The 72089-nt window shown below is 36.0% G+C and overlaps 1 protein-coding gene across 1 annotated transcript; it reads right to left on the bottom strand.

Annotated features, from left to right (window-relative positions):
- Nucleotides 1-25857: 25857 nt before the first annotated feature.
- On the bottom strand, nucleotides 25858-63013 carry CHIC1 (cysteine rich hydrophobic domain 1). The gene is made up of 6 exons (XM_082610053.1): nucleotides 62667-63013; nucleotides 51457-51511; nucleotides 45502-45657; nucleotides 29229-29285; nucleotides 28914-28973; nucleotides 25858-27371 (listed from the first exon to the last, which is right to left on the bottom strand). Exons 1-6 carry the CDS (start codon nucleotides 62957-62959, stop codon nucleotides 27321-27323), a joined length of 672 nt encoding a protein of 223 aa, XP_082466179.1. The 5' UTR covers nucleotides 62960-63013; the 3' UTR covers nucleotides 25858-27320.
- Nucleotides 63014-72089: the final 9076 nt, after the last annotated feature.

The raw sequence follows: 72089 nt of genomic DNA, 5'->3' as shown, positions 1-72089 counted from the left end.
TATATGATAGTTTTAATGTGTTGTTGGATTAGGTTTGCTAGTGAGGATTTTTGCATCTATGTTCATCAGTGATATTGACCTGTAATTTTCTTTTTCTGTGGTATCTGTGGTTTTGGTATCAGGGTGATGGTGGCCTCATAGAATGAGCTTATGGTGTTCCTTCTCTGCACGTTTTTGGAAGAGTTTGAGAAGGATGGGTGTTAGCGCTTCTTTGATAGAATTGGCCTGTGAAAGCATCTGGTCCTGGGCTTTTGTTTGTTGGCAGTTATATAAGCACAGTGACAATTTCATTCCTTATGATTGGTCTCTTCATATTTTCTATTTCTTCGTTGTTCAGTCTTTGAAGGTTATACCGTTCTAAGAATTTGTCCATTTCTGCCAGGTTGTCAATTTTTTTGGCATATAGTTGCTAGTAGTAATCTCTTATGATCCTTTGTATTTCTGTGGTGTCAGTTGTAACTTCTCCTTTTTCATTTCTAATTTTATTGATTTGAGTCCTCTCCCTTTTTTTCTTGATTAGTCTGACTAAAAGTTTATCCATTTTCTTTATCTTCCAAAAGAACCAGCCTGTAGTTTCATTGATCTTTTGTATTGTTTTTTTTCTGCTTTATTTCATTTATTTCTGCTCTGATATTTATGATTTCCTTCCTTCTACTAACTTCGGGTTGTTTTGGTTTTTCTTTCTCTAGTTGCTTTAGGTGTACAATTAGGTTGTGTACTTGAGATTTTTCTTGTTTTTTGAGGTAGGATTGTATTGCTACAAACTTGCCTCTTTGAACTGCTTTTGCTGCATCCATAGGTTTTGGGTCATTGAGTTTTCATTGTCATTTGTTTCTAGGTATTTTTTGATTTCCTCTTTATTTCTTTAGTTATCTCTTGCTCATTTAGTAGCATATTGTTTAGCCTTCATGTGTTTGTTTTCACAGTTTTTTTTTCTTGTAATTGATTTCTAATTTCATAGCATTGTGGTTGGAAAAGATGCTTGATACGATTTCAATTTGCTTAAATTTACTGAGGCTTGATTTGTGACCCAAGATGTGATCTATCCTGGAGACTGTTCCATGTGCACTTGAGAACAAAGTGTATTCTGCTCTTTTTGGATGGAATGTCCTATTAGTATCATTTAAGTGTTTCTGGTCTAATGTGTCTTTTAAGGCTTGTGTTTCCTTATTAATTTTCTGTCTGGATGATCTGTCCATTTGTGTAAGTGATGTGTTAAATTTCCCCACAATTATTGTGTTACTGTTGATTTCACTTTTATTGCTGTTAGCATTTGCCTTATGTATTTACATGCTCCTATGTTGGGTACATAAATAGTTATAATTGTTATATCTTCTTCTTCGATTGCTTCCTTGATCATTATGTAGTGTTCTTCCTTGTCTCTTGTAACAGTCTTTATTTTAAAGTCTAGTTTGTCTGATATGAGTATTGCTACTCCCGCTTTCTTTTAATTTCCATTTGTATGGAATATCTTTTTCCATCCCCTCCCTTTCAGTCTGTATGTGTCCCTAGGTCTGATGTGGGTCTCTTGTAGACAGCATATATATGGGTCTTGTTTTTGTATCCATTCAGCATTTAATCCATTTACATTTAGGGTAATTATTGATATGTATGTTCCTATGACCATTTTCTTAATTGTTTTGTGTTTGTTTTGGTAGGTCTTTTTCTTCTCTTGTGTTTCCCCCTTAGAAAAGTTCCTTTAGCATTTGTTGTAAAGCTGGTTTGGTGGTGCTGAATTCTCTTAGTTTTTGCTTATCTGTAAAGCTTTTGATTTCTCCATTCAATCTGAATCATATCTTTGCTGGGTAGAATGATCTTGGTTGTAGGTTTTCCCTTTTCATCGCTTCAACTATATTCTGCCACTTTCTTCTGGCCTGCAGAGTTTCTGGTGAAAAATCACATGGTAACCTTATGGGGATTCCCTTGTATGTTATTTGTTGCTTTTCCCTTGCTGCTTTTAATTTTTTTTCTTTGAATTTAATTTTTGTTAGTTTGATTAATATGTGTCTCAGCATGTTTCTCCTTGGGTTTATCCTGTATGGGAGTCTCTGCACTTCCTGGACTTGGGTGGCTATTTCCTTTCCCATGTTAGGGAAGTTTTCAACTATAATCTGTTCACATATTTTCTCAGACCCTTTCTCTTTCTCTTCTTCTGGCACCCCTATAATTCAAATATTGGTGTGTTTGATGTTGTCCCAGAGGTCTCTGAAACTGTTCTCATTTCTTTTCATTCTTTTTTCTTTATTCTGCTCCTCTGCAATTATTTCTACCTCTCTATCTTCCAGCTCACTTATTCTTTATTCTGCATCAGTTATTCTTCTATTGATTCCTTCTAGTGTAGTTTTCATTCCATTATTGTGTTGTTCATCACTGTTTATTTGTTCTTTACTTCTTCTACCTCCGTGTTAAACGTTTCTTGTATTTTCACAATCCATGCCTCCATTCTATTTCTGAGAGTTTGAATCATCTTTTGTATCATTTCTCTGAATTCTTTTTCAGGTAGATTGCCAATTTACTCTTCATTTATTTGGTCTTGTGGGTTTTTACCTTGCTCCTTTGTCTGTACCATATTTCTCTGTCATCTCATTTTTGTTGATGAGTGAGGCTGTGTTCCTGTGCTGCTGGTTGTTTGGCCTGAGACGTCTAACACTGGATTTGCAAGCAGTTGGGTGCAGCTGGGTCTTGGTGCTGAGATGATGAACCCCAGGATAGCTCACAACAATAAATATTCCATGGGACCTGATGTTCTCTTAGTCCAGCAACTTGGACTCAGTGCTCTCACCACAGGGGCTCAGGCCCAACCCTGGGCCTGGCAACCAAGACCCCACAAGCTGCATGGTGTGGCACACAAACAAACAAAACCAAAAACCAGACAACAACAAAAAGAACAGAACAATAACAAATAATAAAAAAATAAAATATAATTAGAAAAATAAAAATATATTAGAAAAAATGAAACAGCAAAAACAGAACAAAACAACAGCAACAGAAAAAGAAAAAAATTGAAAATACATAAATAAACAAAAATGAAGAAATAAAAAAAGAATAAAAAAATAACAATTCCTTGGTGCACCCACTATCAGTGTCCTTGCCCCCAAAGTGAGCTACTTCCAACCCCTGCCTCCTCAGGAGGGCCTCCAAGACCTGTAGGTAGGTCTCTGGTCCTGCTTTGTCATCCCCACCTCTGCATGTGTTCCTTTCACCAACATCTACTGCTGAAACTGGCCTGGAGCACACATGCCCATGCAGGCTGGCTGGAGCACAGGCTTCCACAGGAGTGTCCACAGGAGCTGGCACAGGTGGAGGAGGCTTTGGAGGGGGGCAGTGCTTGGCCTGCCTGGACCCATGTGGGCAGAGGAGACTTTGTCAGTGGCAGCATGCAGGCCACTAAGATCCGTGCAGCCTACAGAGGCTTTGGGGGATGCAGTTCTCATGTCCACTTTGACCTGTGCAGCTAGAGGAGGCCTCGATGGGTGTGGGGCTGAGGCGTAGGACCCATGTGGCTGGAAGAGGCTTTGTCAGGAGTGGCAGGTGAGCCTCCGAGACATGTGTGGCCCTCGGAGGTTTTGGTGGGGGCGAGGCCCAGGCCCAGGCCCCTAGCAGGCTCACTGGGGCTTGAGGGGCAGGTGAACCTGGTCAGGTGCGCGCCCCTGCCACTGCACAATGAGGTCAGGCTGGTGGGCAGGGAAGGGGACTGCAATAGTGGCTCCGCCCTTTGCACTTCACTGAACAATGGCACCCCACTTCCCTGGTGGCCCAGGCCTCCTCCACCAGCCTTCCCGGCTGTGGAGCCCTTTCTCCATGCTGCCTCAGGCCATCTCCTCACCATCAGCAGCTGTCGCCTCCCTGGGTCCACCCTCCAAACCCCATTCTCCAGTACCCAGCCTTCCTCCCCACCAGGAGACACACGACCTAGCCTGGGGTGTGCAGGGCTGTGGCATGGACCACTGGCCCCTCTCCATCCTGCCCCTATAAACCAGTAGCCGCATTCCCTTCTGATCCCCAGAAAGTCCCCCTCTGTCCCCACCAATCCCCCCCTGCTGCAAGTGGGCCCCCCCTGAGTGCAGGAGCCTCTCCTCTCCCCTAGCCCCTTTCCAGGGGCACCAGTCCTGTGCCATTTCCACCCCTCTTCACCTCCTCCTTCCTTCCCATGTCCCACCCAGTTGCACAGGGACCCCTCCTGTCCACTTAACTGTCTGAGGTCCACAACTAGCGCCCAGTAGGTGCTCCGTGAGAACTGCTCTGATGCCCCCCTGTTGTACCTGTGAGGAGACATGAACTCCACATCCTCCTACTCCGCTGTCTGACTCCACCCCTTGATTGTTTTAAGTACAGTTAATCTTCAGTTCCAGGGTTGTTTTGTTCCCATTTCCTTGAGGCCAATTCTCATAATTGTGGGAGCTTATGTCATGGCTACAGCCTGCTCATCATGTAGTTAACTTCTCCACCTGGTGGGGGTATCTGTAAGACAGATCACAGGATATGGCTCAGAATATTATCTGTAGCCCTTGAGAAGGAACTAAATGCCCTTGACTATGCTTAATGACTAGACTATTATTATTTGGTCTCCTTTGACTGTTTTCCTTTGTTTCTGCATTTTCTCCCTTCTCTGGTTAAAAATATTCTTTGGTGAAAGTTTTTCCACAGACAAAAGGCAGGCAGAGGACATGGGGGGCAATGACCATAGGGTCCTGCTCCATTTCATTGTTGTTGGTGACAACATGAATCGATGGATGAATGGATATAGAAGTTGAGGTATATATATATACAATGAAATATTTTTCAGCCTTAAAAATTAAGGAAATCTAACTTTTGTGACAACATGAATAGACCTTGAAGGCATTATGTTAAGTGAAATGTCGGACAAAGACAAATACCATATTATTTCACTTATTGTGGAATCTGATAAACAAAACAAATGAACAAACAAAACAAAACAGAAACAGACTTAGATACAGAGAACAAATTGGTGGTTGCCAGAGGGGAAGAGAGGATGGGTGAAATAAGTGAAGGAAATTAAGAGGTACAAACTTCCAGCTGTAAAATAAGTAAGGCATGGGATGTAATGTACAGCATAGTAAATGTCATCAGTAATATTGTAACATCTTTGTATTGTGACAGACTGTAACTGGTCTTATTTTGATTATTTCACAGTGTATAAAATAATCAAATGACTATGTTGTACATGTGAAACTAATATAATATCATGCATTAATTATATCAATAAAATAAAATAAAAAAACTCTGCTATGTGAATGTCCAGAGAATGAGAAGACAAGCCACAGATTTAGAGAAAATATTTATAAAAGAATTATCTGATAAAGGACTATTATCCAAAATATACAAAGAACTCTTAAAACTCAATAATAAGAAAATGAACAACTCTCAGTACAAAATTGGCAAAAGACCTGGACAGCTCACCCAAGAATATATACAGATGGCAAAGAAGCATATGAAAAGATGTTCCACATCATATGTCATCAGAGAAATATGAATTAAAAAAATGAGATACCACTATACACTTATTAGAATGGAATGCTGACAACACAGTGCTGGTGGGCGTAAGGAACAAAAGTAACTCTCATTCATTGTTGGTGGGAATGCAAAATCATACAGCCAGTTGGAAGACAGTTTGCCAATTTCTTACAAAACTAAGCAGTCTTACCAATGCAATCTAGCAATTTCATTCCTTGGTATTTATTCAAATAAGTTGAAAACTAATGTCCACTAAAAAACCCACACGTGGATGTTCATAGCAGCTTTATTCATAACAGCCAAAAGTTGGAAGCAACCAAGATGTCCTTCAGTAGTTGAATTGATAAATAAATCATGGTACATCCAGAAAATGGAATGTTATTCAGTACTAAAAAGAAATGAGTTATCAAGCTATGAAATGACATGGAGGAATCTTAAATGTACATTACTAAGTGAAAGAAGTCAATCTGAAAAAGCCCACATACTGTATGATTCTAAGTTTATGACATTCTGGAAAGGGCAAAACCATGGAGACAGCAGAAAGATCAGCAATTGCTGGAGTTGGGAGAGGAAGGGATAAATAGGCTGAGTACAGAGGTTTTTCAGGGCAGTGAAAATATTCTGTATGATGCTATAATGATTGATACATGTCATTATAACTATGTATAACCCCACAGAATGTACACCAACAGTGAATCCTAAAGTATGGACTTTGGATGATTATGATGTGTCAATATAGGTTCATCAGTTATAACTAATGTATCATTTTGTGAGTGATGTTGATAATGAGGGAGACTATGCATGTGTTGGAGTAGAGTGTATATGGGAAATCTCTGTTCTTTCCTCCTAATTTTGCTTTGAATGTAAAACTCTAAAAATAATCTTCAAAATGAAATTTAAAACAAGACAGTGAATTGTCTTAAAAATTTTATATGAGTTATAAATAGCATTGGAGTTGTGAGTATATGGCAAAAGTTTTGAGTATGGTACTTGGACGACTTAGAGGATGAACAACTACACTACAGACCTATGCAGTAAAGATTGTTGACTATCCAGCCATAACTGTGAATTAAAGAATTGTTGCACCTACTGCAGGCATATACAGTATGGAATATCTTTTTGTCATCCCTTTACCTTGAGCCTATGAGTGTTCTTAAAGCAAAGTGGACCTCCTATAGGCAGCATGTAGTTTAAAATTGTTTCTATCCACTAAGCCACTGTATGTCTTTGGATTGGAGGGTATAAGCTATTTACATGTAGAGTAATTATTGATAGATAAGGACTTACTAATGTCATCTTACTAATAGTTTTCTGGTTGTTTTATAGTTCTATTGTTCCTTTCTTCCTCTTGTGCTGTATTCCTTTGTGAATTGATGATCTTCTGTAGTTGTGTGCTTTGAGTCCCTTCATCTCTTGTGTATCTACACAAGTGTTTTGCTTTGTGGTTACTATTAGGTTTACATCATATATATATATATATATATATATATATATATATATATATATATATAACAGTATATTTTAAGCTGACAACAACTTCAATTGCATAAAAATTCTACCCTTTCTCTCCCTCCTTTTATGTTTAAAAAATTTTTAATACAATTTTTAAAGGTTACACTCCATTTACAATTATTACAAAATATTGGTTATATTCCCCGTGTTGTACAACTTTTTTTAAAATTAATTAATTTATTTATTTTTGGCTGCGTTGGGTCTTCGGTGCTGCACAAGGGCTACTCTTCATTGTAGTGTGCGGGCTTCTCACTGTGGTGGCTTCTCTTGTTGCAGAGCACAGGCTCTAGGCACGCAGGCTTCAGTAGTTGTGGTGTGTGAGTTCAGTAGTTGTGCCTTGAGGGCTTATTTGCGCCATGGCATGTGGGATCTTCCCGGACCACGGCTTGAACTTGTGTCCCCTGCATTGGCAGGCGGATTCTTAACAACTGCACCACCAGGGAAGCTCTACAATACATCTTTGTAGCCTATCTTACACCCAACAGTTTGTACCTGTCCATTCTCCACCCCTATATTGCCCTTCCCCCTCCACTGGTAATGACTAGTTTGTTCTCTATATCTGTGAGTCTGCTTCGTTTTAGTTATATTCACTAGTTTGTTGTAGTTTTTAGATTCCACATATAAATATTACACCATATTTGTCTTTCTCTGTGTGACATTTCACTAAGCATAATGCTCTCCAAGTCCATCCACGTTGCTGCAAAAAAAGAACATTACAGGCCAATATCGCTGATGAATGTAGATGCAAAAATCCTCAACAAAATATTAGCAAATTGAATCCAACAATACATTACAAGGATTATACACCATGACCAAGTGGGATTTATCCCAGGGACACAAGGATTTTTCAATATCTGTAAATCAATCAATGTGATAAAATACATAACACATTGAAGAATAAAAACTATGTGATCATTTCAACAGATGCAGAAAAAGCTTTTGACAAAATTCAACATCCATTTATGATAAAAACTCTAAACAAAGTGGGTGCAGAAGACACATAACTCAACATAATAAAGGCCAAATATGACAAACCCACAGCTAACATCATACTCAATGGTGAAAAGCTTAAAGCTTTTCTTCTATGATCAAGAACAAGACAAGGATGCCCACTCTTGCCACTTTTATTCAACATAATATTGGAAGTCCTATCCATAGCAATCAGAGAAGAAAATGAAGTAAAGGTATCCAAATTGGAAAGGAAGAAGCAAAACTTTCACTGTTTGCAGATGACATGACACTATGCATAGAAAATCCTAAAGGTGCCACCAGAAAACTAGTAGAGCTCATTAATAAATTCAGTAAAGTTGCAGGATACAAAATATACAAAAATCTGTTGCATTTCTATACACTAACAATGAACTATCAGAAAGAGAAATTAAAGAAACTATCTCATTTACCATTGCATCAAAAAGAATAAAACACCTAGGAATAAATCTACCTAAGGAGGTAAAATACCTGAACTCAGAAATCTATAAGAGGCTGATGAAATAAATTGAATATGACACAAACAAATGGAAAGATATAATGTGTTCTTGAACTGGAAGAATTAATTTTTTTAAAATGACCATACTACCCAAGGCAATCTATATATTCAGTGCAATCCCTATCAAAGTACCAATGGTATTTTTGATGCACCTAGAATGAAAAAATTTAAAATTTGTATGGAAACAGAAAAGAACCCAAATAGCCAAAACTATCTTGAGAAAAAAGAACAGAGTAGAAGGAATCATGCTCCCTGATTTCGGACTATACTACAAAGCTACAGCCATCAAAACAGTATGATACAGGCACAAAAACAGACACATAGATCATTGGAACAGAATAGAAAGCCCAGAAATAAACACATGCACTTATGGTCAATTAATCTACAGCAAAGAAAGCAAGAATATGCAATGGAGAAAAGACAGTCTCTTCAATAAGTGGTGCTGGGAAAACTGGACAGCTAGATGTAAAAGAATGAAATTAGAACATTCTGTAACACCCTACACAAAAATAAAGTCAAAATGGATTAAAGATCTAAATGTAAGACTGATACTATAAAACTCCTAGAGGAAAACATAAGCAGAATGCTCTTTGACATAAATCACAGCAGTATTTTTTTTTTGGATGTCTCCCAAAGTAAAGGAAATAAAAGCAAAAATATACAAATGGGACCTAATTAAAGTTAAAAGCTTCTGCACAGTAATGGAAACCATAAACAAAATGAAGACAACCTACTGAATGGGAGAAAATATTTGCAAATGATATGAATGATAAAGGATTACTATCCAACATATATAAAGAGTTCATACAACTCCGCATCATAAAAACATACAACCCTATTAAAAAATGAGCAGAAGACCCAAATAGACATTTTTCCAAAGAGGACATGCAGAAGGCCAACAGACACATGAAAGGATGCTCAACATCTTGAATTATCAGGGAAATGCAGATCAAAACCACAGTGAGATATCACCTCACACCTATCAGAATGGCTATCATCAAAACACAAATAACACAAATAACAAATGTTGGTGAGGATGTGGAGAAAAGGGAACCATTGTACACTGTTTGTGGGAATGTAAATTGGTGCAGCCACTATGGAAAACAGTATGGAGGTTTCTCAAAAAACTAAAAATAGAACTACCATATGACCCAGCAATTCCACTCTTGGGTACATATCTGAAAAAAACAAAAACACTAATTCGAAAAGATACATACACTTCAATGTTCATAGCTGCATTATTTACAATTGGCAAGAGATGGAAGAAAACTAAGCATACACCAACAGATGAATAGATAAAGAAGATTGGTATATATGAAATGGAATACTACTCAACCATAAAAAAGAATAAAATTTTGCTTCCTTTTGTGTTTTTCTTGTCACAATTTATCTTTTTCTATTGTGTATTTATTGACAAATAATCATAGGTATAGCTAGTTTTAATACTTCATCCCTTAATCTTATTAGTAATATTTAAGTGGTTAACACACTTCTATATTACAGTATTAAGATATTCTGAATTTGACTATATACTTACATTTACCAGTGCATTTTATATTTTTTATGTTTTCATGTTACTAATTAGCATACTTCAATTTCAGCTAGAAGTGCTCCTTTCAGCATTTCTTATAAAAAAGTTTTAGTGGTCATGAACTCCCTTAGCTTTTGTTTATCTGGAAATATCTTTATCTCTTCTTCATTTCTGAAGGACAACTTTGCCAGTTAAAGTTTTTTTTTAGACATTTTTTTTCTTTCAGCACTTTGAATATAGCATCAGATTTTCTCCTGGCTTGAGAAATCTGATGATAGCTTTATGGGGATTCCTGTGTAAGTGATAAGCTTCATTTCCTTTGATGATTTTAAGATCCTCCTTGTGTTTTTTTTTTTTTTTTTTTTTTTTTTTTGTGGTACGCGGGCCTCTCACTGTTGTGGCATCTCCCATTGTGGAGCACAGGCTCCGGATGCGCAGGCTCAGCGGCCATGGCTCATGGGCCCAGCCACTCCATGGCATGTGGGATCTTCCTGGACTGGGGCACAAACCTGTGTCCCCTGCATCGGCAGGCGGACTCTCAACCACTGTGCTACCAGGGAAGCCCCTTGTGTTTGATTTTTGACAGTTTTATCACAAAGTGTCTTGGAGAAGATCTTCTTGAGTTGTGTTTGTTTGGGGACCTATTAGCTTCACAAACTTGGGTGTCCAAATCTCTCCCCAAATTTGGGATGTTTTCAGCCATTATTTCTTTAAATAAGCTTTCTGTTCCTTTTCCTTCTCTTTTCCTTCTGGGACTCCAATAATTTGCTCATTGCTTATTTTCATTATAGTGCATGGTTTACATAGGCTTTCTTTACTTTTTTTCATTCTTTTTTTCTTTTTCTTCTCTGGCTGGGTTATTTGAACAGTCTCTCTGCTACTTCACAGATTTTTTTTCTTCTTCTTGATCCATTCTGATGTTGATGCTCTCTATTGCATTTTTCATTTTATTCACCATATTTGTCAGTTCCAGAATTTCTGTTTGGTTCTTTCTTTTTTAAATGATTTCTATCTCTTTGTTAAATTTCTTATTTTGTTTGTGTGTTATTTTCCTGATTTTGTTGAATTGTCTGTGCTTTCTTGTAGCTCATTGAGTTTCCTTAAAACAGTTATTTTGAATTCTTTATGAGGTAAATTGATTATCTCTATGTCTTTGGGGTTGATTACTGGAAAACTATTGTGATCATTTAGTGGTGTCATGTTTCCTTGATTTTATGTGTTCCTTGAAGTCTTGCATTGCTATCTTTGCATTTAAAGTAGAAGTCACCTCCTCCAGTCTTTACTAACTGACTTCAGGAGAGAAATAACTTCTGTTGTCTTATTAGAGATTCTAAGGCTTTCTCAGACCTTCTATGAATACAGCTGCTTTGTGCCTCTTGCTCCCTCTTGTGGCAGAATTCTTAAGCTTGTATGCCTTCTCTCAATCCTGCAATACACCAGTCCAAGTTCTGGCAGCCTCCCTTTTGCAGGGGGTCAGCCATGAGGTGGAGGATAATGTGGGTGAGGTACATAAAACACTGGGATGACCTTCAGCTATCTGGGGAGATCTACACACGAGAAGTCTCAGGGGCTCATTTGAGGGCCTCCCGGTGTAGTCCATGATGTCATTATTAAGATTCTATTCCTTTGATACTTTCCAAACACTGGCTGCTGTTCTCCCAGCTGCTCACTGCCCCTTAGTTTTCCAGCTCACAACTCAGGACTCTAGATGGAATGAGAGAGAAATGGGTCTCTTTGGCAGTGCTCTGCACAACTGGAGAAGTCACGCACTCACACACTCTCACTCTTCCCTGCAGGAGAAATCATGAGCCAAGGACTGTCTTGGCATTGAACACTGGTAAAGTCAATGTGTTCCTCACCCTCTCCAATGCATATAATCTCAGATTTTTTTCTCCAAAAGTGTGCTGGGACTTCTCCACTGGACTTCCACAAAGGCTCTCTCATTTGTGGGTGATTATCTAAGTCTGTTTGTTCTCCAGGGGCTCCCAGACAATGGCCAAGAGGGGCTGGAGTTGGGTCATGGTGCATTTCAGGGTCCACAGCTGGGACCAAGTACTGTATGGCTATAATCTGACATATGGGTGGGCAATATTCCTCCTGGGCCCTTAGGCATTGGGTGCTGGATCCCACAGCTCCCACAAAGGTACTTTTGTCCATAGATGGATGCCAAATTGCTGTTGCTGAGGGAGGTTTACAAGTGCAGGACATTATTTTCCTTCCAGTTTTATTGAGATATAATTGATATAAAGCACTGTATAAGGAGTACAGCATATATATATCATGAAATGATTAACACAATAATTTTAGTAAATATCCATCATCTGATATAGATGCAAAGTTAAAGAAATTAAAAAAATTTCTTGTGATGAGAACCCTTAGGATTTACTCTCTTAACAACTTTCATATATAACACACAGCAGAGTTAATTGTATTTATCATGTTGTGTATTACATCTGTAGTACTTATTTATCTTATAACTGGAAGTTTGTATCTTTTGAATGCCTTTATCCAATTCCCCCTCCCTCCACCGCCTCCTTTGGTAACCACAAAGCTGATCTCTTCTTCTATGAGTTAGTTTGTTTTTGAAGTACAATTGACTTACAACACTATGTTAGTTCCTGTTACACAACATAGTGATTTGGTATTTCTATACATTTCAAAGTGATCACTATGATAAGTCTAGTTATGATATGTCACCATACAAAGATATTACATAGTTATTGACTATATTCCCCACACTGTACACTTCATAGTTGTGACCCATTTATTTTGCAACTGGAAGTTTGTACTTCTTAATCTCCCTCACCTATTTCTTTCTTCTCCCCAAGCCCCTCCCCTCTGGCCACTACCTGTTTATTCTCTGTATCTATGTCTCTGTTTCTGTTTTGTTACGTTTTCATTTGTTTTGTTTAAAGTCCACATACAAGTGAGATCATACAGTATTTGTCTTCCTCTGTCTGACTTATTTCACTTAGCATAATACCCTCTAGGTCCATCCATGTCATTGCAAATGGCAAGGTTTCATTCTTTTTTATGGCGAGTAATAATCCATTGTATATATATACACCACATCTTATTCAGCCATCTCCCTGTCATCACTCCCACTTCTTTCCCTTTAAATTACTTTAATGGACTTTCTCTGGTCCTAGGTTTTTTCTTCATGTCCCTCTTCAAAGTATGACAGTTCCAACTTCTTGGGTTCTTACTAGGCCAAGGAGTTCTTGGTTCTTTTAACATTACCAGCCACAGTGTAAATAAGGAGTAATGAAAGCATTAGTTTATGCCATATCTACACTAGACATCAAGGCAATTGAACTGACCCACTATGGGAATCAAAGATTTAGCACTCATTATGATCTACGATATCATCTAATTTAATTTTCACATTTGACATACAGGAAATAGAAAGGAAAAAGGGATTCTCTCCCAGACCACTCTGGACTACTAATAGAACTCAGGTCTTCTGTCTCCCAACCCAGTGCTCTTTTAATTATATATTGCTTATAAATATATTTCTTAAATTTATCAAATATATGCATGGCAAGAATCTGACTGCCATTTTGAAAAAGGAAAATCTAGTCTTTAGCATTACTGTACCCAGGGGCTCTCACTGGGAGATTATCCTATATTCTGGGCTCCCCCACCCATAATTTATTAATATGTCTTTACCCTGAGCTCAGTTCTTCAGAGCTCTGTCTGCTGCTTTCCCAAGTGACAGCAGGTGTGTTAATAGCTCACCCTCTATTCCTTGCTATATAATTGATCTTCTGGCAAGAGTGCCCTAACCTAGAAGAATGATTAATAGTATAAACTTTAGGCACTGTGGCAGGTAAGCTAGAGGGATGTTTAGGGATAATGCACCCTGCAATCGTTCTCAAATCATACTATGTGTAGTGATGTCAAGTTTTTTCATATTCAGGGTCAGAACTTATAATATTAGAGGTAAAGAAAAAGGATCTTTGCAGTTGATAGAGACGTGTCATTCACCAACCTTATCAGCCTTTCTCTTTATGGTTGGAGGCATATGAAGAATGAAAAATGATAGACTATTTAGCAGATTTTGGGACACCTCATGGAGGTGTGGAGAAAAGGGAAACTTGGTACACTGTTGTGAGAATGTAAATTGGTGTAGCCAGTATGGAAAACAGTATGGAGCTTCCTTAAAAAACTAAAAATAGAACTATCATATGACCCAGCAATCCCACTCCAGGCCACTTACCCAGAGAAAACCATAATTCAAAAAGACACATGCACCCCAGTGTTTATTTCAACACTATTTACAGTAGCCAGGACATGGAAGCAACCTAAATGTCCATCAACAGAAGGATGGATAAAGAAGATGTGGTACATATATACAATGGAATATTACTCAGCCATAAAAAGGAACGGAATTGGGTCATTTGTAGAGATGTGGATGGACCTAGAGACTGTCATGCAGAGTGAAGTAAGTCAGAAAGAGAAAACCAAATATCGTATATTAATGCATATATGTGGAATTTAGAAAAGTGGTACAGATGATCTTATTTGCAAAACAGAAATAGAGACAAAAATGTAGAGAACAAATGTATGGATACCAAGGGGGAAAGGGGGGGTGGGAGGAATCAGGAGATTGGGATTGACATATATACACTATTGATAGTATGTATAAAATAGATAACTAAGGGAGGTACCAGGAGAATTCCCATTCTCCTTTGCTAGCACAGATTTATTTGTTGACTGTTTCCAGCACTTTGAGCAAAAAAAAGAAATGTTGAGACAGAGATGAATAAAAGCCAAAGTTGAGACAGAGATAAAAGCAAACAGAAAGACAAATAAAATTAAAGATTTTATAATATAATGTTATAATTTATTACTCATTAAGCTCTTTTACTGATATTAAAGATATCATGGAAATTGGGGCTCAGACTGTAGGTAGGTTTCCCTTCAAATATGGATATTAAGAGAATCTAGTTGAAAGGTTCATATATTTGAATTTTCCCCTTCAGCCAGAAGAAAATGGGTCACTGAAAATTTCTCCAGCACCCAAGATTAACAGCCCTTGTTTGTAATTCGTCACTCTTGCTGTCTGGCCCCCATTGTGTACATCCTATCTTAGTTCATTGAAAATTCATTAATCATTGAAAGCATTTCAAGGTTTCCTTTGATTTCCCTCTGCCTATCATTCTGATCATCATCTATGCCACTCTGAGCATCTGCATTCCTGCCCACTTTTCATCTGTGAAACCCCTTGCCAAACCATAAGTATTTCCCAGACAAGAGAAATAAAGACTGGATTCCTAGCTATCTCAGAGTTCTGCTTGTTGATTGGCTTCACTCCTGCCCTCTGCCTCCTACCCAGTGACTCAGTTCTAGTCCAAACTGCTTAAAACATTAAAAAAAAATCACACAACAAAAGTAGAATGCAAAGTTGATCTCAGGAATAATGTTTTCGCTATTTAATCTACTTTAGTGCATATATATAAAATATAGAAATGTGTACATGTGTATACTCATAAGCAGTATATGATGTCAGAATAGCATAGTGGTTAAGAACATAGACTTAAACAAAACAGTGTAGGAAGAATGCTTAATGCTGAACCTGGCACATATTAAATGCTTACTAAATACTGACTGAATAAATGAAAGAATGAAATAACGAAGTGTGCCACCTTAGAAGTTAGCTCCCACAAGGTAGAGATCACATGCTGTGTAGACATGGCAGGGGCCATGCACATTACAGGTGTACAAAGAATGGCCAAAGAACCTGAGGAGAGCCCCTAAGTAAAAAGAACTAAGGCCCATTACCTTGGTGGAGTTTTGAATGGTCAACATGTTTAATATAAGCAGTGTAGACAATCCTGATGAAAGAATTGGATTAACGTACCAATCAGAAGGCATAGATGGTGAAATTACTCTTCACTAGAAACAAAAATATTGTGATTTGATATCTTCCCAGCTCTTTCGCATAATTGTTAGTCCTAACAATTATCTTAGGTGTAATTATTCCTGTCACACCAAGGCTAAAAGAGTTAAACTACTTTCCCAAGATTGTCTAGACGGAAATGGCAGGCAGGAAGCATAAGGCCAGGTCTACAATAAATATAATATAAATCCAATGCTTCTTTCTCTGAATCATGACAGCCTTCCTACAATTGGTAAAGCGCTAAGAGGCAGCAATTTCAAGGGAGTGAGAAGGCTATAAGAACACAGAATATGGTGAATAATTTGTGACTAAAGTCTCTTTCATAAAGTCAAATTTAAAAAGCTGTCAAAGGAAACAGTAGGCAAACATGGCGATCGAAGCCTGTTGTCGATGTTTGAGAGGGAATTAGGCAGCTTGCTTTCCCATCTGACTGCTGAAAGAAGGGAGGGGAGATAATTCTAGACTGTCACAAATTGTATTTGCTGATGCTTTTCATTGAGCTATCAGAGGTCTGTAAATCATAGAATTTGAGAGCTGGTGGCTTCCTTCAAGGGACAAGGCCACTAGCACTGACTTTTAGGGACAGCTCTGCAGGGCTGAGGATGGTGTTCCACGTGCCCTCGATTGGAGGAGCAAGGATCCTCTGTTCTATTTATAGCTGCTGGGGATGCCAGTTTGATCCTTCCAATTTTCGCCAGTACCCCACCTCAATTAGCACCTCTAAGTGTGTGTGTATTAATAAGTAGTGTGTCTATATTAATTCCTGCTCTTAATTCTCCCCATCTATCCAGAGTAAGACAGAAATACTCAGTTTCTGTGTGTCATATCTCTCATGCCTCTCCTAAAACAATTTTGAAATGTATACCAAGAGCTATAAAGAATTCAACCCTTTCACCCAATAATCAATTTGTAAAAATATATCCAAAGGAAATGATCAGATTGTGGTAAAGATTTATGTATGAAGATGCTGATGAAGTCATTATTTATAATAGCAAAACACTGAAAACAGACTAAATACCAAAGTTAAATGACTAAATTATGGCATATTCAAACATTGTTCTGCTGTTAGTTTCAAAGATTATGTATTGACATGGGAAAATATGAAAGTGTAAAAGCAGCATACAATATACAATATAATTAAAATTGTAAAAAATGCACTATACACACATATAAAAATGCTATGCAAGTTAAAGATGTTAAAATGGTAGCATATGGTAAAATTATGGGAGATTTTAATTTTATTCTTCATACTTCTATTTCATATATTTTCTAGTGGAAGCAAGTATTTTTTTTTTTTTTTAGTTTTTTCTTCTTGCGGTATGCGGGCCTCTCACTGTTGTGGCCTCGCCCGTTGTGGAGCACAGGCTCCGGACACGCAGGCTCAGCGGCCATGGCTCACGGGCCCAGCCGCTCCGCGGCATGTGGGATCTTCCCAGACCGGGGCACGAACCCGCGTCCCCTGCATCGGCAGGCGGACTCTCAACCACTGCGCCACCAGGGAAGCCCCATCCATCAGACCCTAATACAGATCCTTATTAAATCATAAACTGACAGTTCTGGTTGCATTATCTAAACATATTGAGTCTAACTTACTTTTGAAATGTTTTTCAAAAAAAATTAATATAATTTTGGTTCAACATAGCGTGAGAAAAAAACAATCAGGAGTCCTATCTAAATAACAATACATAGGACAGGTTTTATAGATTCCTACCTAGAGTTCTTAACATGGTGTTATCACCTTGGGCAATATTACTCTTGTGAGATGACAAAGCAGGTGCTGCTTTGGATGGATGACCAAATTTTGTTGAAAGTTATGAAGATCAGTTCTAAAATAACACGTTGGTCCTCCCTGCTTGTGGCTGTTTCACTAGATGGGGTCTTTGATGCCACTATTGTACTTGGAAGTGTGACCAGTTTTATTAACACCAGCAATTCATCATCATATACAGACCTTAAAAGGCAAATAATTTGAAATATACCAATGTTACAAAATCACCTCATGGACACTCAGAATGTCAGAATTAAATGAGGCTTTACAGATTGTCTAGTTTATGGAATCATTAAATCAAGTGTCCATTATCACCAGATAACATCAATGAATGCAGTAGGTGTCAACGGAAAAAAATGCACAACCTAAAAGTTGAGAATTATGTTTCATTTGGTGGACAAAACTGAGGTCTTAAACCCAGAAGACAGCCTCTCAGAGAGCTCTGAGGGACTGATCTGAAGAGGTAAGGGAGGAGCCAGGATATATAGGAGCTTTGCAATAAAAACCAGGTAGTCAGAACGTCAAAAGATTACAGTTAAAGAAAGCCGAACATCTCAAGTTAATGAATTTAGCGTTTTTCTATATGGGTAGATGCAAGAGTCTGGGCTCATTGAAATCATTCTTTTGATAAGCAGTATCCTGCTTTTCTCCATCTTGAATCCCCTCAGGGTGCACAGTTGGGGGTGGCTGCAGTGGTTGCTGGTTTGATGGCTGCAACATCCGTTGTTTACTGATATGGCAGGCGACAGTTTTCAACCGCATAGGTCATTTGTAAGAAAACACTTCCTTTCCACAAAAAGGCACTCTCTCCATCCCCCATCCCACCAAATATTAAAAAATAATACACGTAGCTATCATGGTCTGTATTTTTTCCATAATTCTGAAAGAGATATGGGTTCAAGAAATATATTGCTTCCTTTCTGACTATACCATAAGACAAACAAAATAACCTGAGTTTCAGGGAGACAAGAGGGAATAGTAATGACATTGGAAAAACAGAAAATAAATGCTCAAACCTCACACCAGTCAGAATGGCCATCATCAAAAAGAATAGATGCTGGAGAGGGTGTGGAGAAAAGGGAACCCTCCTACACTGTTGGCAGGAATGTAAATTGGTGCAGCCACTATGGAAAACAGTATGGAGGTTCCTTAAAAAAACAAAATATAGACTTACCATATGATCCATCAATCCTACTCCTGGGGATATATCCAGAGAAAACTCTAATTCGAAAAGAAACATGCACCCCAGTGTTCATTGCAGCACTATTTACAATAGCCAAGACATGGAAGAAATTTAAGTGTCCATCGACAGATGAATGGATAAAGATGTGGTATATATATATACAGTGGAATATTGGCCATAATGCCATTTGCAGCAACATGGATGGACCTAGAGATTACCATACTAAGTGAAGTCAGACAAATATATCACTTATATGTGGAATCTAAAAAAATATATATAAGTGAACTTACTTATAAAACAGAAACAGACTCACAGACATAGAAAACAAACTTATGGTTACCAGAGAGGAAAGGGGTGGAGGGATAAATTAGGAGCTTGGGATTAACAGATATACACACAATATATATAAAATAGAAAAACACCAAGGTCCTACTGTATAGCACAGGGAACTATATTCAATATCTTGTAATAACCTATAATGGAAAATAATCTGAAAAAGAATATATATATAATACAATAAAAAGAATATATATATATATATATATATATATATATATATATATATCTGACTCACTTTGCTTACACCAGAAACTGTACTTTAATTTAAAAAAAAGAAAAAATAAACCAAAACACAAATTGATAGCATTGCATTGTGTGAATGTACAGAAATTTACTTACCTGGTACCTTTTAATGGCTATATTTTCCAAATGTTCTGTTACTATAATGAGTAATGCTGATGTCAATATTCTTATTACACATGTATTTCCACAAATATTCTCCACACCCATTTGTTGGCATTGTCTTTGTTTGTGGCATGTGTAAATATCAATTTTGCTTCAACTCTACGTGGTCAAGTTTATCAATCATTTCCCCCCGCACCCCACCCCCCCACAAAAAAGTAAGAAAATAAATGCTCCATCAAAAAAGGGCACGTTGCTACTCAGCTCTTGCTGATTGTTCACATGTGGAATTTCTCAAGGGAAGCCAGAAATCTGGATTTCTACGTGAAGTCTCTTAAATGCTGGCAACTAATTCAAAATGTGTGAAAAAAAATTCTGCAGGTCAAAAAGACACGTGTGTCTGAGGACTGGTTATAGCTTAGTTTGAAAACCTTGATCTAACCAAACCTCTTACCTTGGAGATGATGGGTAAACTCAGGCTCACTGAGTGTCCTGATTTTTGCTAGAGGTCACTCAGGTGATAGAACAGGGATTACAACTCAGATTTATGGTAATTACAACTGAAGAATTCTCTATCTCCCAGAGAATTTCCTACATTTAGGTAAGTGAAGCATCCCATAAAGTGGTAAATGTTATTTAATGACAGATTTAAAGGCATGTGGCTTCTGCCTTCAATAATATTAAATGCGATGTAAAAGTATTTCCTACATAGCATATCATACTCCACATCCAAGAAGTTATCAATGGAAAGTATAGATTTTTATCCATCCACATAGTAAAGTTTCAAAAAAGAATTTTAAAACAAAACATGAAACTTCTCTGTAGGTTTAAGTGTGTCATCTCTGCTTTAACATTTTGAAATTTAAAGTATTTTTGAAATATTCAGTACAATTACCAAAGATACTGGGAAACATCAAACAGTTTTTCTTATTACATTTGCTGTTTTGCTAAATTTGTAAAAGTTTGGGATAAGTTTTTAAAAAATATAATATTATTGCATGTTAATCACCTTGAGTAATAATAACTCAAGTAGAATGTTAACACTTGAGTGTCTTATATAGTCTGCTAACAAGAGTCAAAACTTTTGCACCAAGTAGCTTCACATTTCAACATTTCTTGCACTAAAACATTATGCTTGGTAAGGTGGAACTCCACTTGTACTTTTATTTTTATAGTTCACAAGTAGGAAGGCAGGGTGAATGCAAAGTTGTTTAGAAACAAATTCCTACTTAGCCAAATGCCAAACACTGGGCACAACAAAGGCCCCCAAAGCCAACAGATAGCATGAATTACTTACAGGGTTAGACATAACACTAGCAAATGTGGGAAGGGGCAATATGCAAAACAAACATTTTAAAAGGAATCCTTAAGTACTTTATAATGATGAAAGCAGGAAATGGAAAGAAGAAAGGAAGATGCACCAAAGAACACACAATTCATTAATACAGATTTGCACTTTATTGTAATTTTGCATCCTGAGATAATAAAATTTAATATCTGACAAGTGAACAACGACAGAAGCAGCAGTGAAAGTTTCAGAGAGGCAGGTATCCTTCATTTTGGCACAGCTGTATATAGGTTGAGTTCTTCCAGGGGAGTCACTCCCGAACTCAAGGGAGAAAAATGATTCATTCCACAGGCTATATAACAATACAAGATGCATGAAAGTTCTCGGCTTAAATGGACATATTCATTTTTATCCTTTTTTGGTAAAACTGTCCCAACAGGAATCCTCTGCCAAAAAGTAGAAATCCTAGGCTTTTCAAACAAATATTTCTATCAATGCCCACCTTCTAGCTACCAGGATTTCCTGTTTTTGTAGCTGAGACTCATATTTGTATGTGGCTAGTCCAAGGATGGCAAACTAGCTTGTAGATTACATAACTTCAAACATTTGTAACTTGTTTCAAAGTCCAGGTATTAAATCAACTTTACACTATTTGCTTACTATAAAAATGAAAAATTAAAAACTTAAGCAAAGATCAAAGCAAACAAAATAAGCAGGAATAAAAGGAACATTTGAGAAATTATTGCCTTGACTCATGTTGACTTTATAAACAGAACTACTTTGAGACTCAGATATTGATATTTACTCCAATGCTAGAACATGACATTATAACACTTTCCACATCTGTGATCCTATATGTGTGTGTATGTATGATTTACACATACACACCCAGATAAATTAGCTCAGTTATATCATCCTGAAACAGAAAAAAGTGAAGACAAATTCTAACCTGAAGTTATATAGCCCAATCTAGCCAAAACACACACACACACTCTAGCATTTCATTATTTAGGGACTAGGTAAGCAACCTGTAGAGGTCAAATAATCTTGGTTCCTTTATAAAAGTGGCTCCCAACATTTTTACCATAAGGATCCCTTTATTATTCCTTCCCCATATTTTCAAGTATTTTATTTATTAAATTGCATGTAACAATAGGCTTTCTCATTTAAAAAGTTAATCAAAAGCATAACCGCCATTCACAGTTTCTGATCAGTGTATGATAACCAGTGTTAGAATCAAAGAAATATAAGCAAATGTGTGTAATTCAATGTCTTAGTTGGCTTGTGCAGTAGGAATATTTTGGGTAAATGTATGGTTTGTAGCATAACTTTTTGAAATACTGAAAAAGGTTCAAGAACGACCCCACTGCTATTTTCATCTGCCCCAAGTTGAGAACCATTGGTTTATATCCACGTGCTTTTCCTCCCTAAATCAAGTATTAATATAACACAGCTACCCATGTTAACACATAAGGGATTAATAACAAAAATTACTACCAAAAAACAGATTAACTGTAATACTCATTCTGTAAGGTGTGACTAAGAAAGAAAACATAACAACATAGATTTAAAGGACTCTATTTAGAAATTACCAAATTATGATGTACAATATATCCTTCAGTCAATTTCAAAAGCACATTAATATATGAAAAAATCCTCAATTCCCCTGTGAGGTAGGTCCAGATTATTTTCCCCACTTCCACAATGAGGACATGAGGTACAGAGGAATTAAGCAGCAGAGCTACGAATTAAACCAGAAGTGACTTGGGTTTGACTTCTATACCACTTTCCTTTCTATCTAATATTACCAATTTGTTCCAACAGATGTTTTTGAAGATATGGAGCTAAATAAGACACTGAAGCAGATATTGGATAGGATATGAAACTCTTTTTCACATTAATGTCAAAGTGGGTCCTATCATATCTCCATTGTTGTCACAGCCATAATTCTTGCCCAGGTACCAACTGCATATAGTCAGATTCCATGTAGGTAAAGCCCATAGACCTCATTCCTCAGTTCCTATGGAAACTGCAATCATTCATATCACCATGGAGGGGCTGAGGTCTAGCAGGCATCAGGTTGAGTCTGTGTGATATGAACACACATCAGCTAGGATCCAGTTGGCAAATCAAACGTCTACTGTGTGCAGGGCACTGAGAGTTTCCACCAAGGGTAGTAGATTTGTGAAAAATCATTCTGAGATCCTGTAAACATTCCCTAGGATTCCTAGAATCACAGAATGTCAGGTGACCTCTAATTTTCTGTCCAGCTCTAGGTTCAATCCCATGATTTTACAGATGAAGAGACTGACATGTAATGTAAGTGACTTGCCTGGAGCCCATTAGATCATTTCCTCATATAGTATGAATCTGACAAAGTCCACAGAAAATGGAACATATTCTCAGGTTGCCATCATAAACATGAAAAGGCTGGCTCAGAATCAGGAAAGAGAAACTGGGGGCAAGATATGGAGATGTATACATATACATACATATATATATATATGAATCTCCTTATATTTAGTCCACATATTACATGAACAGGTATTATTAATAAAATCTATTCATTTTTTGTGGTAAATTTTCCAATAGTTCACCATTTAAAGTAACCCAAACAACATGACAATTGTTGCAAAATGGATTAAAACGGAATTTTATAGGCATAAGAGGACCTAATTTCAATGAATTTGAGCATCTTATCAAATTAGCAGAAAGTATTTCCACTATGTGAAGCTGCTCCAATTAAATGGGTGTATACAATTTGTATATCCCCTCAGGTCAATATAGTCAATTCTAATAAAATACTATTTGGAGGCTTTATGTTTAAGTAGTGGGGTTTGATTTTTTAAGTGGCAATTTATTTGTAAACAAAATTCTAATGATTTTTTTAAAGCTCTCTTACATTAAAAAAATCCCTACTTGTTTGAAGGCTTACAAATGTCATGGAACTTCACTCAAATTATGAAAAAACAAGAATAAATTTCATTAAAATGGTAGAGTGCTGAACAGTAACACAGTTTGATTAGCTGATCAGACATTAGTGTTTACAGGTCATAATAATATGAATTTCATGTGTGTTAAATACTTAAGTAGGTTTTGGTAGAGCTTCAAAGACCATTGTTTTTCCAGAACCATGTTAAATTACATGTTTACTAGCATCAGAATTATACTAGTTATGTAAGTGACTGACAGTCCTGTTCTGTAATATTTTCTCACTAATATATCTCATGATTGGGGGAAACCAAGGAAACAAGCTTTAAATAATAAATAGAAGAAATATAATGTACTACCAAAATATTCTTACACTTAGCTGAAAAGGATGGCTTTAAATATAATGATTTACCAATTCATTCATTCTGCTTCCTTCAGCATAAAATGTTATCTTTATTCAAAGAAGACAAGGCACTTCTCCATCTACTTCTAACATTTAACTACAATGGTCTCTTTCCTAAATTAACATAGCAGGTAGAAGGGAACAAAAAGTAGCTGAAAAATGTTAAAGCTTATTTCATTTTATACACAATTTATGGAGGTGGAGATGCATAATGGAAAGTCAGAGAAGGAACAGTTTTAACTTGTAACCTCAAAGCTTTGTAAGGTACATGTTATTTTCTCTGGAAACATCTATGCAGGTTTCATAAAGAAATATTATGTAACAAAGAAATTCAAAATTAGTTTCTTCAATCTAAAAACAACTGTCACAAAAATACTTTATTAACTTGACATGTTGTATCCCGAGGATGTAAGAAAAAAAGGTCAGTGGGGGAGAAGTTAATGTCCACAGTGTACTCTGTCATTTTAGCATTCACTGCTGCCAATACCACTGAAATGAAAACAAATCCCTTAAAGGACTCCACAATACTCAACTGCTAATCAGTCCCCTCCAAAGGAAAAGAGTTTGAAAAAGCAGTCATAGAAGAAAGAAAAAAAGAAAATTGTGTATTTTCTGAGTAGTTCAAGAAAATGAGTTGACCAGCATAATGAACAGTAAGATAATAAATTTAAGAGCTATTAGAGTAGGTTTTATTTTTTTTAAAGATTTTTTTTGATGTGGACTATTTTTTAAAATCTTCATTGAATTTGTTACAATATTGCTTATGTTTTATGTTTTAGGTTTTTGGCTGCGAGGCATGTGGGATCTTAGCTCTGCAACCAGGGATCGAACCCACACCCCCTGTATTGAAAGATGAACTCTTAACCACTGGACCGCCAGGGAAGTACCCTAGAGGAGGTTTTAAAATTAAGTTTACACATGCTGGTAAATGCTTTTTATGATAAATACTACTGTAACTTGAATTATATACTCTGTCACCTCCAGATGCACTCTACTCCTGTCTCATTATTTGTTTTATGGAAACAATTCACTACTTCCTGCTATTCTTTGAGCAAAACAAGTGTGATTTATACATGGCAGAAAAAGTTACTATGACCATCATATGGCCAAATTCTAAGTTTATAGGAAAAAATGAGATTATAAGGGTTGACACTTAAAATTAATTATTCTATCAGTGATAATTAGAAATTCTGTACTATGTTAGAAATCAATTTTGGTATTAAACTGTCACAGTTTGAAGCATAAACCTGATGATACTAGCTGGAACATAAACCATAGATACAATTTTTCCCTGACCTTATCTAGAAAACAAGACATTTGGTATGCATTTTCAGAGGTTTCCACTTTGTCTATAAAAATACACCTTCAATTTTGCAGCAGACAGACAAATGATTTTTGCAGGCACACACAATATATTAAAAGTTAGAGATTATGGGTGGCATGAGGGTAATAACGGGGTTCTACAGAGGGAGGTGGAAAAGTGTTTGCGCAAAAAATTACAGTCACATATCAAATAGTATCTTTTTTTCCCCCTCTTCTTTTACTGGTCTAGGACTGTGGATTTCAAATTAGGCACAAATTTTAAAAGTGGCTTTAAAAGGCTTGACCTTGTATGAAGAAATGATTGTTCTCTTTACTGGGATGAATGTTTGCCTTAAAAAGTTTACTAAAAGCAATTAAGACTAAGATGATAAATAAAATATTCAGTCCCAGATACTTTTATTTTTAGCACTAAGAATTACAAATAATGCCTATATACAGGCACAAATTTGAAGTTGAATTAATGCAATGTAAAGCTTTCATTATGTTAAAAATTCAAATCTAGAAGAATTAGAGTGTGGTGCTCTCATAATAATGAGAAGAGAAATAGAGAAATATGCACATACCAATGAAAAGGCAACGTGTGGCTAATTTATAAACTAAAATAGTTTTGTCTAAATACTTATCTTTCCTCACTAATAATATCCAAATGTTTACAAAGGATCCTCAAAAAGAGGATTAAGAGTATTTAATCAATTATGAATCAGCCACTTTAGGTACAGCTTTTCAATTAGCTCTCTCTCTTTCTCAAAGTAGATTATCATAACTCCAGAAAGGGGTTAGCAGTTGCTTTCATGGGGGGGTCTAGACACCTCCTAAGACGTCTGAAATCTTGAAATATTCCTTAAAGGTCATAGTTGTGTGTATTTCCAAATGAAGGAAAGGATACATAAAGGGAAATAAATGAGGAGACTGAGGCTATGAAATGTGTCAGATGTCAAATGAATTCTTTTGGGGGTGGGGGTAGAGGACAAAATGGGATTTACTGAATTAAATGGAAAAAATAAGGTTCTTGGTTTCAGGTGCAGTGCAGATCTCAGACAATGATTTCAATTTTAATCCACTCATTACAAAGGGCAACCCTGCCCACACCTGAAATTTTTAACATACTTATTATGGCTTTGCCATAAAACAGCATGTTAACAGTCTCTACATTCAAAAGGATGCTTGCAAACTTCATATTAAAATCTACACAGAATCGTTGGCAATACATTAAGAGTAACATTACATTCTGTAAACCATGGCATATCACATTTTACATTACACAAAGAGACAATATTTACAAGTCTTAAGGAGTTTAAATATTTTATCCACTAACGTAAGTGATAATTTAGCAAAGTGCAGGACAAAACCAGTGTTATTAATTACATGTCCTTTAAAAGCAGGTAAGAGTGAAACCATTTCTAGAAGCTACCAAAAGCTTATTTATGTATGTCCAGTAAGGGATTACAGAGCATTAAGTAGCCTAGAAAAATGATGCATATTTTGAAACAGTGAGTATGAAAATTATAAGGCAGCATGCTCAGAACATGTTTTTGTTTTTTAAACACCAGCACTGATGTTTATTTTTAGTGGCAATATATATATATACATATATGTATGTCTGTGTGTGTATTTATTTAAAAATTGACAGTGCAAAACACAAGCCTCATTTAACAACAAAAAAGATGTGCAAAATTTCTTCTTAAACCAACACAAATGAAAGTGTGAGGAGAATATTCTACCATTATGAAGAATAAGTTGAACACAGCAAAGGAGACCCATCTTCATTCCAAAATCATCTACAAGGCACTAAGGGTAGGAAATGACAGGTAATACAGAAGTGACTGAATAAAATCCCTCAGTCAGGTCGGAATATGGGATATTTTGGTAAGAATTCTATTAGTATTACCTGTAAAATAAAAATAAACAAGAATATATTGACAAAATAATTTTCATTTACTATAAATTATATATAACCCAGAGAGTCTATAATCATTTTTCACAGGCCTATATTTTGATCCTGTACTATAAAGCAAGTGAAATATAGAAAACAGTTACAAAAGGAACTTACCACATATTATCATTAGACTGGCAATTAAACTGGAAAACATAATTACTTACTGTAGCTAATAGCTTTTATCACCTGATTTACAGTAACTGTTTAGGTGCAGAAAAGCAAACCCTATTACATTTTAATGTCTTTCCCATCTTCCCTCAATCATCCCCTTTCTTTTTTAGCAAAGTCGAAGGGATTAAAATTTTGTTACGTGGATTAGAAGAAATACCTTTATATATATTACGTCCCTCTATTTTCCAATTAAAGCAGCTAATATCAGTTGAGTATTACTATCTTTTAGAAGTTTCTCGTAAAAAATAATAAAGTGTTCAAATGGATTAAAACATTTTAATTTAAAACAGGTTTGGAAATATAATAACAAAAACTTAAGATGTTTATAAATTTATATAAACTTACAATAGTTTATATAAGATTTTACCTATAGAGAATTTTAGATTTGTGGTCATTTGCACAGTTTCCCCAAAACTATTCAAAGTAGAGAAAGATACATAATAATCCTTACTTATGAAATAGAAATGGAATGTTTATTATTAAATATATACTATATGTATATAAAAGCTTGTACATGTAAATACTACATGTATTTAAAGCTTGGAAAAATTTCATATTCTTTTGAATGTTAATGATGCTGAATTTGTCACTTTGGTTATATGTGGATTTATGCTTTATGACTAAGATTGCATAGCTTTTAGTGAAAAAAAATAGGATCTATAGTTTCTTCACTGAAAGTTAAATATCAGCTAAGAAAAAAGAGCCAGGGAAAGGAATCCAGAATTCAGAAGTCAATTCCTATTTTATGTAAGTTTTGACAAGATTACATTTAGAAATATTTTGTTCAGCAGCAGCTGTGCCCATCACCATATGCGATGGTTTGTGCCCATGTTAAAAAGAAGATTAAGGGGGGCTTCCCTGGTGGTGCAGTGGTTGGGAGTCCGCCTGCCGACGCAGAGGACATGGGTTCGTGCCCCGGTCCGGGAGGATCCCACGTGCCGCGGAGCGGCTGGGCCCGTGAGCCATGGCCGCTGAGCCTGCACGTCCGGAGCCATGCTCCGCAATGGGAGGGGCCACAACACTGAGAGGCCCGCGTACCACAAAAAAAAAAAAAAAAAAAAAAAAGATTAAGGTTATTCAATGTTTTCATTTGAGCATACTAGCTAAGATTTTTCTAAGATCTAAATAATTGTCAGCTTTCAAGATATTTTATGTTGGCTACAAATCTAAAAAAGGTGAAAGGAAACCTCTATGTTCCAAATGACAAAAGTTCAAGCTGAGGAGAAAAAAGGTAGAAAGAAGATTTGACAAATGATAAATATAGTACAATGTAACATTCAGGATGGAATCCAAATATGTAATTAAAGGTAACTGCATACTTACATACTCCATCATATTGCTAGTTTCACATTTCCTTTTAGTCAACTTCCAGTGCAAAGCAAGCTAAGAAAGTAAAGTTTGTTAAGAATTTTGATAGCAATTTACACTAATTATTACCTACACATTTGAATAAATCGCCAAACAACAATCCAGGAATAAGATACAAAACATTGCATTTAAAAATACTTTGTAAAGGGTATATAATAAAAATTGAGTATTAGTTCTCTAATCCATGCTTTTGTGGCCTGAAAAATTCCCATTTTTTCAATTTATTAATGGCAGTATGAATGGGACACTTACTTGCTTAAACTTTCTTACCTTGTGATATAATCTGTTATTTTCCCACTCTAACAACTTCTGAATTGATCTTCTGGTCTAAGAGAAAGAATCAAGACTTTGTTACAAGATGAATTGAAGAGCTTTTAAACTATGTGTATCTATATTCTTCTGCTTACTTGTAAGATCCCATTATTCTCTCCTCTTGTTTTTCTTTTCAAAATGAAATATGTACAAATTACTCTGTGTTGTGAGTCCATTCACTGGACTATTATAAAAACATTACCAGGGGCTTCCCTGGTGGTGCAGTGGTTGAGAGTCCGCCTGCTGATGCAGGGGACATGGGTTTGTGCCCTGGTCTGGGAGGATCCCACATGCCATGGAGCGGCTAGGCCTGTGAGTCATGGCTGCTGAGCCTGCGTGTCCGGAGCCTGTGCTCCACAACGGGAGAGGCCGCAACGGTGAGAGGCCTGCATACCGCAAAAAAACCAAAAAAACAAAAAAACAAAAAAAAACCCAAAAAAACATTACCAGTACTCCTAGTAGTCCATTTATGAACCTAAATCTAGATTTTCATATACCTTTTCACAGGGTTACTTTTTTAATATACATGTAATATGCCAAGCTAATCTGATTACTCATAGAAAAATTTCCTATCAGAGCTCTTAGCACAACACCTGGCAAATAGCAGTGAGTCAATGTTTACAGGTTGAATAAAAGAAGCCAACATATATCAGAATTTCCACTGAAAAGAAATATAAAAACAGCCAGTAGGAGAACTTGTATTTAGAGGAAAAAATATAAACAACAGAAGCAGCACTGTAGTAAACGGGAGGACAGAGGACAAGTTTCTCCATCTGGAGTGCATATATTTTGCAAGGTGTAAAAAAAGTTTGCAAAATCTTCAAAAACATTAAAATTAAAGATTGTTAGGCATTTTTGATTTTTAAGAAAGGGTTTATAAGGTTTCTGATAAGAAAAGGCCAGTAGGCATTGTTAAATTTTAAAACTACTGGTTAAAATTAAATGATTTACAACCAGACTATGTCTGACATGATTTCCAAAGCACCAACATAAGAAACTATTCTAACTGTTCAACCATATAAGTTAAAAATGACAATTGTATTCAGCTCATCTACAGTGGGCCAGATCAGCAACAATGCCAGTTAAAGTATACTACTGGGCCACTGTACTTGATACAATCTCTCTAAACAAAATCAGATGGGAAACAAATAAGGAAATTGAATGAGTAGTTATAAATCTTTCCACAAAGAAAACCCCAGGCCCGGATGGCTTCAATGATGAATTCTACCAAACAGTTAAAGAAGAAATAATACTATGAATATAAATGCAACATTCTCAACAAAACACTAGCAATCATTATATCATGACCAAGTGGAATTTATCCTAGGAACACAAAAGCAAAATGATGTAATATATTATATCAATAGAATAAAGAACAAAACCCACATGATCATCTTCATAAATTTAGAAAAGGCAATGGACAAAATACAGTACTCATTCATGAGAAAAATCCTAAAAAAAACAAGGAATAAAAGGGAACTTCCACAACCTAATAAAGGGCATCTATGAAAAACCTACAGCTAACATCACACTAAATGGAGAGAGACAAAATATTTTCTTCCTAAGATTAGGAACAAGACAAGGATGTCTCCTCCCAATACTTTTATTCAACATTGTCCTAGATGTTATAGCCAGGGCAATTAGACAAAATAATAAATAAACGGCATCCAAATTGGAAAAGGAAAAGTGAAACCATCTCCATTTGCAGATGACATGATCTTATATAGAGAAAACTCTAAGGAATCCACTAAAGCACTACTAGAACTAATAAATAAGTTCAGCAAATTTGCAAGAAACAAGACTGTGGTAGGTAGAATTCTGGCCCCCATGATCTTCACCTCCTGGAGTTACACCTGTGAATGTTACATTACATTGCAAAAGGGACATTGCTGATATAATTAAAGTTACTAGTCATTTGGCTTTAAAATAGGGAGATTATTTTAGATTATTTTGGCAGACCCAGTGTAATCCCATGAGCCCTTAAAAGCAGAGAATTTTTTTCTGGCTGATGGAAGAATAGTCAGAGGGGTTTGAAACACAAGAAGTACTCAAACCACCATTGTTGGTTTTAAGATGGAAAGGTCACATAGAAAGTCTAAGGGAGAAATGATTTTTGCCAAAACCTGAATGAGCTTGGGAGTAAATTCTTTCCCAGAATCTCCAGAAAGGAATGCAGCCCTGCCAGCACCTTGATTTTGGCCTTGTGAGATCCTAATAAGAGAACCCAATTGACCCAGCCACACTGTACCCAGACTTCTGACTGTGAAATAAAAGAGTATTGTTTTACGCCATTAAGTTTGTGGAAATTTGTTACACTAGATAGAAAAGTAATACAAGGTTCAACATATAAAAATAAATTTTATTTCTATGTACAAACAAGTAACAATCTGAAAATGAAAGTAAAAGATCAATTCCATTCACAATAGATTTTTTCTTTTTATATGTTAATCCTATCCTCCTAATTTATTCCTATTCACAATAGATTTAAGAATAAAATATTTAGGAATAAATTTAACAAGAGAAGTATAAGATGTGTAAACTGAAAATTAAAAAACACTGCTAAAGGGAATTCCTTGGTGGTCCAGTGGTTAGGACTCTGTGCTTCCACTGCCGGAGGTACGGGTTTGATCCCTGGTCATTGCTAAAATAAATTAAAGAAGAGGTAAATAAATGGAAAATATCCCATATGTATTCATGAATTATAAGGCTCATGTAATAGCTTTTACAACATATGGTGATGGGAAAATTGGATATCCAAAAGAAAAATGATAAATTTGGACCCCTATCTCACACCATGCACAAAAACTAACTCAAAATGGATCAAAGACTGAATAATAAGAAATTAAACTTTAAAACAACTAGAAGAAAGCACAGGAGTACACCTCTGTAATATTGAGTTAGGCAAAGCCCTCTTAGATATGATATAAAAGGCACAAGCAAGAAAATTTTAAGAGATAAGTTTGACTTAATCAAATTAAAAGTTTTTGTGTGTCAAAGATACCATCAAGATAGTAAGAACCCATCCAAAATGCCAATGTGAGGACCTTATGGAAGTCTCTTCCCTGGAGAGACAACTATTAAATTCGTCAGTATTAGTAAGTACAATCATTCAAATGTTCTAGAGATTGATCAAAGGGTTTACAACAGACTGAGAAGTATTCATTCAACAAAATCTATTGAAAATAAGTAAGAACAGTGGGAAACCTTGGTATCGGAGCTAGGCACTATACTCATATCCACAGCTCTGCCTTGTGGAAGAACTGTTTAAGCAAGCTTGGGAGCTGAGCGTCAGGCAGTTCCCATATCTCTCAGATACCTAGAGTGGAACAGCTCTTCTGGGTAGTTTTGACAGATGGTGAAAATAGGCAGATCCCATTTTCCACAGCTCTGTGTTATAGAAGGCCTATATCAAGTGGGTGGTGGCAGCAGGGCAGCACCCATTTCCCTACCTACAACTTCTGCAAAATAGGCAGCACAGTTGGTGAAGAGTGCAGCCCCCCTTTCTGGCACACATCTATATCGTGGGAGAGCTGTTATAGTTGGTTTGACTACTGAGTGGCAGTTCTTACCTTCCCAGCTTCCTAGGGCAGATATATTCTGGGTTGATTTGATAGATGGGGAACATTAGCAGACCCCAGTCTCCCTGGTTTTAGGTTAAGAAAATCCACAACTAACATCATACTAAATGGTGAAAGACTGAAAGCTTTTCCTCTAAGACAGAAAGAAGGCAATGATGCCCATGCTTGCCACTTCTATTCAACATATTGCTGAAAATTCTAGACAGAGCAATTAAGCAAGAAAAGAAATAAAAGGCATCCAAATAAAAAGGAAGAAGTAAAATTATCTCTCTTTGCAGGTGACATTATCTTATGTGCAGAAAACCTTAAAGAATCCATAAAAAATCCTGTTAGAGTTGATGAACAAATTCAGGAACGTTTCAGGATATGAAATCAACATGCAAAATTCAGTTGCATTTCTATACAAGAACAGCAAACAATTCAAAAGAGAAATTAAGAAAACAATTACATTTCCAATAGTTTCAAAAAGAATAAAATACTTAAAAAATTTAAGCAAGGAGGCAAAAGTCTTATACACATAAAGTTACAAAATGATGCTACAAGAAATTAAAGACCTAAATAAATGCAAAGAATCCTGTGTTCATGGATTGGAAGACTTAATATTGTTAAGATGACAATATCATCCAAAATGATCACAGATTCAATGCAATCCTTATCAGAATCGCAGTGACTTTTTCTATAGAAATAGAAAAATCCATCTTAAAATTCATATGGAATCCCAAGAGACTCCTATTAGCCAAAAAAATCTTGAAAATGAGAAACAAATAGGAAGGACTCACATTTCCTGATTTCAAAACTTACTACAAAGCAACAATAACCAAAAAGAATATGGTACTTGCATAAAGACATATAGACCAATGGAATAGAACAGAGAGCCCAGAAATAAACCCTCGAATATCCACAACAGATTTTTGACAAGAGTACCAACCATTCAATGGGAAAAATGGACTTTTCAATAAATATTCCAAGGAAAACTGGATATCCATATGCAAAAGAATTAAGTTGGATCCTAAAGTTATGCCATATGCAAAAATTAACTCAAAATGGATTAAAGAACTAAACATAGGAGTGACGACCATAAAAGTCTTAGAAGAAAACATAGGAGACAGTCTTCATGACACTGGATTTTGCAGTTATTTCTTAGATATGACAATGAAAGCCCAGGCAAAAAGGGGAGATAGTTTAATTGAACTTCATCAAAATGAACATATTTTATGCATCAAATGACACTGTCAATACAGTGTGAAGAAGAAAATCTCGAGGATGGCAGAAAATATTTGCAAATCACATATCTGATAAGGAATTAATAACGAGAATATATATAAAACACCCACAACTCAACAATAAATAAACAAATAAGTTACAAAATGGGCAAAGTAATATACAAATACCCTAACCTAATGTACAAAGGGCCAATAAGCAAATGTAAAAATGCTCAACACCACTAGTCATTAGAGAAATACAAATCAAAACCACAGTGAGATATCACTTCACACTCATTAGGGTGGCTATTATCAATAAAATGGCAAATAATGAATGTTGGTGAGGATCTAGAGAAACTGGAAACCTTGTGTACAATTTACCAGAGTAGAAATGCAGGAGAGGAAAACTTTGTGGGAACTAGGACTAGGATAGCAATACCTGAACTTAAACTGATGAACTGTTGGAAGCTCAGTGGGACAAGTTTGAGAGTTCAAAATTCCAAAGGGGCCCAGTCTTGGCAGAGACTCCCACACTTTTATGACTTTTATTACCAGAAGCCCTATCAAGTTCTCACAGTGATTGCAGAAAAATCCCCTCATCTTCTGGCAGGAGAAAGGGAAGAAGAGTCACATTTAAATATGCCCAGAACGTTCTGTTCTTCTTAACAAAGCCTGCTCTCAAGAGAAACTATTGTACCAGAGCCTAACCTACTGGCGTATTACCAGAGCCCAACCAATCTTGGAGAAGGGGAATACACAATTCTAGCACCCTCTAGCTTTCCTGTCCCATGTAAAGGGGAAAACAAAACAAAACAAAATTGAGAAGCACTTGTGTAGGGTACAGCCCAGGAACACAGGCTCAATAAAAACCTCAAGCCTAATCACAACACTATAGAACACTTCTGGTCCCCCAGCACCTTGCCACTACATCAATAAGGCTTCTGTATTATAATATGAGGAATACAACTGAAAGAACTGTGCATCTCAGATGATATCTAAGAAGTCTATAGGGAAATCCAAGGAAAATAGGCCAGACAAAATCAAGGACGCCAAGGAACGTTTAGCCTTCAATTTCCAACAGCTATAGCAAATAGTAAACACAGCCAAATGAAAATAAAATCTCACTTTAAAGGCCTATTTACCTCAGTTCCTTTCACTAGTGCATCATGTGTAGTTTTCAAACAAAAATTAGAAGTCATACTAAAAAACAAAACAAATTTGAAAAGGCAGAGCAAGCATCAGAACCAGACTCAGAAATGGCAGAGATGTAGAAATGATCAGACTGGGAATATAAATAAACTATGATAAATATACTACTTGCTCTTTGAAAAAAGTGGACATGAAAGAATAGATGGATAATGTTAGCAGAGAAATAGAAACTGTAAGAAAAATATCAAAAGGAAATGGTAGAAAGCCAAAATATCATAATAGAAATGAAGAATGCCTTTGATGGGTTCATCAATGACTGGACATGGCTGAGGAAACCATCAATGAAGACTGAAGATATATCAGTAAAAACTTCCAAAACTAAAAGAAAAAAAAAAGAAAAAAGAACAGAATATCCAAGAACTATGGGACAATTACAAAAGGGGCAATAGACCCATAATAGAAATATCAGAAGGTAAAGAGAGAAAGGAGCCGAGGAAATATTTAAAGCAATAATGACAACAGAATCCCCCAAAATTAATGAAAGGCATCAAACTCATAGATTGAAAAAGCTCAGAGAATACAAAACTGGATAAATACCCACAAATCTACACCTAGTTATCTCATATTCAAACTGCAGAAGATCAAGGAAAAATCTTGAAAGAAGCCAGAGGGGAAAAGTACCTTACATATAAAGGAGCAAGGATAAAAGTTGTATCAGACATCTCCGTAGAAACTATGCAAGCCAAGAAAAGAATGGAATGAAATATTTAAAATGTTAAAAGTACTACCAACCTGGAATTCCATCTGTACCCAGCAAAATTGTCCTTCAAAGATGAAGGAGAAATAAAGACTTTCTTAGATGAAAAATGGAGGGAATTTGTCACCCGTAGACCCACCTTGCAAGAAATGTTAAAATAAGTTCTTTAGAAAGAAGTAAAATGCTACAGATAAGAAACCTGGATCTATATAAAGGAAGAGTGTTAGAGAAGGAATAAATGAAGGCAAAATAAAATCTTTTATTTCTTCTATTCTCAACTGATCTAACAGGTAACAGTTTGTTAATAAAAATAATGTATTCCATGATTACAGCTTATGGATAAGTAATATGAATGGCAACATTGTTATAAGGAAGGGATGGGGGTAGGAATTGCAAATATTCTGTAATAACGTAATTATTCTACCTGGGAAGTGGTACTGTGTTATTTGAAAGTGGATCTGGATTAGTTGTGTATGTATATATATTGCAAACTCTCTTTAGTGGGAAACCACTAAAAATATTAAAAAGTAGGATTATTGACATACTAAGGGAAGATAAAAAATGGTGTCATATAAAAATACTTAATTAAAACCAGAGAAGACAGAAAAAGACTGGAAGATAAAAATAGGAACAAAGAACAAGAGTAATGAATAGAAAACAGTAACATGGTAAATATTAATAAAATTATATCAATAGGGCCTCCCTGGTGGCGCAGTGGTTGAGAGTCCGCCTGCCGATGCAGGGGATACGGGTTCGTGCCCCGGTCTGGGAGGATCCCATATGCCGCGGAGCGGCTGGGCCCGTGAGCCATGGCCGCTGAGCCTGCGCATCCGGAGCCTGTGCTCCGCAACGGGAGAGGCCACAACAGTGAGAGGCCCGCGTACGGAAAAAAAAAAAAAAAAAAAAAAAAAAAAATTATATCAATAATTACTTTAAACATCAAAGGTATAAATACATCAATTAAAAAACAGATTGTCAAAATGGATCAAAAAATAAGAAAACTACATGCTGTCTACAGGAAACCCAATTTAAATATAAAGACATACACAGACTAAAAGTAAAAGAATGGAGAAAGATATACCATAGTAACACTAATCAAAGGAAAGCTGGAGTCACTTTAGTAATTTTAGACAAAGCAGACTTCAGAGTAAGGAAAATTATCAGACATAAAGAGAGGTATTACATAATGATAAAGGGTCAATTTTCCAAGACATAACAATTCTTAATGTGTATATGCCTAACAAAAGAGCATCAAACTATGTGAGGCAAAAATTGACAGAACTTCAAGGAGAAATAGAGGAGTTGACTATATAGTTGGCGGCCTCAACAGCCCTCTATCAGAAATAGATCAAGGAGGCAGAAAGTTGGTAAAGACACAGGTGAACTCAACAGCACCACTGATCTTCTGGATATAATTGACATCTACAGACGACTTCATCTTACAACAGCAAATGACAGTTTATCCTCAAGTTGATGTGGAACATATACCAAGACAGACCACATTCTGGGTCATAAAACACATCTTAACAAATTTCAAAGAACAGAAATCATACAATGTATGCTCTCAGACCACAATGGAATTAAACCAGAAATCAACAACAGAAAGACAGCTAGAAAATCCCCAAAATACTTTGAGATTAAACAGCACACTTCTATGATAACACATGGCTCAAGAAGAAATCTCAAGAGAACTTTAAAAATATTTTGAACTAAATGTAAGTGAAAGCAAAACTTATCAAAATTTGTGGGATAAAGTAAAACCAGTAGCATTGAATGCATATAGTAGGAAAGAAGAAATACCTTAAATCAATCATATATGCTTGCACTTTAGGGAAAAAAAAGAGCAAATTAAATCTAAAGTAAGAAGAAAAGAAATAATAAAAATTAGAGTAGAAATCAATGAAACTGATAATAGGACATCAATAGAGAAAATCAACAAAATAAATAACTGGTTCTTTGAAAAAATCAGTAAAATTAATACACCTCCAGTCAGGTTAACTAAGAAAAAAAGAGAGGAGACAAAAATGTTACAAAGTTTCAGAAATGAAATAGGGGTTATCACTACTGATGCTATGGACATTAAAAGGATAATACAGGAATATTATTAACAACTCTATGCCCATGAATTTGATAAGCTAGATGAAAAGGACTGATTATGTGAAAGACACAGTCTATTAAAACCCACACAAGGAGAAATAGACAATCTGGATAGGCCTATATCTATTAAAGAAATTGAGTCAATAATTAATAACCTCCCCAAGTAGAAAGTATCATGACCAGATAGGTTCAAACATTTAAGGAAGATATTATACCAGTTCTCTACAATCTATTCCAGAAAACAGAAGCAGAGGGGGTATTTCCTAATTCATTCTATGAGGCCAGTATTACCCTAATACCAGAACCAGACATAGGTATTATATGAAAAGAAAACTGCAGATCAATATTTTTCGTGAACATAGATGCAAAAATCTGTATAAAACATTAGCAAAGAAATATAACAATGTATATACTACAATAAGTAGGGTTTATCTTAGGTATGCAAATCTGGTTCATCATTCAAAAATCAATTAATATGTAAGCCATCACATCAACAGGCTAAAGAAGAAAAGTCACATAATCATATCAATAGATGCAGAAAAAACATCTGACAAAATCCAACACTCATTCATGATAAAAACTCTTGGCAAACTAGGAATAGAGGAACTTCTTTAAGTTGATAAAGAACATCTTACAAAAAACCTACAGCTAACATCATACTTGTCGGTGAGAAACTCAAAGTTTCCCACTAAGATCAGGAACAAGGCAAGGATATTCCCTCTCACCATTGCTTTTCAACATCATTCTGGAAGTCCTAGATAATGCAATAAGACCAGAAAAAGAAAATAAAAGGTGTATATACTGAGAAAGAAGAAACAAAATTATCTTACTTCATAGATGACATGATTGTCTATGTAGAAAATCCTGAAAAATCAACAGAACTCCTTGAATAAATAAGCAATTATAGAAAGGTTGCAGGATACAAAGTATATTGGTATATATGATGATAGATTGGTACACATGATGGATACATGTCATTATACATTTGCCAAAACCCACAGAATGTACAACATAAAGAGTGACCTCTAATGTAAACTAAGGACTTCAGTTAATAATAAATCTGTCAATATTGGCTCATCAGTTTTAACAACTGTACTTCAATAGAGCAAGATGTTAATAATAGGGAAAATTGGGGGTTGACTGAGGGAGATATATGGCAACTTTTTTTCTCAATTTTTTTCTGTAAACCTAAAATTGTTCAAAAAATAGGCTATTAATTAAAATATTATATATAAAAAGTAAAGATGAAATGAAGATACTCTTAGATAAAAACTGAGAGGATCCATTCCCTGCAGACCTACCATATAAGGAATATTATGGGAAGTTCTTCAGGCTGAAACCAAGGTACATCAGGTATTATTTTGAGTCCACACACAGGAAAAGATAAACTGAGAAGCTCAATGAATTCCAAGTAGGATAAACTCAAAGAGACCCATACTGAGAGAAACTATATTCAAACCTTTGAAAGCCAAAAACAAGAAGAAAACTCTTGAAAGCCACAACAGAGAAGCAACTTGTTATGTACAAAGAGATACTCAATAGGATTAACAGCCAATTTGATATCAACAACCATGAGGTTCAGAAGCAGTAGGATGACATATTTAAAGTGCTAAAAAGAAAAAAAAACCTGTCATCCAAGATTTCTATACTTGGCAAAACTATCCTTTCAAAAAAAGGAGAAATTAAGTCATTCCCAGGTAAACACTGAGGGAGTTCACTGCTATTAGAATTGCCTGTAAGAAATGCTGAAAAGAGTCCTTCAGGCTGAAATGAAAGAACACTGGACAATAACTCAAGCAACATGATAAAGCAAAGAACACTAGTAAAAGTAACTGCATAAATAAATATAAAAGCCAACATTGTTCTGTTTTTGTTTTGGAACTTCTATTTTCTTCCTATATGATCTAAAAGACAAATGTATAAAATGATAATTTTAAATCTATGTTAATGGACACACAATATATAAGATGTAATTTGTGATAAAACATATATGGGGTGGCATGTAGATGCACAGGAGCAGAATCTGTATATTACTGAAGTTAATGTGGTATTATTAATTCAAACTAGTGTGTTACAAGCTTAAGATATTAATTATAATCCCAAGGGTAACAACTAAGAAAATAGCTAAAAATATATACAAAAGAAATGAGAAGGCATGTGGTGCACTACAAAAATCAATTAAATATAAAATAGGGAAGTAATGGAGTTGTTTTCCAGCTCCATTATCAGAAATGACAAAAGACAAAATGGCAAAAGTCCTCCCTTATCTGTTACAGACTGAATTATGTTCTCCCAAAATTCATATATTCAAGTGTCACAACCACTAGTACCTGAGAATGTGACCTTATTTGGAGATATGGTTTTTAAAGTGGTAATTAAGCTAAAATGAGATGATTAGAGTATGTCCTAATCCAGTATGACTGGTGTCCTAATAAGAAGAGATTAGGACACAGACATGTATGGAGGGAAGGCCAGGTGAAGACCCAGGGAGAAAAACGGCCATCTACAAGCCAATGGGAGAAGCCTCAGAAAAAAAACATCAACTTTCCCAACACCTTGACCTCAGACTTACAGCCTCTAGAACTGTGAGAAAATACATTTCTGTTGGCTAAACCACCTAGTCTGTAGTACTTAATTAAGGCAGCCCTGGCAAACTAATATATTATCATCAATCACTTTAAATGCAAATAGATTAAACTCTCAATTAAAAGGAGAGATTTGCAGAATGGATTTAAAAACACGATCCATTTAAAGACCTAAATGTAAGACCTGGACACTATAAAACTCTTTAGAGGCACACATAGGAAGAACACTCTTTGACATAAATCACAGCAAGACCTTTTTTGACCCACCTCCTAGAGTAATGGAAATAAAAACAGAAATAAACAAATGAGACCTAATGAAACTTAAAAGTTTTTGCATAGCAAAGGAAACCATGAACAAGACAAAAAGACAACCCTCAGAATGGGAGAAAATAGTTGCAAACCAACCTATGGACAAAGGATTAATCTCCAAAATATACAAACAGCTCATGCAGTTCAACATCAAAAAACAAACAATCAAATCAAAAAATGGGCAGAAGACCTAAACAGACATTTCTCCAAAGAAGACATACAGATGGCCAAGAGGCATATGAAAAGATGCTCAACATCACTAATTATTAGAGAAATGCAAATCAAAACTACAATGAGGTATCACCTCACACCAGTGAGAATGGGCATCATCAGAAAATCTACAAACAATAAATGCTGGAGAGGATGTGGAGAAAAGGGAACCCTCTTGCACTGTTGGTGGGAATGTAAATTGATACAGCCACTATGGAGAACAGTATGGAGGTTCTTTCAAAAACTAAAAATAGAATTACCATATGACCCAGCAATCCCACTACTGGGCATATACCCAGAGAAAACCATAATTCAAAAAGACACATGCACTGCAATGCTCACTGCAGCACTATTTACAGTAGCCAGGTCATGGAAGCAACCTAAATGTCCATCAACAGAGGAATGGGTAAAGAAGATGTGGTACATACATACAATGGAATATTACTCAGCCATAAAAAGGAATGAAATTGGGTCATTTGTAGAGACATGGATGGACTTAGAGAGTGTCATACAGAGTGAAGTAAGTCAGAAAGAGAAAAACAAATACCGTATGCTAACACATATATGTGGAATCTAGAAAAATGGTACAGATGAACCAGTTTGCAAGGCAGAAATACAGACACAGATGTAGAGAACAAACGTATGGACACCAAGGGGGGGAAGAGGGGGTGGGATGAATTGGGAGATTGGGATAGACATATATACACTAATATGTATAAAGTAGATAACTAATGAGAACCTGCTGTATAGCACAGGGAACTCTATCTACTTCACTTTGCTATACAGTAGAAACTAACACAACATTGTAAAACAACTACATCCCAAGAAAAAAAAAGAAAAAAATCTTAACATAACATGGTAACACAAAAACAAACAAACAAACAAACAAAAAATACAATCCATGAGTCTACATGAGACTCAGTTTAGATTCAAAGACACAAGTAGGTTGAAAGTGAGAGGACAGAAAAAGATTTTCCATGTAAATAGTAACCAGTAAAAGAGCTGGGATAGACGATATCAGACAAAATACATTTTAAGTAAAAAAAAATGTTACAAGAGAAAAAGATGGACAGTATATGTCTTAATATGCTCAGGCTACTATGACAAAAGACCATATTCTAGGTGGCTTAAACAACAGTTCCGGAGTATGGGAAGTCTTAGATCAGAGTGTCAGCATGGTTGCTTGGGTTCTGGTGGGAGCCCTTTTCCTTATAGAAGAACAACTTCTTGTTGTCTATAAGTTCCTTATAGACAACTTCCTTGTTGCTCACATGGTAGAGAGATAGAGAGCAAGCTCTCTATTTTTTTCTTATAAGGGCACTAATTCCACCATGAGGACCCCACCCTCATGACTTCATCTAAACCTAAGTACCTCCCAAAGGCCAAAATACCAACCACCTCCAGATACCATCATATTAGAGGGGAGGGCTGCAACATATGACTTTTGAGGGAATACAAACATTAATTCCATAACAATATATATTGATGAAAATATAAATCTTTCAAGAAGAAATGACAATTATAAATATATACACAACTAACAACAGACCTGCAAAATACATGAGGCAAAAACTGACAAATCTGAAGGGAGAAATAGATATTTCTACAATAACAGGACTTCAATACTCCACTTTCAATAATGGATAGATCAACTTTGCAGAGCAGTAAAGAAAGGCAGGACTTGAACAACACTGTCAACCAACTAGATCTAACAGACATATACAGAACCCTCCACCCCACAACAATATAATACAAATTTCTTCTCAAGTATACATGGAGTATTCTCCAGGACAGGCCATATGTTATGCCACTAAACAAGCCTCAATAAATAAAAAAAGATTAAAACCATACAAAGTATCTTCTCCAGTAACAGTGGAATGAAATTGGAAATCATAAGGAAAACAACAAAATGTTCATGTTGTAAGACTGAGATAACAGTCCCTTCCCTCTGAACATCCCTCTCAGTTTAGCAAATATTATAGCAAAAAAGGTAAATGTTAAAAGTAATATCAAATTTAAGGATGGTGGCAGGATTAGGCCTGAAAATTGACTGTAATATCACAGTGGTAAATGTAAGAATGGGTAAACAATGACCTTGATTTCATATGTCATGTAAGCTTAGAATCCTACCAGAGCCAAGAGAGACTAGGAGCAGCTCAGGGCATTCTGGTCTGTATTACTTTTCTTTCAACTAATTTGCTGGAAAAAAATGTCCATGACGTATACAGGGAAAAAAAAAAGTTCACAAGGCAGACTGTTTACAAAGAAGTTATTTTCTTGGAAACATTTTACAATCATTCATTTATACAGCAACCTTGTGACACAGGGCAGAATAATCATATTATTTCCATTTTATTTTGTGGATAAACACAGACGTGACTTCTATGAAGCTAGATACCCCGTTAGAAATGGCTAGAGCCATTTTTAAATAGTTGTATTTTATTTTTTATTTCTCCATGTGGACAAAAAAAGCAGTAGCAGTGAGGGGCCTTAAATCTCTTCATCATCACAACCACCATAAAAGTAACTAATATTATCTGGATTTTATAGGTGAGGAAATTGAGGCTCCAGAAAGGCCAGTGTCTTGTACAAGGTTACCAGCATGTGCTTGGTGCTTCATTGTCTAGTGTGTTAACATAGTATGTACAAAATCAATGGCCATAACTATAAAGTGTACAGAGCAAGGCAGATAATGTTAATGCTGTGTAGTTCTATGGTGAACCAGAGACCACGTGTCCTATTTAAAGGAAGGAGCCACCACTCAGCAAAGGCCAGTTGCTGAAATATAGGCATATGGGTCCAATACTGTCAGAGCTTTAGATTTTACAAGAGACGCTGGCTGTTTCAAATTTTACTTTAAATATTCTAATTTTTAAACGCTGGCAACTGATTTAAATGTTTAAAAAACAGAGTGGGCTGGATTTAGCCCACAGGACAACTGTTTGCATATCTGTACTAAATAAACTTTTTAAAACTGACAGATTAATGATCTAAGAATACACTGATGCCTCAATTTCAACATGAATTCTTAACCAAAGTAGTGGGAGATGGGGAGAAATCACAGCATCAGTATTAATTTCATATCAGTAGTGATCATAGTAAAATACATGACTGAATAAACTGTTTCTATTTCAGGCCTTGTGGCGGAGGTATTAATAAAGAGGCAAATACATAAACAGGTCATCAGAAAAAAAGATCCTGGATAATATTAAAACCAAAAACTCTCTTCTTAAGTAATTGAAATTGGCTATATTTGTGTGATGAAAAAATCCCATAATTAATTCATATTGAGGCTTTAAAAATAATGAGGATGGGTAGGAGTTATTGATTTGTAACTTTTAAAAGATATGACAATTAAAGAAATAAATTTATGCTGTCATTTTTTTAACTTATAGAAAGCCATTTGAGAACATTGTTCATGCTTTGACAAACAATAAACTAAGCTCTATTTAAAATAAAGCTCTGATCTACTGGTAGTGACCAAGAGAATTAATAAAATGTCTAATTTTCCATTCAAAAAGTTATAGGGGTGGCAGTATTTTATTATTTGTTTTTTTGAAGTAGACATTAAGGAGGACAAGAGAAAGATGGAGAGGAAAATGTAATGAGTACTTGTTGGGAATCTTTTTGGTTTATGAAACAACTGCATCACTAATTATACCCCCACAAGGTGCTGTGATGTTGAATATGGTTCAGTAGGCTAATTATTATTTAGAAGTTTAAATGAAATCATCAATGTGGTACAGGCAAAACAACTGTAGGTAAAATGAATTAATTTTCCTCATTGGCTTCAATTAAAAAGTTTAAAAATATCTTCCCACTGGGGAAAAAAATCATTCTAAAGATCAAAATAAAATTTTAAAGAAGACGAGATAAATGTAGTAGTCTTAAATCCATGACATAACTGGTAATGTCATGTCAGAATGTTATTTCGACATGTTCAAAACTAACAAGGATTTCCCCTACCAACTTCGTAGATTACTCTCACTTCTGCCTTTCTTCAGATCAGAAGAAACTCTCCCATATACCTGTGGCTTGGAAATACTTTAAATCATAGCTTCAGGTTTTGTAAAAAGAATAAGTATCCCAGTCACATTTATATTTACTTAAGTACTCCACTTACTTTGCACTTATTTAAAATAATGATTGGAACCCATATTAAGTGATAAAGCATTGATAAAGGTTGGACAAGTGACTTAATCTCTCTGACCCCTAGTTTCTTTATATCTAGAATGAGGACAGCATTGTTATGAGAATTTAATAAATTCTGTAAAGTACTTGGCACACAGCAAGTGTTCAATAAACGTTAGCCCATTATTATTACACAATAAAATGGTTACTCACTCTTTTGTTGAGACAAATAACGGGCCACAGGCTGCAACCCAGTGTGCAACAGCAGCAGAGACAACCACACAGCAGCCATTTCACATTGACTGGGAGAGCCTTTTTCAAACATGCATTCACACGGCCAATGCTGGTCTTAAATTCTTCTGGGGCCACCTACAACAAGGGCGCAATCTTTAAGAGTCTGTGGGCAGCTTTCTACTATTTATCTCTAAATCTAAAGAAAATGTTTGTCTTATTACAAGTACTTTAAGGAATTACACGTCTAAATATATTTCCTCCCTATCTTTCCCTATAAATATGTATTATATACTCCTGGATGACATTAGAAAGCAAAACAATATAATTTCATGTTTACAGAACTTATTCTCATGTTCGAAAACAATCTTTTGAAATTACCAACAATAAAATGACAACAGTAACATTGGTGGTAAAGGATACCTGTCAAGCAGTTTTCTTACAAATATTCTCATTATTAAAGCAATATTATATATAGTCTCCAGTCACTCAGACTAAAGGTTGAGTAAGACTAGAAGCATAATGCAACAATAAAACCTAAATACTACCAGAGTAAATAGAATTAAATTTAGACCTCGGCAATATTTCTGGATTATCTTTAAAAAGGCAACTCTCAAATGTTTTCTCCCTGGCAAATTTGCAAGATAACAATTTTAACACTTGCCATTGTTTGTAGGGAAAAGCTACACTAACAAAAGACAGTGAGGAGTGATCACATTCAAAAAAGTCTTAATATTAGCATAAAATGGACTCATAGCTGCTATAAATTTTAGAAGTTCAGAGATCCTTAAATACACAAATTTAATATTTTTAATTACTACCTCCATTCCTGGAAGTGGCTGCTTGTGCCTCTCTGTAAACAATGACAAAGTCAGTTCAAAGGCAAGAGCATGACAGGCAAAGTTAGATTTATACAAGAAACTCTGCTTGAAGGTTATACAATTCAAAGGTATACTAAAAATAGTTTGCTTTCAGTGAAATCACATTTCTGGATCACAAAAATGATTCCCTTTCATTTAGAAAGCTGTCACACTGTAAAATCTACGGGAAAAAAATTCTGCCATCTGGTTGTACAAGCAAAAATTATGAAATTGTTAGGAAAAATAAGCTGCTGTAAATTAAAAACCCCACTAGCATGTTTGGTATCAAAAATACAGAGCTTTATAACTCTTCCAGGTAAAAATTGTATTAGAGGAATCAATTTATTACATTTTTGTCTTTTAATAAACATGTCTTAGAATCAATACTACAATACATACCTATTAGCAGATGTTAGAAAGAAACATGACCACAGAATTCAGTACCATCATGATTTAAACATTAAATAATTATACTAGCTTTATTAAAATTGTTCACGCCACCCAATAATGTTAGTCTATAAATTAGATTTTCTTCCTAATATGTTAACAAGTTGTGAAATTGTAAGGCTCAGAACTGTATTTACAGGAGGAAACTAAACTGATTTCATTCTCCAATATGACCTAAAGACAATCACTGAGTGAAAAGAATTCCAAATAAATGACTAAATATCTGGAGTAAATATGAAAATAAATTCAGAGAACCATGGCTTATAACTGAAAATAGAAAACACCAACAGGCTAAGCACATTAAGACAACAACTAAAGATCTAGATTCTAGTTTCTTATTAGTTATAAAAAAATCCTAGGTAAGTTCATTTAATTTTTGTGAGTTTTAGTCTCCCATCTATAAAATGAAGTAAATAATTTTTCAATTACATACCTCACAGGGAATGGAAATTATACCTTAGAAAGGACCTCCTAACTAGAATGCTTTGAGAAAGGAAGTCAGTGAACCGTATCTGACTAGATTTGGAGAAAGCAAAGCAAAGCTCTTTTTTGCATGGAGTATCACCTGAAGGTTTGGATCAGGTAACTTAATACTCCACAGCTTTGTTACACAGTCTATTATAAACAAAAGGATAAACTGCTACATTTTGAATGCAAATTTAATGCTTTTCAATTCTTAAAAGATGTTCTTTTTAAAATCAAGGTACTAAGTTGCTATCTTAAAATTTACCTCTCAAACAGTGATATTCAACTTCTTTTTTCCTAGTGAGCCACTGAGCACGCAAATGGAAGTTAAAATAAGGAAAATATATTTATATATTTAGCTGTAATCTGTAATATAACATTATTATCAATTTTCTTTAAACTGTGTATCCAGAAACACTAATACATTTTTTAAATATGGCAAATTTTGATATAAACTCATAAAATTATTAAATCTGTCCATTTACAAATTTAAGTGCTTGTAATTAGAATTTAAATTTATGTTTAAAAAGTAAAATTTTTATTTAAAACTTTTATTTAAAAGCATGTAAGCACAGACGAGAAAAAGTAAAGAATAAGGCTGAAGTCAGAAATGAATCAATCCAAAATGTAAAATTTGATTTTTGTTTAAAACACTGTGAATGAAGTAAATTATATGCCAAGGTATATAAAATTTGTTATAAGATTTATCTTTCATTACATGCTTCTGGAAATGAATTAACAAAAGCATTTCTAAAATGTGGCAATTTTCCTTCTTCTCCACCAATACTTTCCACTTTTAACACAATATTCACAGTTAGTACTCTCTTACTATGGACAAATTAAAAACTAAAACAGTCAAGTTACTAAAAATGAGAATTCAAATTTTTTGAAGTCATAACAGAAACATATTGCAAAGAAAACTTTTACTAGAATTTCAAAGAATAAACTGAAATCTTCATTTTGACTTTAAAAGGAAGCCAGATTTGTCTTTGAAAAAAAATCTGTATTTGAATAACAGTAAAAGTCATAAAACAGAGACAAAGGCATAGGAAATGAGAATTGGTTAACTCCCTATTTTAAACAACGTGAAAGAAATGTTTAGTTAACTGTGTGGAATCAGAGTTAATAACATTTTACTCATTTACTTCCATATAATTGAGTATTTCTAGTAATGAAGGTTAGATGGAAGCCCTTTACTTTGTAGCTGAATGGCAGGTTGTAAAGAAACATTTAATTCCTTTTGACTTTCTTAGAAAGAAAAAAGAAAGCTCATAAAGGTGGGGGAAAGGGTCATAATATTTTATAACAGGATGCAAGAGACTTTGCAAACAGAAGAAAATCTAAGCAAAACCCAGCAGGACTGATTTGCCTCCTTCAATCATGGGGAACACAACCCAATCAATCACTTGTCATACTGGATCGCAATAGTAAAGGTGGATTTTATGGTTTATGGTTCCCGACACTGCACACTAATCTCCCTGTAACACCATTTAATTGTTGCAAGCTGAGGGCCGGAAGCTTTTATTTCTTTTCTGAAGTTCTGTGGTTCTTTCATTTTCTGGTCACCAGAATCTGCATGTATACACCTGTTTGATATGTCCTATCACGACAGGAGGACTTATCTTCAGTGAAAGGAGGAAACAATCTTTCCTTAACTTAATATAAAAGATTATCTTTTCATTTATATTAAAAGCATTAACACACAAGAAACACAAAATTAATACTGAGCCACAGAGCTTAACAAAATGGCTTTTGAGGTTTTCAGAATTCACTCCACAATTTTGCTTAGTTTAGGCATAAATGCTATATAGAATTCCACTCATGCTGGAATACTGGTTTTGTAAAATGCAGATTTATTTTTCTATTTTACCTACTGCATTTATTCATTTTGAAATATACTTACACTGCTGCTAAGTCTGAAATTCAAACCTTTTTTATCTTTTAGTTTTTTTCTGAAACATGCAAATTCTTTTTTGCCTCTCAAGACCCCACAGTTATCAAAGATGCATTTTGATAATCCAAAATAACCTATACAAATGAAATAGTGCCTACCGGAGAAAAATCATCTCATTAAAGAGAAAATAAATAAAGAGAAAATAAAGTCATCATGTGACTTCGAAACAAATCAGACTTTCAGAATTCCTTTTAGTGTTTTTTCATCACCAAACACTAAACTAGGAAAAACATCACTGTATCATTTATGCCTCATTCAATATATGAGAAATTTTGTGCATTTAAATAATGCATACTAGAATAAATATCCAATCATTATGTGTTACGAAAACGGTCACCTGAAAAGAATGGATATCTTTAAGAACAGTTCATATCCAGATCACTTAGGTTGTGTGAATGCATACCAAAGGCAGCTTAATATTCCTACTTCCCTAGTTTAAAAAACAACTATCTTTTGTGCTGGTGGAATTTCTAGTTTTAGAAGGCTTGGAAAGAAATGAAGAGGTGTAAAGAAATATTCTGAAGATTCCTCGAGCACATAAAAGTGGCCAATTTCAAAGATGGATAATTCTTATACCTGGGAACTCTATTCTCTGACATATTTTTTGATTATTCATTTTCTAGAGTTAATTGGATTTGTAATTCAAACTTTTTTTAAACTAAACCAATAATAAAGCTGGATGTAACTGCCCAGACAACACATGTAGCAGCATCAAGGGAAACATAAAGAACAAGTTTTCCACTGGAGATGCTTTAATTTACATTCTCTTTAATTTTAATATTGAATTTGCCATCTTTCCACAGACAAATTACTATTCAAGAGATTTTTTTCCATAGCTATTTTTTCCCTTGGAAAAAACATTTATGATTAATTCATATAAAACAAATCTAAATCTGAACTGCTGTTTAAATTGGTGAATAATTCTAAATGATCGGGATAGGAAGGTAGAACATACTAGAGAGTGAGGCCAAAATCTCAAACCAAAGGGCTCTTTGTATCCTAAACAGATAAATGGCCACATATTTTCTAATGTTCACTTACCTAGGGACTATCACTATTTGTTTAGTACTATATGGAATGATTTGACATTATACATCAGGAGAGACAGAAAAGGTCAACAGTCAAAGAGAACAAATTATTGCTGGGACCGAGAACAAACGATTACTCAGATGAAGAAGGTTAAAGTAGCAAAAGCAATTAAAGTTGAAAGCTGGTGAGTAGAGAAAATTGGAAAATCAATCAGGGTGAAACTGGGATATACTGATGAAGAATTATCAATAAGGGCTTCCCTGGTGGTGCAGTGGTTGAGAGTCCGCCTGCCAATGCAGGGGGCGCAGGTTCGTGCACCGGCCCGGGAAGATCCTACATGCCTCAGAGTGGCTGGGCCCGTGAGCCATGGCCGCCGGGCCTGCGCGTCCGGAGCCTGTGCTCCGCAACAGGAGAGGCCACAACAGTGAGAGGCCCGCGTACGACAAAAAAAAAAAAAAAAAAAAAAAGAATTATCAATAACAACCACAAACTTACATTGTGAAGCTAGTAAGTACCTGACAATACACTAGGAGTTTTATATATTCTTTTTGCCTTAGTCAGAACCTTTTCCTTTGGGTTTAGCAGTTAGCATTACTGTTGTAAGAGGATTTTCCAAACAGTTTTGAATCCTAGGAAGTCTTTGAATATTGAGCCTCGATGCTAGAAGATACTACTGGGTGTAGAGGAATCAGGAAACAAAAATGTAATAACAATTTATTGCAGTGAATCCAATTGTAGAAGCTCAAGCTATCTAAAAGACACAAAAATGTCCAACCAAAAATTTGATTTTTTGATGTATAACAAATCACATCACAGGACACTTTAAAATTCATAGAGTGATACAAAGTTGAACACTGATAACTTCGTTAACTCTAAAATCATTGGAAATTACTGACCTAAATGAAAACAATTATAGCTACCAGTGCTGAGAAAAAAGGCAAAACTGGAAAAACTGAACAGATAAGTAAATAATGGCTGGCATTAATGGACATGAACAAAATAGCTGGTCATATGCTAGTAGTCATGGAGACAGCTTTCAGTCACTAACGACATAGCCTCCAATTACCCTGACCTCTTATTATCAGACTTCATTACAGTGAGTCAAAGCACTTGTCATAACACTAAATAAGCCATAAAACAATGCTTTTAGAATTGAAAAGTTCAATGCAAACTCTCACTTACCTTCCCTGTTAGAACTGAGGGAAATTCAGTATCAAACTTGTTGCTCAAGCCAAACCTTAAAAACAAAGACAGAACAAAATATATTCTACCCAGCATATTTAACTCTTTCCCTTAAAAAAAGTTACAAAGCCATGCATTTTTCTTTTGATGTTGTGACCTAAAAGCATGTCCTAAAAATAATTTGATATTTATAGAAAATAAATCTTTGACTCTTAATCCAAATTAATAGTAAAAGAAACTTAAGGAGCCAATGTTAAAGCAGGATTCTAACTAGAACCATGATATGAGATTAAAAAATAATAGAGAAACACTGACACAGAGCTGGAAATATCACAACTTTTGATTGAAACATTTCTGTTAAAACCCATTTTAATTCATAACTGTTGGAACTGGCTGATGGGTTGTATGTGGGAGTGGATTATACTATTCTTTCTACTTCTGTGGATATATGAAAATTCCTAATAAAAACTAATGTAACATTTGGAAATATAGAGCTTGACAACTTATGATCAGTTACTATTCAGATACTCAAAGGTTGATCCTTATGAATGACTTTTACGTATATGTTCAACCAATTTTGAGAAAACAGATCCCAGCCTCAAAAGCTCTGACTTTCTTCAAGTACACTCATTGAAATCTGTACTAAATCAAAATGATTTTTTATAAGCCTTCCTTCACCTACTTGGTGATTGATTTCAGTAGGAATAACAAAGGTCACTTCCTGCATGTTAGATGATATATCAGAGTGACTACAATTTTATGTTAGTGTAAGCAAAAAACACTAACACTTAATAAGAACTCCTTTTGAGGTAGACAATAATAGTAACAGTTACCAGTAACTATCTACTTACCATGGGTTAGACACTGTGTTAGGTAAATACATTACCTCTAAAATTCACAACCCTTCAAGAGAGGTATTGTTATCTCTGTTTTACAGAGAAGGAAGCTGACATTCAGAAAAATTTTTTTTCAAAAAGTAATCAAATGACTTGCCCAAAGTCACATTGTAAGAGGAGGCAACCAAAATTCAAATGCTAATCCCTAAATTCTTTCTGTCCTATATTAAGCTCCTTGAGAACAGAAACTATGGCTTATTTACTTTGCTATCTTCCACTATGCTTAGTAGCACAATGGAATCTAGTAGGTGCTTAATAAAAGTTTGTTGAATAATAAGCTACTGTATGTCCTGTTTGATTCTACTGATTTATTAAACTTTGGTCTTAGGGTCACTTTAAAGACAGCTTAAGAATCCAATGTCCTATTAAAACTCTCTGTGAGAATCATAGTCTCCTTGTATCATTTATGCTAATAGCTCTTCTTCAAGGACACAAGCCAATCCTTGCGCTCTTTTTGTGCAAAAAGACTATATTTAGCAGCTAGCAGCAAGGTACATATCTGTACATAAATATATTTTACCTTGCATGTTTAAAATGTATTTTAAAACAACAAATTCTATATTTTAAAATAGTTGAGAAAATTAATTAGCAATTATAAAAGGACCTTAACTTCATTAAAAACTTCATTACTTCTCTAGGTGTCAGTACAACATATAACGAGAGCATAACACTTTTATAATAACATTCTCATAACATTCCCCTTAAATCTATACATAGAGGAGTATAGCCAAACTTAAACATAAAATGGTACTCTTGTACATGAATTTTTATGGCAACTTTCAGGTGCTGTTTGAGAAACTGATACTCTAGTATTAAATATTTATTTGTAATTATGTACTAACTAAGCAATCAGTAACATGACAAATATTTAATAGAGCAAGAAACATTTTATTCAAATCATATTTAGCTAAATAGTGACCTTATCACTAGTCAAGAAGATGTAATTGAATTCATTATTCCACAGTTAATTCTTATTGCATAACAAAGAAATAGATACAGGTTTCATTTATAGAAGGTAGACATGATACATTTGAAAGCAGAGCTCTATTTCCATTCTTATAGCTTGTCTTCTATTTTTTAAAATTAGGGCTTCCCTGGTGACGCAGTGGTTGGGAGTCCGCCTGACAATGCAGGGGACATGGGTTCGTGCCCCGGTCTGGGAAGATCCCGCATGCTGCGGAGCGGCTGGGCCCGTGAGCCATGGCCGTTGAGCCTGCACGTCCGGAGCCTGTGCTCCGCAACGGGCGAGGCCACAACAGTGAGAGGCCTGTGCACCGCAAAAAAAAAAAAAAAAAAAAAAAAACCACACCCTATTTATTTATTTATTTATTTTTGGCCGTGCAGCGCAGCATGTGGGATTTTAGTTCCCTGACCAGGGATCAAACCCGTGTCCCCTGCAGTGGAAGCACTGAGTCCTAACCACTGGACCACCAGGGAATTCCCTTTTGCCTTTTAGATACAATGTTAATAATATGTTCCTGCCTCCATTAGAGACTGCTGCCATTATAGATTTTCCCAGTTGCCATTCTTTTACTACATATCAAATACATAGAAGATATAGACAGATGTATTCCTCAAAATGCATGGAATATTTCTATTATTTAAAAAAATTTTAGCTTTGCTATTCTCTTTGCATTTATCACCAGACAAGTGAACTTTCGTTGTCACTGTTTCCATTTCCTTAATACTATCCCTTCCTTTTTTAACCTTTTGAATGAACATGCTGGCTTTTTTTTTTTTTTTTTTGGCTGTGCCGTGTGGCATGTGGGATCTTAGTTCCCCCACCAGGGATCGAACCCGTGCCCCTGTGTTGGGAGTGCGGAGTCTTAACCACTGGACCACCAGGAAAGTCCCTAACCTTCTGAAATTTCTCTTTTGATGCTGTTACTTTACTGAAAATAATCCTTTTTTCGGTAAATCTATTTAGAAAGACAAGTTAATCTTATTTATTGCCAAACTCAATGTCCTCTTCTCAGAACTTTCCTCCCTGACTTTGCAGCCTGTGATGCTGTTCACCACTCCTTCCTAACATTCTCAGATTCATTCACTCTCTCCTAACACTCTTGTCTTTTCCCAAAGTTTAGCTTTTAGTCATCTGCTCCTCTTCTAAAGGAATTACAACAGTTCATCTATTTTTAATAGCCTTGATAATCACTTCTATGCTGATGACCATCAAATCTATATCTCTAGTTCTATATTTCCCAACTTGCTCTAGTCCCTCATCTCTAATTGCATACTAAAAATTTCCGTTTGGAAATAATGCGATTTGCAGCAACATGGATGGACCTAGAGATTATTATACAAAGTGAAGTAAGTCAGAAAGAGAAAGAGAAATGCCATATGATATCACTTATATGTGGAATCTAAAATATGACACAAATGAATTTATCTATGAAACAGAAACAGACTCACAGACATAGAGAACAGACTTGTGGCTGCCAAGGGGGAGGGTGGGTGAGGGAGGGATGGAGTGGGAGTTTGGGGTTAGCAGATGTAAACTAGCATATATAGATTGGATTAACAACAAGGTCCTACTGTATAGCACAGGGAATTATATTCAATATCCTGTGATAAACCATAATGGAAAAGAATATGGAAAAGAATATATACATATATATAAATGAATCACTTTGCTGTACAGAAGAAGTTAACACAACATTGTAAATAACTATCCTTCAATAAAATAAATTTAAAAAAACAACAACAAAAATAACAATTTCCATTTGGATATCTTGCTACAAAATAATACACCTCAAGTGAACACATCTAAAATTAAAAGTTACCTTTTATTGGAAACTGGCTCCCCCCTTTCAAATTCCTCATCTCTATCAATGGCACATTGACTCTCTTTAACCTAGACCCTGGTATCATTTTTTGGACCTTCCCTCTCCTAGTTTTTGCACCTTGCTTATATCCAGGTGGTCCCAAGTCCTGTTACTTGTTCCTTTGAAATCATTCTCATATCATTTCCTTCCTTTCCATTGCCACTGCTATGTTGGCTCTTGTCTTTGCTCATGTGGTTTCTCTTGCTTCCTCTCCCTAGTTTAAATCCAATGCAGTCCTCAAAACTCAAGTCAACCCCTGCTGCAAGCCTTCATGGATTTCCCTTTCTCTGAACACTCATAGCCAACTTTAATCTGTACTACACAATTCAAAATTTAATAAAATATTTTCTTTTATTCTTCACTGATCCACACCAATTTCTTAAAGGAGATTTTCCTGTTAGCTTTGTAAACCAAGACCTGTACTTTGTTTTTTCTGTATTCTTCATAGTGCTTAGCCCAGTGCTCAGGTTCTCAAAAAATGCTTGCTAAATTCACATTACAAATTTTCTTCTCTAATATAAAAATGGATTGCCTTTTCTAAAATATAAAAAGTATATTAGAAATGGTAAGGAGGGAATACCCTGGCAGTCCAGTGGTTAGCACTCTGCACTCTCACTGCCAAGGGCCCAAGTTCAATCCCTGGTCGGGGAACTAAGATCCCACAAGCTATGCAGGGTGGACAAAAAATTAAAAAAAAAAAAACAAAAAGAAATGGTAAGGAAAGTGTCATTTTACTTCTTAAAACACTCCATTATGGCCTACATTTATCTACTTCAAAAGGTATAAAGATAAGCAAACTAGGCCCAATATATTCTCATAATTTCGGCTAAAAGGTAGTAGCAATTCTGTTCTTGCCTACCAGGGATTTCTTTCCTTAACTTCTCCATTAGATATTCAGCACCTAAAACGAGTACTTAAATAATCTTAGGCACAACATTTTACTTAGTAGCTACTAGTAAAATGTTGAAATGGCTCTTGCTAAATGAACACCTCAGCTTTGTTTCATAAGTAAACCATTAAGTTAAGAACTGTGAGTCCACAGAGGTTAGACAAGCTCATCTACCCATTACTGATCAGTGACAGACATGAGTCAAGATGTGGGGTTCTTCAGCATTAGACAAAGGCACTTGGGAACTGCTTACACTGTCATTTTATCGGCTTCATTAAATATAGAGCCTATTATGTGTTTGAAGCTGACCCAGCTGGTGGTTCTTAATGATTGTATTTTGTTAAGTGTCTCCAATGCCCCAAATTTTAATTTCTTGGACAATTCTTTGGAGTAAAGGAAACTGAGGTAAAGACGGATGGGTCCTATAGTTGCTCTTCCCTCTTTTCTCCCTCCCTATACCCCTTACTGTTTTTAATTATTTTGAAAATGACTATACATCAGCCTTTGAAAACCTTGCTCAAATTTAAGTTTATGTGTTCAGGTTATTTAAGAAAACACATCAAAGTGTAGTAAAATTCTGCCAACAAAAACCATTTCACTAGAAAACTATGCACTTATAGTAACACTGATTCTGAAGAACGTGCACTGATCTCTATTTACTATACCAAGAAAAAGGAAAGTCTACGCCCTTCAATTAAAAGAAATTTTTAAAAATTAGTTAAATTTCTTTAATCTTCCATATGGAAATAATCATGTCTTGCTGCCCTGTAAAATGACAAGTTACCATAGCTTCAGTATTCTCAAAGCCTAAAATCTTATAAAATACTTACCTTATACAAACACAAATTAACAATGCTTCACTGTAATTCCTCAAAGACAGCTGTTTACAGAAAAGGCATTCCATTCACTGATTAGAGAAGTTTCAATATTTGTAGTGCTCTCTAACTTTCTGCAGAAATGCACTGTTTGGCAAATTTGGCCATCTTTTTTTCAATTCTGTATATAATCACTTCGGCTCTTTTAATTTTAATGAGAATTTTATATATTTCTGAGAATTGGTAACCTCTCATCTCTACTAATTTCTATACAGCTGTATTATCAAGGATAAATATCTATATATTTTAAGTAATATAAAGAGTGTGGTAATACCTATAAATTAGAAAAAAAATCTCATGAGATGTAATTTTCCTTATAATTCAATACAGTGGATCCAAATATTCATCCTAAAAATATCAAGATGAAAAATGATAGACACTAAGCTACATCACTCAAATGTATTCTGAAATGTATTCTGAAACAATACTTACAAGAGACATTTCATTATTTCTATTTCTAAAACCTCAAATCTGTGGGAGTTAATTTAGCCATTTATATATATATATTAAAGGCATTCTTGTATCTTTTAGTAAAATATTTTAGGTATGTTATACAATATTTAAATGGTAGTGCCCATCATACTGGCATACTGACATATAGAAGATGGCAGTTACTGTTCTTTGTGCTGGGCATATATACAGCAATGAGTAACACATCAAATATATCTGCCTTAATGACACTTCTTAAAACTTTTAATTTGAAAAAAGATACCCAAATATCCATTTATGATCATCATCATCATCTCAGATTTGGAATTACAATTATTCTGGTTAGGTCATTCGACTTCTCAAAAATTATAATTGATTGATAAGACATTAAATGATATCTTGATAAGTAACAAGAAAACCAATGTGTAAAGATGATGTAAGTACACGGGGGTATTCTGACACATAAGGTCTTGCTCAACAAACCTTTCAGAGGTAAGGACATGCCATACCCCCCACCCCAAATCTGGTAGTATTGTATCCATGCTCAGAAACACAAGTACTCTCCAGAGGATGATTCAACTAACTAGTATTTGTTGAGGGCCTATAATACAGCACATACTATGGTGGGCATATTTTTACTAAAGTGAACCAGTATTTATTCAACTCACTTTTACTGAGTGTCTACTTCAGGGCAGGCACTGTGTTAGGCACTGAGAATTCAGAGGGAACCAGTGATTGTCCTGCCATTTCTGCTTCCAATTTATTCAGGGCAGAGAAGACTTGCAGGAGGTGGTGACTTATGAGGTAAGGGTGGTAGGTACTGGGATTCTAGATGAAGGCCCCAGCTTGAGCAGAGGCAAAGAGATAAGAAACAGCATGCTGTGAATAAGAAAATACAGTCAAATTTGGGGCTTCCCTGGTGGCGCAGTGGTTGAGAATCTGCCTGCTAATGCAGGGGACACGGGTTCGAGCCCTGGTCTGGGAAGATCCCACATGCCGCAGAGCAACTAGGCCCGTGAGCCACAACTACTGAGCCTGCGCGTCTGGAGCCTGTGCTCCGCAAAAAAAAGAGAGGCCGCGATAGTGAGAGGCCTGCGCACCGCGATGAAGAGCGGCCCCCGCTTGCCACAACTAGAGAAAGCCCTCGCACAGAAACGAAGACCCAACACAGCAAAAATAAATAAATAAATCAATAAACTCCTACCCCCAACATCTTCAAAAAAAAAAAAAAAAAAAAGAAAATACAAGCAGTAAAGGGAAATGTCAAGAAATTAGGCTGATAGATAGGCAGGGTCCAGTTCTATATTCCATGTTATAGAGCTTAGACTCAATCCTATGGATGAAGGGGAAACCACAGAAGTCTTAAACAGGAAAGGTGTCTCCATCGAGCAACAGGCTGAGGGATAGATTTGGAGGTGACAAGGATGAAGACAAGATGACTAGTAGGGTGGTGAAAGGGGCTTAAATCAGGGAAGTGGTGGTAGGGAGGAAAGGAAGAAATTTTTAGGTCATATATTATTAATACCCACTGATTGCTTAGCTGTGAGAAGATGAGTGGGAAAGAGGAACAACCGATGAATAATGGGATAGGAGGAGGTATATTTAACTGAGTTGGAAAACTCAGAAATAGGAGGAATTGTTTGAGGGGTTGGGATGGGGGTGTGAGGCGGGGAGGATGAGTTTTGTTTTGAATATGTTGAATTTAAGATGTCAGTGAGCCATTAGGTGAGGAAGTCCAGATAAGGGTCAGAGTAGAGTCTGGTATAGAGATACTGATACATATTTGGGAGACATCAGATAATTGAAACCATGAGAGTCAAGATGAGACCATCTAGATAGAGCAGGGAATGAGAATAGTGGGCTGAGAACAAAACCCTGGAGATCACTAGTATTCAAGGAGCAAGAAAGGAAGAGAAACCCATGAATGAGGCAGTTAAGGAATAACCAGAAAAATATAAGGAGAACCAGGAAGAGTGAAGTGGCCAAGGAATTCCTAGATTTGTTTGGCTGGCAAAATGTTTTTTTTTTTAAATCAGAGTTTGAATACCTTTAGGTAAAACATATGCCTTCCAGTTCAACTAAGGCTCCATCATTACTTATGCTGCACTATTTTCTGTGACCCGTCTCGCCTCTGAAGGCCAGTGTGTTTATGACCCCTGGAGTAAAAGCCTCTGAGAAAGAGGGAGTCATTATATGCAGCAGAGAGGACCAGAAAGATAGGAAATCGAAGATGCCCACTAATTTAGCAACAGGAGGGTCATGGTGATCTTAATGATACCAGTTTGTCTGTGGTCATGGTGGCAGAATCCAGATTACAGAAGGGTGAAGAGGAAACAGATATGGTGAATGTAGCTACTCTTAAGAAATTTGGAGACAGAAGGAAGAGAGATTAGACAATAGCCAATGGGGAACGCAGGTCTAGGAAGGCTTTTATTTTTAAAGAATTAGAGAGACTGAATATGTTTACAGGCTGAGCCAATCGAGAGGCTAAGTGAGGTAATATTATAGAGAGAGGGGCTGCCTGGGAGGAGGCTGGAAGAGTAGGGTATGGAAAGCATAAGTGGAGGGGTGAGTTTTGAACAAGCAGAGGGACTCCATGATCTCTGAGGGTGGAGGAAGAGAGCACAGGAATTCAAACCTAATTAAGATCCAGTGCAGGTGTTTCAGCAGGAAAGTAACATGATTAAACCGTGTTTTACGAAAATTAGTTTGGCACAAGCATGCAGATGGATTGGGGTGGGGAGAGGTGGCAGACTGTGGCCGCAATTCAAGCAGGAGATGATGGCAACCCAAACTAGAGAGGTGCCAGTAGAAATGGAGAAAATGAATAATCTAATAGACCTTTTAAAAGGCATGATGACATAATTCTGGGACACTGGCAAAGGGCAATTCAAGGAGAAGGAAGAGTTAAAAATGACTCAAGGACTTGAAATATTACCCTGGAAGACTGGAATGGCAGTATCAGGGTCAGAAATGGGGCAACTGGAATGCACAGCCAATCTGGGGAGGGAAAATAAATTGGGTTTAAGATATACTGAATTTGAGGTGATAGTTCTCAAATTTTAAACTTTGAAAGAAAACAACATCCTCTAAAGAACAGATGACTGCACGAAGAATGAAAAAAATAAGAATGGGAGAGAATAAGAAATATTTCATTCAGATAGGGCAACTAATACTCCCATGCCAGAAAAAAATTAAAGAGGCTGATATTTTACACGTCTCAGAATTAGATTAACTGTTTCCTAAGGATCTTACTTTACCTGTTGTAAGGAAGGTTTTCCTATCATAGAAAGACCAGTTTCTCATTTAACATCAAACATGCTTTCTAGGTCAGAGAATGTGTACAATACAACTAAGTAATTTTCCAAACTATGTACACTGGTTAGCAATTCAAGTACTGGTTTGCTGCTTTTCAGGTTTTGGCTTCAATTAATACCAGCAGTTACTATGAGCACCATTATTTCACACTCCTTATTCCAGAATTTTTAAGCTGAGAGGGACATTACACCTGTCATAAGGGCCTGGGCATGGCAAGTGTCAGTGCTTTGCTTTTAATTGAAAATAGGTTGTTAAGTACTTCACCATGGTTGTGTGAGGAGTAGAATGGAACCACAAATAAGTTTCAGGGAACTTAAATTCTGTTTTCTTGCCTGTTCTTTGTTTTCTGAATTTTAGAAAAAAATGAAGGTGAGGAATGCTGGAATATAAAATTATGGACTGGAATAAAAAACTTTTTTGTTTGATCATATGAAATAATCTGCATGAAAGTAACCTTTGGTACCAGAATCATAATTAATTTGAGTAATAAATTGTTTCCCTAGTGATGAAAGGAATGGAAATAAAACAGCGCAGTAAGCTGGCATCTGAACATTGTAGGCTATCTGCAAAATTCTTGGACCAAGAAAAATTGTGTTAAAATTGCCTAACCAAAAGGCAGGTCTAAAAATCTCCCCACACTCTTCCACAATTTCAAAATCTTCCTTAATACTTTTCATGCAAAGATCACAAAAGTATATTACAATTAAAATACTCAGCATGTTAAAATTAAAAGCTAACATGACGGAGGGAGGTGGTGCATAATATATGATTTCAGATAATATGAACTCAACTGAAAGTCAGAGGGGTAGGTGAGTCATTATCAAAATTACAGGCAGCATGACTTGATAGGAAAAAATAGTCCTATTTTGAAAACTCAGTAAATGATAGCATAATTAAGAGGATGAACATGACACAACATTCAAACTTCCAAGTATTTACTGTCCAAGCACATAAAAACAAGAAAGCACTCTTCAAAGCCCAAAGAACAATTAAATTTTTCTTCTGCTTTGACAACTACTACGCTGAGGTCCCTCCCCCTTTTTATTTTCTCAAATATGATCCAAGATGTCAATTTAAAAGAAAAACTCTGTATGAGTTTTCAAAAAATCATTCTCAGCTCCTAGGGGACTAATTTCCATATATATTTAATGTTTGCATATTTAATATTTGGGAATACAAAATCTCCTGCAGGTATGTTAAATTATCTCAGAGCTGAAAGGCTTTAAAAACCATCTACTCCAAACCCCTCATTTTACCAATGGAGAAATCAAGGCCCAGAAATGGGAAGTAACCTGACCAAGGTCACAGGGCCAGTAAGAAGCAAGGCTGGGACTAACATACAAGAGCCCTCACTCTCAATCCATTGCTCTTTCTACGTTTCATAGCTACTTCTCAACCTGAACCTCTAATTGTGTGATATTTAAGGAACGTCAGAATGAGGAGTGATCAAGACACGGAAAGGATTATTGAATTCATTTACAAAGGGATTAGATAGGAAGAATGGATGGATGAATACGTGGATGGGTGGATATTCTATAATGTTATTCACAAAATATATTATGTTTCTGTTTTGAAGAGTCCAAGCCTAGGTCTCGTCACTTGTTACAGCTGTCACCGTGTTCCACCAGACATCAATCTTGGCGGCAAAGAGTCCGCTGGTACATCCTGCAGTTTAAAGACTGTTCATCGCCAGCATACACAGAAGCAAGGAGACTCACCCCTACTCCAATCCCTCTGGCTCCCAACCCCCTAACTTCCCTGTACTATACTCACTTTTTACCCGGTGTTGGTGCATCACATTTGCTTTCTCCTCACTTCCTTTACACCTGTCTCCCTCAGTTTCTCCATTTAGACCAGGTGTCCTTTCCTAACTATATGCCTCAGTCAGCCCTCCCCCACTCCACAGGCCCCTCGATTGCCTTATTCCTCTGTCGCCAAATCTCAGCCTTTTCAAACCCCATGGCTCCCTCTCGCTTACACAGTGATGTGGCCGGCGCCCCGCACCAATACAGGGTCGGGGGCATATCTCCGCAGATGCTCTTCGCTCACTACCCGAGGCGGGGGCGGCGTCTCCTCCACCTGCTCCTCTTCTTCTTCCTCCTCCTCCTCCTCTTCTTCTTCCTCCTCCTCCTCATCTTCCTCGTCATCGTCGGGCCCCGATACCGACGACGACGACGACGGCGACGACGACGACGTTGCCGCTTCTTCTTCCTCCTCCTCCAGTTCCGAGATCGTGTCGAACTCCGCCATGTTGGGCAGCAGGATGCTCATCACGTGACCTCTCGATCACCGCCACCCTCACGCAGAAGAGTTTGAACCTGCTGAGGTGCTGGAAGAGGAGGGGGAACGAAATGCAGAGAAAGAGGAGGGGGGTAGGGACAGGATTTAAGGAGATGCGCCTGCGTGGTGGGGTAGACGGGGTGGGGGGTGGGGTGGGGGGGCGGAGGGTGTTGGAGGCGGGGGCATGAGGGAGAGAGGAACAAAATCAGTGTACGCTTGCGCGACTCCAAGGGAAGGGGGGCGTTAGAGGTGAACTACTGGGAATTGTCGAGGTACGGTATGCGGGTGCTGCTCTTAATACTGCTGTTTGGGCTTCTGCTGCTTGTTTCCCGGGGACGTATCTTCTGGTTTTATTTCCTATTAATTAATCATGGGTATTATTACCCCCTTCCCTCCAGTGCAGGGAAAGGATATTCTATAAAAGTGAGGTTAGAACTTTGCCCCATATATCTTAAAGTATACACCAATCCCTTACGTTTGTTCAGCATTACAGTTTAAAAGACTTTTACAGCAGAACTTTGCCACACCCTGGGAGGCATTTTTATTAACATTTTACTGAAGAGGAAACTTTCTATTACTTCTATTATGCAATACTTATGGAGGACTTACTAAGTGTCAGGGACTGTGCTAAGTGCTCTATGTGCATATCTCATTTAATACTTCACAACCCTATGAGATATGTACCGTGATGATCTCATTTTACCGGTGGGAAACCTAGATGCAGAAAGGGTAAGTAATTTGCCCAAGGTCATGGAGTTACTAAATGACAGACCTGGTTTTAAACTTGGGGGGGGTCTTTTTTTATTCCAGGAGCCTAGCACTCTTAACCAAAGGGCTATACTACGTGAAGTTGTTTGGAAGGGCTTCGTAGAGTGGTGCCTTTTGGGCATCTTGAAAGATGTTTGAATTTTGGAGTTTTGGTGGGGGGAGGGAAATGGAGGGTGTGGAGGGAGGACTCCAACCCTAGGAAACATTAATTAACATCATCCATTTTCCAGACACTGGGCTAGACTCTTTCACATACAATACCTCAATTAACCCTTAAGCAATCCTGTGAGGTAAGCATCATCATTATCTATTTTATAGATGGCAAAGCAGTCTCGGGAATTTTAAGTAATTTATTAAGGTCTCTGGTGACCTTCTGTCCAAGATTTTCCATTTCAAATATTCTATCTTCCCCACACCCGCTAAAATGTCACAGAGATCACATATTTTGAGTTTCCAATCCATGTCTCAAACTATTTCATACTTGGCAGCAGCACAAAAATCCATGCCATAATTCAGGTATCATTAAGACAATAAATTCACACAGCTGCTAAGTAATAAAACAAATACTGTAATCCAGGTATTCTAATGTTAGCTTCACTGCTCTTTCTGCTACACTATAGCTGCATCCCAGTTAGTTGGTGAGACAGGAAACAGATATAGCCACACTTGAATTTAGGGTGAGCATTATATTAACAGTATAGCAGTAAAAACAAAGCATTTAGGATGTATGAGGGAGGAAGAAATTAGTTCTGTGAAAGGCACTGATCAAACCATCATCATTATCAAGGAGTTTGCATTATTAAAATGGAAAAAAATTTTGTTGTACTCAAAAGCTTGATTATTTAGGAACTTCAAAAGTAAGTTGCAGCACTATCAGTGAGCAACAAAATCTAGTTTTTTATAGCAGAGAGAATTTTATCTACTAGCCAGAAATTATAATTAAAGATAGACCCTTAAAGTATTTTATAATAGCCTTCTGGTATGTCTTTTCTTGGGCATTAATAAATAATGTCATGGCATTTATCAGAGCAAAATACCTTAGACTTAAGATCAAATCAATATTCTGCACCAGTTCTTCTCTTTCAAAAAGCAAAAAAGCCATAGGCAATACTAAAAATTTTTCAAATATCTTATATTATCCGTAAAGTTCCACTAAGTCAATCTCTAGAGGGAAGTATTGTGCTGATTACTGCTTAAGTGGTAGTTCACCACTCAGGATTAGTCTAGGTAGGGATATTTGAAGGGAGAGTATAAGGAGTGGACTTGTGATAAGTGTAAATGAGATATTGGAACTATGGTAAAAGGAAGAAATGATGGTTGTGGGAGATGGGAGGGAAGGAGAGGGAGGGTGAAATTCCATGGTCAAAATGGAAAGAGGCCCTGATACTTAGATGTAAAAAGGATGAAACAGTTAAGAGAAGTGCTATGCATGGAGAAACTCACAAGTATAGTCAAATCTGCTTATCTGCTTTCATGCATATACAGTGGGCTGAAAAGGTATGTATGATTCCGAAGGTAATTTGTTTTCCAAAACTATAAGAGAATTTGGAATTGGGCAACCTGAGAAAAACATAATTTGTCAGCAACGCAAGAGACAACATGATTTTTAAATGATACTTTAGCAACCATCAAGGATAGTAAAGCTAGGAGTGAATGAAGAAGAAAGCACACCGTGTAACTTTCTGTCTGATGTGCTAAGCAGGGCGTGGAGTTAATTCTCCCATATGAGGCAAAAGGTCACAGGTTTAACCATTTGAGGGGGTGAAATTTCAACCTTAAAACAGCTGAAAAGAATTGCAACTTTTTTTTTCTTGGAGTATAATTGCTTTACAATGGTGTGTTAGTTTCTGCTTCATAACAAAGTGAATCAGTTATACATATACATATGTTCCCATATCTCTTCCCTCTTGCGTCTCCCTCCCTCCCTCCCTCCCTATCCCACCCCTCTAGGTGGTCACAAACCAACGAGCTGATCTCCCTGTGCTATGCGGCTGCTTCCCACTAGCTATCTATTTTACGTTTGGGAGTGTATATATGTCCATGCCACTCTCTCACTTTGTCACAGCTTGCCCTTCCCCCTCCCCATATCCCCAAGTCCATTCTCTAGTAGGTCTGTGTCTTTATTCCTGTCTTACCCCTAGGTTCTTCATGACATTTTTTCCCCTTAAATTCCATATATATGTGTTAGCATACGGTATTTGTCTTTCTCTTTCTGACTTACTTCACTCTGTATGACAGACTCTGGGTCCATCCACCTCACTACAAATAACTCAATTTCGTTTCATTTTATGGCTGAGTAATATACCATTGTATATATGTGCCACATCTTCTTTATCCATTCATCTGATGGTGGACACTTAGGTTGCTTCCATGTCCTGGCTATTGTAAATAGAGCTGCAATGAATATTTCGGTACATGACTCTTTTTGAATTATGGTTTTCTCAGGGTATATGCCCAGTAGTGGGATTGCTGGGTCATATGGTAGTTCTATTTGTAGTTTTTAAGGAACCTCCATACTGTTCTCCATAGTGGCTGTACCAATTCACATTCCCACCAGCAGTGCAAGACTGTTCTCTTTTCTCCACACCCTCTCCAGCATTTATCTAGTTTTTTGATGATGGCAATTCTGACAAGTGTGAGATGATATCTCAATGTAGTTTTGATTTGCATTTCTCTAATGATTAATGATGTTGAGCATTCTTTCAGGTGTTTGTTGGCAATCTGTATACCTTCTTTGGAGAAATGTCTGTTTAGTTCTTCTGCCCATTTTTGGATTGGGTTCTTTGTTTTTTTTGTTATTGAGCTGCATAAGCTGCTTGTAAATTTTGGAGATTAATCCTTTGTCAGTTGCTTCATTTGCAAATATTTTCTCCCATTCTGAGGGTTGTCTTTTGGTCTTGTTTATGGTTTCCTTTGCTGTGCAAAAGCTTTTAAGTTTCATTAGGTCCCATTTGTTTATCTTTGTTTTATTTCCATTTCTCTAGGAGGTGTGTCCAAAAGGATCTTGCTGTGATTTATGTCATAGAGTGTTCTGCCTATGTTTTCCTCTAAGAGTTTGATAGTTTCTGGCCTTACATTTAGGTCTTTAATCCATTTTGAGCTTATTTTTGTGTATGGTGTTAGGGAGTGTTCTAATTTCATACTTTTACATGTACCTGTCCAGTTTTCCCAGCACCACTTATTGAAGAGGCTGTCCTTTCTCCACTGTACATTCCTGCCCCCTTTACCAAAGATAATGTGACCATATGTGGGTGGGTTTATCTCTGGGCTTTCTATCCTCTTCCATTGACCTATATTTCTGTTTTTGTGCCAGTATCATACTGTCTTGATTACTGTAGCTTTGTAGTATAGTCTGAAGTCAGGGAGCATGATTCCTCCAGCTCCATTTTTCATTCTCAAGATTGCTTTTGCTATTCGGGGTCTTTTGTGTTTCCATACAAATTGTGAAATTTTTGGTTCTAGTTCTGTGAAAAATGCCAGTGGTAGTTTGATAGGGATTGCATTGAATCTGTAGATTGCTTTGGGTAGTAGAGTTATTTTCACAATGTTGATTCTTCCAATCCAATAACATGGTATATCTCTCCACCTATTTGTATCATCTTTAATTTCTTTCATCAGTGTCTTATAATTTTCTGCATACAGGTCTTTTGTCGCCTTAGGTAGGTTTATTCCTAGATATTTACTCTTTTTGATGCAATGGTAAATGTGAGTGTTTTCTTAATTTCACTTTCAGATTTTTCATCATTAGTCTATAGGAATGCCAGAGATTTCTGTGCATTAATTTTGTATCCTGATACTTTACCAAATTCATTGATTAGTTCTAGTAGTTTTCTGGTAGCATCTTTAGGATTCTCTATGTATATTATCATGTCATCTGCAAACAGTGACAGCTTTACTTCTTCTTTTCCAATTTGGATTCCTTTTATTTCCTTTTCTCCTCTGATTGCTCTGGCTAAAACTTCCAAATCTATGTTGAATAAAAGTGGTGAGAGTGGGCAAACTTGTCTTCTTCCTGATCTTAGTGGAAATGCTTCACTTTTTCACCATTGAGGACAATGTTGGCTGTGGTTTTGTCATATATGGCCTTTATTATGTTGAGGAAAGTTCCCTCTATGCCTACTTTCTGCAGGGTTTTTATCATAAATGGGTGTTAAATTTGTCGAAAGCTTTCTCTGCATCTATTGAGATGATCATATGGTTTTTCTCCTTCAGTTTGTTAATATGGTGTATCACGTTGATTGATTTGCATATATTGAAGAATCCTTACATTCCTGGAATAAACCCCACTTGATCATGGTCTATCATCCTTTTAATGTGCTGTTGGATTCTGTATGCTAGTATTTTGTTGAGGATTTTTGCATCTATGTTCATCAGTGATATTGGCCTGTAGTTTTCCTTCTTTGTGACATCCTTGTCTGGTTTTGGTATCAGGGTGATGGTGGCCTCATAGAATCAGTTTGGGAGTGTTCCTCCCTCTCCTATATTTTGGAAGAGTTTGAGAAGGATAGGTGTTAGCTCTTCTCTAAATGTTTGATAGAATTCATCTGTGAAGCCATCGGGTCCTGGGCTTTTGTTTGTTGGAAGATTTTTAATCACAGTTTCAATTTCAGTGCTTGTGATTGGTTTGTTCATATTTTCTCTTTCTTCCTGATTCACTCTTGGCAGGTTGTGCATTTCTAAGAATTTGTCCATTTCTTACAGGTTGCCCATTTTATTGGCATAGAGTTGCTTGTAGTAATCTCTCATGATCTTTTGTATTTCTGCAGTGTCAGTTGTTATTTCTCCTTTTTCATTTCTAATTCTATTGATTTGAGTCTTCTCCCTTTTTTTCTTGACGATTCTGACTAATGGTTTATCAGTTTTGTTTATCTTCTGAAAGAACCAGCTTTTAGTTTTATTGATCTTTGCTATTGTTTCCTTCATTTCTTTTTCATTTATTTCTGATCTGATCTTTATGATTTCTTTCCTTCTTCTAACTTTGGGGTTTTTTTGTTCTTCTTTCTCTAATTGCTTTAGGTGCAAGTTTAGGTTGTTTATTCCAAATGTTTCCTGTTTCTTAAGGTAGGATTATACTGATATAATCTTCCCTCTTATAACTGCTTTTGCTGCATCCCATAGGTTTTGGATCGTCATGTCTCCATTGTCATTTGTTTCTAGGTATTTTTTGATTTCGTCTTTGATTTCTTCAGTGATCACTTTGTTATTAAGTAGTGTATTGTTTAGCCTCCATGTGTTTGTATTTTTTACAGATCTTTTCCTGTAATTCATATCTAGTCTCATAGCATTGTGGTCGGAAAAGATACTTGATACAATTTAAATTTTCTTAAATTTACCAAGGCTTGATTTGTGACCCAGGATGTCATCTATCCTGGAGAATGTTCCATGAGCACTTGAGAAAAATATATGTTCTGTTGTTTTTGTATTGAATATCCTATACATATCAATTAAGTTCATCTTCTTTTATGTATTATTTATAGTTTGTGTTTCCTTATTTATTTTCATTTTGAATGATCTGTCCATTGGTGAAAGTGTGGTGTTAAAGTCTCCTACTATGATTGTGTTACTGTCCATTTCCCCTTTCATGGTTGTTAGAATTTGCCTTATGTATTGAGTTGCTCCTATGTTGGGTGCATAAATATTTACAATTGTTATATCTTCTTCTTGGATCGATCCCTTGATCATTATGTAGTGTCCTTCTTTGTCTCTTCTAATAGTCTTTATTTTAAAGTCTATTTTTTCTGTTATGAGAATTGCTACTCCAGCTTTCTTTTGATTTCCATTTTCATGGAATATCTTTTTCCATCCCCTTACTTTCAATCTGTATGTGTCTCTAGGTCTGAATTGGGTCTCTTGTAGACAGCATGTATAAGGGTCTTGTTTTTGTATCCATTAAGCCAATCTGTATCTTTTGATGGGAGGATTTAGTCCATTTATATTTAAGGTAATTATCGATATGTATGTTCCTATTCCCATTTTCTTAATTATTTTGGGTTTGTTATTGTAGGTATTTTCCTTCTGTTGTGTTTCTTGCCTGGAGAAGTTCCTTTAGCATTTGTTGTAAAGCTGGTTTGGTGGTGCTGAACTCTCAGCTTTTGCTTGTCTCTAAAGGTTTTAATTTCTCCATCAAATCTGAATGAGATCCTTGCTGGGTAGAGTAATCTTGTTTGTAGGTTTTCCTCCTTCATCACTTTAAATATGTCCTGCCAGTCCCTTCTGGCTTGCAGAGTTTCTGCTGAAAGGTCAGCTCTTAACTTTATGGGGATTCCCTTGTGTGTTATTTGTTGTTTTCCCCTTGCTGCTTTTAGTATGTTTTCTTTGTATTATTTTCTTTGTATTATTGATAGTTTGATTAATATTTGTCTTGGCGTGTTTCTCCTTGGATTTATCCTGTATGGGACTCTCTGTGCTTCCTTGGCTTGGTTAACTATTTCATTTCCCATATTAGGGAAGTTTTCAACTATAATCTCTTCAAATATTTTCTGAGTCCCTTTCTTTTTCTGTTCTTCTTCTGGGACCCCTAAGAATTGCAACTTTTAAAAGACAGCTTCCTTCCTCCCTCCTCCCTCCCTCCGTCCCTACTTCCTTCCTTCCTTTCTGTCTTTCTTTCTTTCTTTCTTTCCTTTCTTTCTCTCTATTAAATATTTATTTAAACATATGATTCAGTGATTTTAGTGAATTTACAGTGTTGTGCAGCTATCACCACAAACTAATTTTGGAACGTTTCTGTCACATTCAAAAGAAATCACTGTCCCATTTTCAGTTATTCACCACTCTTTACCCATAGCCCCAGGAAATAATTAATCTACTTTCTGTCTCTAAGATTCCTTTTCCAGACATTTCAAATAAATTAGATGGTACAACATGTGCTCTTTTGTGTCTAGCTTCTTTCGCATACCATAATATTTTTGAGGTTCAGCCATATTGTGTCTTGTATGAGTACTTCATTCCTTTTAATTGATGAATAGCATGCCATTATAAGGATATATCACATTTTGTTTATCCATTCACCAAATGATGACATTTCGTTTGCTTCTACTTTTTAGATATTATGAAAATTCTGCTATGAAAATTCACATACAAGTCTTTGTGTGAACATATGTTTTAATTTCTCTAGGTTAGGTACCTATGAGTGGAATTGCTGAGACATATGGTAAGACTGTGTTGAATTTAAGAAAACTGCCAAACTGTTTTCCAATGTTTCTCAATCAGTTTACATTCCCACTAGCAATGTATGAGGAGTCCATTTTCTCCACAACCTCTCCAGCATTTGTTATTGTCTATCTTTTTGATTATAGCTATTCTTGCGGGTATGAAGTGCTATTACATTGTAGTTTTACTTTGCATTTCCCTAATGACTAATGATGTTGAGCATCTTTTCATGTGCTTGTTGTCCATGTGCTTGTATACCTTCTTTGATAAAATGTCTATTCAAATATTTTGCTCCATTTTAAAAATTAAGCTTTATTTTAAGGTAATTGGAGATTCATATATAGTTGTAAAAAATAATACAGAGAAGTCCCATTTAACCCTTTACTCAGTATCCGTGAATGATAACATCTTCCATAACTATAGTACACTAACACAACCATGAAACTGACATTGATACAATCCACCCATCTTACTTAGGTTTCCAGTCATACATGTACTCATTTGTGTATGTGTGTTTAGTTCTATACAGTTTTATCACAGATGTAGGTTCGTATAACCACCATAGTCAAGATAGAGAAGAGTTACATCACCACAGGGATCCCTCTTATTATTCTTTCATTACCACCACCACCCTCCTGACAACCATTAAATTGTCTACCACCTATAATTGTTATAATTTCAAGAATATTATGTAAATTGTATCATACAGTATGTAACCTTTGGGGATTGGCCTTTTTTACTCAGTATACTTCCGAGAATCATCTAGATTATTGGGTGTATCAGTGGTTCATTCCTTTTTATCGCTGTGTAATATTCCACAGTACAGATGTACCACAGTTTGTTTAGCTATTCACCTACTGAAAGACATCTGGTTTTTGCCCCAGATTTTAACTGTTATAAGTAAAATTTCTATGAACATTTATGTATGGCTTTTTGCCCTTTTAAGAATTTGGTTATTTGTTTACTTATTATTGAGTTATAAGGTGCCTTTTCTATATTCCAGATAAAAGTTATTTATCAGATATATGGTGTACAGATATTTTCTCCCAGCCTGTGGCTTGCCTTTTCATGTTGTTAATGGTGTCTTTTGAAATGAAAAAGTTTTCAATCTGGATGAACTACAATTAATCAATTTTTATTTTATCACTTGTGCCTTTGATGATATATCTAAGAAATTTTTGTCTAACATAATGTCAAAAAATTG

The sequence above is a fragment of the Mesoplodon mirus genome (assembly GCF_964341445.2).
Source record: "Mesoplodon mirus genome assembly, chromosome: X".
NCBI lineage: Eukaryota > Metazoa > Chordata > Mammalia > Artiodactyla > Ziphiidae > Mesoplodon > Mesoplodon mirus.
The sequence above is the reverse complement of the archived record's forward strand: the minus strand, read 5'-3'. Positions and strand labels throughout refer to the sequence as shown.

What these genes read in the sequence shown, in the direction of transcription:
- CHIC1 (XM_082610053.1), bottom strand. Translation starts at nt 62,959, where the DNA reads ATGAGCATCCTGCTGCCCAACATGGCGGAGTTCGACACGATCTCGGAA. An exon ending in CCTCAGTTCTAACAGGGAAG is followed by an intron (nt 45,658 to 51,456) that starts GTAAGTGAGAGT and finishes CCCTTGTTGTAG; the next exon opens with GTGGCCCCAGAAGAATTTAA. An exon ending in CTAGCAATATGATGGAGTAT is followed by an intron (nt 27,372 to 28,913) that starts GTAAGTATGCAG and finishes TTTATTTTACAG; the next exon opens with GTAATACTAATAGAATTCTT.